General features: G+C 41.7%; 2 protein-coding genes and 1 long non-coding RNA gene across 7 annotated transcripts in view; all 3 read left to right on the plus strand.

The window, feature by feature from the left end:
* The first annotated feature begins 8,163 nt into the window (after nt 1–8,163).
* On the plus strand, nt 8,164–54,330 carry ZNF638 (zinc finger protein 638). 5 transcript variants are annotated; one of them, XM_026070613.1, is made up of 25 exons: nt 8,164–9,781; nt 16,499–16,560; nt 16,847–16,885; nt 19,064–19,371; nt 22,127–22,476; nt 23,455–23,601; nt 24,004–24,135; nt 24,492–24,550; nt 24,716–24,759; nt 25,926–25,997; nt 26,509–26,685; nt 26,783–26,854; nt 27,904–27,956; nt 29,666–29,797; nt 29,944–30,072; nt 30,567–30,608; nt 32,782–32,922; nt 34,551–34,676; nt 38,664–38,713; nt 42,998–44,429; nt 45,050–45,115; nt 48,694–49,879; nt 52,013–52,105; nt 52,931–53,049; nt 54,017–54,330. In XM_026070613.1, the coding sequence occupies exons 1-25, from the start codon at nt 8,363–8,365 to the stop codon at nt 54,074–54,076; spliced, it is 6,510 nt and encodes a 2,169-aa protein (XP_025926398.1). In that variant the 5' UTR covers nt 8,164–8,362; the 3' UTR covers nt 54,077–54,330. The 5 variants fall into 5 exon arrangements, with proteins under 5 accessions (XP_025926398.1, XP_025926395.1, XP_025926400.1 ...); XM_026070610.1 differs by having other exon boundaries at nt 8,266–9,781; nt 52,016–52,105; XM_026070615.1 differs by lacking the exons at nt 38,664–38,713; nt 42,998–44,429 and having other exon boundaries at nt 8,266–9,781.
* A 3,070-nt stretch (nt 54,331–57,400) lies between these two features.
* Nucleotides 57,401–59,707, plus strand: LOC112968389. Its single transcript, XR_003254342.1, has 5 exons — nt 57,401–57,523; nt 57,922–58,016; nt 58,138–58,323; nt 58,908–58,996; nt 59,568–59,707. It is a non-coding gene; the product is annotated as an uncharacterized LOC112968389 (long non-coding RNA).
* A 476-nt stretch (nt 59,708–60,183) lies between these two features.
* Nucleotides 60,184–62,993, plus strand: part of DYSF (dysferlin) — a 124,622-nt gene continuing 121,812 nt past the window's right edge. Inside the window, exon 1 of the mRNA XM_026070619.1 lies at nt 60,184–60,271. Within this exon, the coding sequence (XP_025926404.1) occupies nt 60,184–60,271 (88 nt within the window). The remainder of the gene's footprint in view (nt 60,272–62,993) is intronic.

A 62,993-nucleotide genomic window follows, 5' to 3' on the forward strand; every position in this document is an offset into this window, starting at 1 on the left:
GCCCAGTGGCAACACAAAAGATGTGCGAACAGGCGCTTGTAAACATTGACGTAACATTCGTCTGCACCAAAGCTGTGCTCTTAACGCCCCAGCAGTGTGCGTATTGACTTAATGAGTTTGGTAGCACAGCGTGCGGTTTCCTCAGTTTCTTAGCCTCTGTGTTCAGTCGGAGAAATGCGTTATTGGCTTTCTTACTAATTTTTACCTTTGCTCTGTATCAAGTTGTGTTTCAGCGAAAGCTCAAATCTTTAATTATATCCATAAATCCTGCACTTTAAAACAAATTAAAGCAAAGTTACCTCACAGTTGGTGAATACCTATTTTGGCTTTAAAACTGATTATTAAATGAAGTAGTTTTCTCTCTAGTTAAGAGATTGGTTATGATCATCACATCTTTCAAGACTTCGGAACACAGATGTGCCTTCTAGCACCTCATTTTTATTCATAGGGGGTAGAAACCTCGCTTTCCCATTTCCTCCTCTTGTGACTAGTGTCTTGACTTTGAGGAAGATAGCATTTGAGCTGGATGGGTCGAAATAACTGAAACAAGAACAAAAATTGCTTTCACCCAAGGAAGAGCACTTTAGCATAGTTTAATTAGTAGTGCTTACCCAGTAACTTACACAATTTGGAGATTTGATTTTTTTTTTTTGAAACTTAGGTACATACTGTAGTATAGTTAGTATAGGTGTTCAATTGTAATTTTAATAAAGTATTGTAATATAGGCTGCTAAATTTTTAAAATGTATTTTTTATATGATTATTTAAAACAAAATAATTGATTAAAATGTATTGCATTAAAAAAATTGGCTTATATCCATCCTGGTTTATAGCCCAGAATAGCTGTTTAAATCTGTGTTCATTTCTGCATTATGCTCTTGTCTCTGGTATATGATCGTTCGTTAGGCGTATAAAATCCTAAATTATAAATGTGCTGTAAGTTCTTGAAGAGAGTGGATACAAAAGTGAGGTAATTATTTTCCCTATTGAGAAGACACTTCTCAAAGGCCGCAAGTGTGTTTAATTGCACTTTTTCCTCATTTTTTAAAAAATATATCTGCCAGAACTAAGAACAATCATGCTGGCTTGAAGAGTGGAGAGCACAAGAGACTAGACTGCTCTCACTTCAACTTCTATGACGACTGGTAGAACTAAGTAATGTTTATGGAAGGGTGGAGTTTCAAGYGGTTACAAAACTTGCTGCTCTTGACTATGCCACTGGATTCTTTTTTCTCCCCTCTTCTGCTTTCAGTGTCTCTTGCAATTTGATTTGGGGCTGAGTTCAGTGGAACTTCCAAAGCGTTATGAGTCTATTAGTTTTTACCAAACTATTAGTTCTTACAAACTCAGAGCTCTTCTGTGTATGAAACAGGAAGGACATTGAGACGTTTTTGCAATATTTCATGTTTAAAGGTAAATACAATGCTTTGTTATGTCTTTGCCATCAAGTTAAATCATCTTTTTTTTTTTCTTTTTTTAAACAAGTTTTAGGTAGACTTATTAGTTTTGGCTCTTTATTTAGGACCCTCTCGGGCACATCTTCACATCAGGTGTGCAGAGCTCCATATGCCTCAGGAGTCATTGTATGTGTATGAATGTCTGTACATATGGAACAGTGTGCAGGATTTGGGCTGTTCTAAAAGTTGATGTGGAAAGTGAAAATTGAAAAAGGGTAGTAGATTTCTGCTGCTAATACTCTGTAAAGGTGCTGAAATGCCTTTTTTTGGTCTTGTTTTCAGAACTGCTTGCCAAAAGGCTTTGATTTGTGTGCGTGTGTCTGTATATAAGCTTGGTGCACTGAACTTGATTAACACTAGAGTAGAATCTTTTTGGAATATTTCAGTGAAGTGTGTTACTACGTATATACCAAATTTGGTTTACATTTAAGATACTTTAACTCCTGTTACATTTTTAAAAAATGCTTTCATATTTGAGATGGTTATGTAATATGGTTTCTGACTGTCTTACTAATGCTTAACATTAATTTCATGTTTAGTTCACACAACTGAATAGTTTTATGTGTCAGGTCTATGTAATCAGTTCATATATGCTTGTATATGTAGATCAGTCACTTCTGATTTTGACTAGACATAAAGTTGGGGGCAGAACTTAGGGACAATTGCTTTGAATTAGAACATTCTGAGCAGCCTATCTTGTGTTGTGGTTGTATAGTTTTAAGGCAGGAATTAACAATCTAATTTTCTGTCACTGAATTAAGTCTCAGGCAGTATGAGCAAATATTAGTGACTGCAAGGGCAGTGACTGTTAATTAGCCACTTTTATAGCCAGTGAGTGATAAACTTGTCCATTAACTATCCTTTAACAGTGATCTGCTCCATGTGTAAGATTTTTTCCCCTGTATTACCAAAGAGAAAAATATAGAGGCAGAAGCTAATTGTGAGTTAGGACTTCAGATTTCTGCAGTCTTTTTCTTGAATTTGTTCTGTTAGTAGATTTTTGCTTTTTGGGTGGTGGTTGCTGGGTATTGAGAGGATGCTTGAGATGTATGTAATACAATTTTATTTATTTTTTTAACAAAAGTAGCTTGTTTCATAAGTTCTTGCAAGTACGGAGGAAAGCAAGGAACTAATCATCTGATTTGATTTTCAAGCTGCCATAATACATGTAGTTAATTTGGTATTTCTAGAGCAGAAGACTGACTTATATCTAACTTGGATTTCTCTTATTTGGTGTATATAATTTGTGTTGATTCTTTCAATGTAGTCAGACTAGCAGGGATTGAGAGTTCTAATTTAGATACAGTTTGCTTAATGCTTTATGTGCTACTGGATTTTCAAGAAGGAGATCGAGGTGTTGTGGTAATGGCTTGCTTTAGTTTTTGTTCTGTTGGTGTCTTGCATATAATGTGTGCCTCATGTTTCATGTTCAAATTGCATGAAATAGGTATGATCCAAATTTACATTGCTGTCAGTGCAAACAGTATTCTCCTTATTTATATTTTGGGGTTCTCTGGCTTGCCATTGCTCTTATGTGTAGTGAAAATGTTGGCTGTGGGTGACTGCTTAATTAGCAACAGTATTTGTCTCTGCAATGTACTTGGTTTCCCAAAAAGTCATTATATTACAATCTAATCTTTACATGACTGCTCTGTGATTTGCCCACAGCTGGATAAATTTAGTCCTGTTTATAGAGACAAATAAGCAGAAAACTATGCTTTCATTGATTTTGGTAGACTCCATCTTCAAATAAAGCCTTCTCTTGTGACTAGAGAAAACAACTTTCATATTCTTAATAAGGTAGCATTGCCAAACCTTTAACTTAAGCCTCCTATTTTGTTGACTGTTTTTTGTATTGCACAACTGATTTAAAGGTGCTTTTATTGTTGATAGACAGCTGACCACTGAAATAGCACAGCTTCAGGACGTATGTAGTCCCCCCACCCCAACACTAAGAGCTTGAACTCAGCAATATTGCTGGTCAGTGCCGTATTTCCCTTTTTCTGTTTGCTGAATTTCTCATATTTGCATCAAATCTCCTGATCAACAGTGCTGCAAATACATATTACTATGACTGCAGCTTCCTGTACCTTTAGCAGAGAGTTTATTCTGCATATCTATACTGGCTTGACTCCAGATTTAGTAATTTGTCTTAAAGTTTAGTAAATTGTCAGCTTTGTTAAGATCCCTGTCTGGGTCACTTTGGGTGGGCAGCTTTAGCCTTGCACAAAGAGACTCCGGAAGCAGGATATTTAAAGCTTGAAAATGTAAAACAGTTATTTATTGCTAATATGTACAAAGGTTGGCAATAGTTTATTAAGTCCTAGTCTAAGCATTAGTATGCTCACTACCCCCATTAAGACAACCAAAGAGTATTTACTGACCAGCTGGGCATCAGGAGGAGAAAGCTTGGTCTCCGCTATTCCCTGAAAGGGATCCTCAGCGTTGTTAGGTTCATCTACTGAATCCATCAAAACCACCTCCCTGCTTTTTGTTGTTGTTGTTGTTTTTTTCCTTTATGATTTAAAATTGTTCTGTGTTGGTGTTTGTTCTGTTGAATCCTTGAGCTACAGATGGTATCAGTCTCAACAATTCTATCTCTCTCTGTAATTTTTCCTTTTTTATCTCTCTACAGACTTTATCAGAACTCTTTCTTGCAGCTTAGCAGTTTTCTCACCAGTATGGCCAAGGTTATGCAGCTGGGCCATACCAGAGCTGGGCCTTGGATCCTTGAAACACAGGCAACTGAACCTGTAGAAGGGGAGGAAGATTACAGAGTTGGTTACAGGGAGAGAGGGTAACAGCTTGTTCTAGCCGCATTCTCAAACCAGGGAAGGTGCAACACCATTACATACTCACCACATGAGCAAATATAGTAGCTAAGGCCCTCCAGCATGAAAGTAGGTAGCCAGAACTTTTGATTTATCCATCTGGATTGGGGAACTTTGCAAAATGGACTGATGGAGTTGAACAGAAAGCAAGAAAAGTATCATTTGGCTTTTTTATGTTACTCTGAAATTTTGAGTTTCAAGGACTAACTTTTCCAGGGGCCAGGTAAGCACATTCCTCTTTGGGGAATTTCACCTAGTTTTCATTTGCTTATGATTAAGCATCAGCAAGGTCCTTGGTCAGTCCTATAAGAGATTCTAATCAGGATGTCACTGCACCAGGAAAAATAGTCTAGAAGTTTGCAAGGACACCCCAAACGAAGCCTCTTTCAAAGAGGAAGTTGAAAATCTGGCCTTCAAATGTCCAGACTATTGTTTTCTGAAGTGGCTTAATCTTGGAATTGCTTAATCTTTCAATTGTCATTTCCAGCATTTTTTTCAGAAAGATCTGTCATGAGACCTAGCTGTTTAAGGTTTCATTGYTCACTTACTGCTATACAACTGCTTACTGGATGCAAGAGGATAACTGGAGCATACGACTTGCGCAGTAAAGAATGCAATTTAAACATTTGGCTTCTATTTCCTATGATTCGAGATGTAGTTAGGGCCAGTTGACAAGGTAACTAATTTCTTAGACATATCATCTCAAATATCTTGGCTTTATTTCAGGCCTTACTAAAGTCCTGAATGCTGTTTCATTGTGGATAGGTTTCAGAGTATTAAGAACTGTAGAGCACAAATAAGGACGCTTTTTAAAATTTGGGCTTTGAGGTTACTTTGCTTATGTTTTGAATATTTTCATGAACTAGCCTTTTGATCGCAGAAATCTTGAAACTGTATTTTGTATTTCTGCAATTATTCATGGTGATGGAGAACCTAAAAGTCTTACTTTTAGAGATAAATTATTCCTATCTGCTATCTTATTTTGCTGACCCAGGAAAGGAATTTTAAATGCTAGAGTGACATGTCTCTTCTGTTTACCTGAAGAAACTCTCGGTCTATATTTTCTGAAACCATAGCTACTGAGAAAGTGTATCTCATGGTCCTAATGCTCAGGGATATCCTCTTCTGAAGTTTTTTTTTTAAATATTTTTGGAGAGTAAGTTAGAAGGCCCAGTGTAACTGTATTCTGAAGAGACTGCAGCCTTTTGTGGGTTGTTGCTGAGAAAAATCTCCATTTCACTGTTTTACTTAGTTAACATCCCAGACAAACAACGTTAGAACCCTGGTAAACTGTTAACTGAAGAAAGTTTCAGGACTTGGAGAAATTACATTAATTTATAGTACAGGATCTGTAATACTGAGTATTAATTATCGAGTATTGGGTACTGTTGGACACAGGATATGGGACCTCTGGTCTGGTTCAGTAAGGCCAATTTTGTGTTTTTAATACCCTAAATGGAAGATGTTTTTCTTAATTTTGGAGTACTATTGCTAAAACATAAACTGGGAAAAAGTTATCCGCAAGTTTAGATGTAGAATATTCACTGAAAAGCAAAACAAAACTAATCTGCTCTGCTGAATAGGTTATTCCAGTAGTGCGCTGTGGGGTAAAGTGGGTGTATACTCAGAATATATTCCCTGTTGAATATGACTGTATACATTAGGAGTTTTCTGGAGTGACAGTTGTCATAAAACAAAAGACATATCATGAACTTCTGATATCAGACAAACAACACAATATGTTGTTTGGCTTTTTCTGCTTCTTCCCAGATCATCATCTATGTTAATTATCTTCAAACTCTGAAAAGAGGTTTGCAGAGCCATATCACTTGTTTGTGGTAGAAGATACTGGCGTGGGAGCACAACTGTTCACAACACACTGATTAACAATGGTTTATAGTGCCTGGAAATCACTACTTTAGTGGTCAGAATTCCTCCTAATCAAGCTCTGGTTTGCCTCTGAACAAATCCCCTGGGAAATTCCTAATCCACTGAATTAAGGTTCAGTTTGCACAACCGCATGCTAATTTTTTAAATGTTCTCTACTAATGTATTCTTGATTTTGTTATGGGTGGCTTTGATACCATTCTCTTAAGCTGTCCCAGCTACTTCCCAGATTAATGTGACGAGAGGTTTTTTTTTGAGAGTTGTAGAGAAGAATAACTTTGAAAGCCAAGAGATTACTTTGTGAATGTTTGCATAATAATCTGTTTAGAAATATTCTAAAATAAATTTGGTCTAACATGCAGGTACCATTTGCATATGATTAATTAGTTTCAGGAAGAAGGGATATTGGGTAAGCAGTCCTGGATGAGAGGCAGATTAGTTCTGTGATTGTCGTCTGATGGGAATCTTCCCTTTATGATGACTTCCAATGTTTTTGTAGTGGAGAGGAGATGTAAAGCTTCTGTAGCTACTGTTTCTCCTTGGACTAACTTCAGTTTTTACTTAGCTAAAATAATTACCAATGGAACTTACAGAACTGCTTAACATACGGGTAGTGACAAAATACAGAAATTGATCCTTTAAAATGGAAACTCCTGCTTGTGTGTGGTTCACAGTTTTCAAGTTATAGCTTTGTTTATTTGTTGTCTTTTGAACTGTGGTTCTCAAACTTAAGAACTTTAATCTTTACAAATTACAAACGTGAGAGAGGCACATCCATTTACTTGAAAAAAATTTTTTTAGACTCAACTTGAATGAGCTTCGAACCTCAACRCTCCTGAAATACAGTATGCAAGCTTAAAAACATCTATGAATGTCTACAAGCTGTATTATACTTAGTGAAAATCTGCTAGTAAAGCTCATTGAAACCTAATGTGTTGCTGTAAGAAAGAATGGAACCAGCGGATTATCCAGTTTCAGGAGGCTGCAGGCTGATAAGGGTGTAGATTAAGGACTTCTTGGGTCCTTCTGACCCTCCTGATTGTGCAATTTTGGAGTGTTGTAAATGCAGGCAGAACTGTGCAGATGAGGTATCTTGCTTTGAAAGAGCTCATAAAGTCTGTGGGTCTACATCAAGAACATGTTTCTGAAGCTCTGTAGTATTTCATGTTTCGTTAGTCTGGGCATCACTTTACCTTTCTTCTATCTGTATTTATACATTCTTTTATCACCTTACAGGACTGAGTTCCAAGTGGTTTCACCTGAAATAAAAGATGGTAGTTTCCATTGCCATTGTGCGTGTTTTATTCTGGAACGTGGATGGTTTCAGTTTTTAGATGATTTTACACCTTTCTATTTAAAGTTGTTTCAATATAAGATCTTCCCTATAACAGCTGGGAAATAGAAATTTTCTAGCCACAAAATTCGAATATCCATTTGTCACACCCTTTGAATACTTTCAGAGCATAGTAGCTTACCCATGAGAATAGTCATGGGAGTGTCTGTTCTGAAAACTTATCTGCTGCCTTCAAACTGATTCCACAATGACTTAACATTCAAGTTGTAACTGTTTTGAATTTTCTACATAATGATTTCACTTATAATTCATACTTGGTAAACATTTGGAGACGTTTTTAATACTTTGGCCTACTGCTCATAAAATAGCTCTAAATTCAAAGAAATCTAAACAGTATTGTCACTAAGAACTAAAATCTCAGTTTTTTAGAAAATACTATAGAAAAATACAACAACTGGATACATTATCTGTGACACTGAACTTGTTTGGTAAAATTATCTAGTGGATAAGATTTTATGCAGCAAAAGAAAATGGTCTTGTTGAACAGATTTTCAAATTCGAAAGTATCATTTAAAGCTGTCATTGAAATATGGTTTTATGACTTCATGTGTTTTTCTCACTGGCTATAGAATCCGCTACGTAAAGTAGGTGAAAAGATAAAATAATCTAATACTTGTCTTTTAACTTTCAGCTTTGTGTTATTCTTGGAAAGTTTCGCACCACTTGTGAATTCCTTGAACCTTGGCATTGCAAGCCCACTTCTGTTGGGCCCTCCTCCTTTACAGCTTGCACAAATTAAGACACAGTTGGCTCTTCAGCAATTGACCTCAGTTGCTACAAACAGTTCTGCACCTCCTTATGCTTTGTTAAATCAGGCATTTCTGAAAATCGCGATGTTTAGCCCTAGAGGAACTTTACCTCAGAGGCCAAGAGGACCTAATCCACCTGGCGCAAAACCTCAAGGATCCTTTAGGGGAGGGGGTACGGCAGGTCTTCAGAGAAAACCCGCACCTGGAACGCCTCAAGGAATGTCACAGAGATTTTCAGGACAGGAGACGTTTCGGTGGACAGGATCACAGAGGACAAACGTTCAGGTAACTCAGCACAGAACTGATCCAAGGCAGGTAAAAGAGAAGACAAACCTACACCAAGAGCAAAAGGGAGAAGGTCGTACAAGTCGCTGGGATAGTAGCCCCTGCTCAGCTGGTGGGACAACTGGGCAAAAGCCATCTGCTTCAGCACGGATCACAGAGCAGAATTCAAATGTCCAGAACCGTTATACAACAGAAAGTGCTTCCAGTATTTTAGCAAGTTTTGGGCTGTCCAATGAAGATTTGGAAGAACTTAGTCGCTATCCAGATGACCAGTTAACGCCTGAGAACATGCCACTAATCCTGAGAGAGATAAGGATTCGTAAAATGGGTCGTCCATTATCTGGTTTACATTCTCGGAGCAGAGGAAAAGAAACGATTGGTGGTACAAGTGGTCCAGCAGTCAAGAGTAAAGTGATTGATTATGGTCACGCGAGCAAATACGGTTACACTGAAGATCCTCTTGAAGTGCGTGTTTATAATCCTGAAGTACCAACTGAAGATCCTCTTGAAGTGCGTGTCTATAATCCCGAAGTATCGAGTGGAGAGAACAGAGAAGACTTCCAGCGAGATCAGAATATGTCAATGGGCGTCCCACAGTCTAGTGTGACATGTAACCCAGTGTTTCCAGTTGAGGAATTAATAAAACAGATGGGTTTCCAGAATGACTCATCAAATAGTCGGTCATTTTTTCCATCTGAGACTACAGGGAAGGTGTCCGGATTGTGTGCAACACCTACTGGACTCCCAGTGGTGAAATCTGTATCCCAGCCTGCGGTACCGCCTGTCATACCACCTATGATGCCACCTATAATGCCACCCTTGGCACAGCCTATGATGCCACCTGTTATGCCACCTCTTGTCCAACAGTCTGTGACCCAACATGTAATGCCACCTCTGACCCAGCCACCCTTTTCAGCTGAACTTCTTGCAGCTGTAAGCCAGCATGAAAGAATTCAGCATGAATCTGGGACAAGCCAGTCCAGTGCACAGAGTGGCTCAGTAGCAGGACAGAAGCCCTTCCAGACACAGGCTGAAGGGCCAATTAAATCTCCTTTTGGTATTGTGAAAGCATCTTGGCTTCCAGTGTTTCCACAGCCTGATGCCCAGAAGATAAAAAGATTGCCCACTCCCTCGATGATGAACGACTACTATGCTACATCTCCAAGAATATTTCCACATATGTGTTCTCTGTGTAACATTGAATGCACTCATATGAAGGTGAGTGGCTTTCAAAGATTATTGCATAAACTTGTGCTCAGCATCTTACCTTCTGCAGCGTTCTGTGAACTAATTTTTCTGTTGTGCATTAAATGAGTTGTGATACTGTGCTCCCGTTTGAGTGCCTACATGCAAGTCTTAAAATACTAGAAATGATGCTAGTAAATATTTATAACTTTGCTGCACAGCCTGTTCTGTTTGTAATTTTATTTCAAAGTTGCCATGCACATTGGTTAGTCTTTCATGTTAAAAAAAATGATTCGCATTTCTGCACTGGATTTAAAATGACAAAACAAACTCTATCAGTGGAGTAAAATACTGACATTGTTCGGGTGACCAAAAAGGGTGCAAAAATTTTATGCTGAATCTTATGAGTGTAGATGAGATTTTCATGTATTCAGCCCCACTCCCGTGAAGTCTTCGTTAAAACAAAGCAGCCTATTTATCTGCAAAAATTTAATCTTCCAAATGTGGTCTATGTGACGCTGATTATTCTAGAGACTAAAGACTATCTGTGAGGGATACACAAAATGCTTTTATTCATCTGAGCAAGTTTTTGGCTATGAAGTAAATAACAGTTTCAGAACTTGAAGAAAGAAAAGGAAGGAATTAGTGAATATTGGGAAAGAGAAAAGCATTTTGAAAGCTGTAGATTTTTCTTGAAAGACCTAGGCTTGATATGTCAAAAATACCGGAGAATATAATTAAAAAAATGAATAATTCATTATTAGTTTCATGTGTTTAAAGTAGTCTTCGCCAAATGTGGAGAACTTGGAGAGAGTCTTTCCCCCCCCCCCAATATGGCAAAATTATGTAAGATTTCTAGATGCTCTTCATGCTGTATATTAAAAAAGTGAGTGAACAGTTAAGATGGTGACAGCTGGATTAGAGGTTTGAGTAAAAATACATTCTTAAGTACTTTTACACTGGACGTGGGTTTGTGTTAATATATTTTTCCAAAGTATTTTGTCTAATTAATTTATTTAAATGTGAATTATTCAGTAGCTTGCTTACTGGTGCTTTCTAAAATTAGGTAAATATTTTTACTAAAAATACTTATTGAAGAAACAGCTATGAATTTTTGTGGGGAGATTGAGGGCTATAACTTCTACTTGTCCTAATACCACTACAGTGTAGCATGTGTGCTCCAGGCTCTCTGATCCGATTGCAGCTACACAACCTTTTCTCCCTGTCATGACTGCTTCTAGCTCTGGCATATATTAACTTTAATCTGAAAACTATTTTTTTTGTTGTTCATGTACACCTGTTATGAGTAGACAGTTCAGACTTTCTTGAGGCTTCATGGGCAAGCCATATTTAGATGACTGTTACAAAATAACCAGAAGAATTAGGGTGTGGATTTTATTTATTTATTTATTTTACTGCAAAGAATAACCTTTCTTCAGGAAGTGTTAGTCTTGTGTATTTGTGAGTTCTAAAGAATGGAAAATTCCTTTTGCTTTCACTTTTACAGTTTGACTTTATAAATAAAGGTATTGTCCTCTCTGTCTCAGTTGCATGGTTAAAGATGTTCTAGGCATTTGTTTTTTTGTCTTTAAAGTTTTGCTGAGTGTTATAAAGGGAAGCATGTGAAACAGCACCTACGATTTGGAAAAGAAATGATGGGGAAATGATACAGCAGAAATCTATAAAATCACGAGTGGCATGAGGAGGGTGGATAGGAAATAATTCTTGCATAGAGCTTAGGTGCTATTTACCACAATGTTATGGAATCTTAGTTTGGAAATAACTGGACAAATGCGAAGAAGAAAATCCTTCAAAGGCTGTGCAAAGACCTCTCGGATGGCTTAAGAAGTCCCTGATCAGCAGATGGTTGGAGACTGGGAGTATATTCTGGAGACGTGTCTCTGCCTTGTTATATTCTTCCCTAGCCATCCACCGTTGCATGCTGTTGGAGAAGAAATACTAAGTAAGCTAGATGGACCTTTGGTCTACCCTGGCGCTCCTGTGGATGAACTGGATCTTCAGAGTTGTTTTTAGATCAAAATGATTAGACAGGATAAGTTCTGGTGTGCAGTGCCAAGCTGTAAAAGGGCTTTTGGGATGCTGTGATATGAACAGCTGCCTTTGTAACGTGGCAAATTGGAAAGACTTAACACGTTGTGAAGAAAGTAGACAAGCGAGGAGGATAGCTCAGGATGAAAACAGATGATGAGTTATGAAGAGGATGAAAGATGTCAAATGAGGAAAATCTTGGCTTTATCTAACTGCAGAAGAGGTTGGACATCCGACAGACTTAAGTTTCAGTGTTGTTAAAATGATAGATTTCAAGTTCAGATTATTCATGGTGATTAGCTGTTTTTTTGTAGGTTCTTTTAATTCAGTTTTGCACAGAATTATAAACTCATCTAGGATTCCGTTTTCTTGCCAAGGTTGAAGCAGAAGCTGCACTACCCTGTTGGAAGAGAATTGAAATATGCTAACTGAAGTTATTTTAATAAAATCACAGAATTACGGCTGGATGCGAGACCCAACTGCTACTCCTGGATAGTCTGCCTCTGGATCTTCCGTGACCATTAGTGGCTAAAGCTTCGTATTTGCACCATCTGAAATATTTTCCCCTTACTCTTTCGGCTTGCCTCTCCCGTAGCTGCAGTGGAACACTGGCTCAATTTTGACTTGGAGTGAAAAATGCTTCTGCTGTTCCCCAAAGCATCCAATGGGTTCTCCCTGTAGGTCTTTCTTTTAAAGTATTTAACTTTGCTTAATTAATGAGGTTGGATGAAATCAAAGCTGAAGATGGCCTTGAGATTTTTGCAATATATAGAAACTTAATATTCTGTTTTGAGTGTCGTACAGCTAAGCACATACATATTCTAGTTCTTTTATAATCTGAAAAGAATCCTGAACGCCTCCTTTGACTGCTATTTATATGTATTTGAAGTTTTTTGATAATACATTGTTCAGAAGTCAAAAGTTATAGTATCTTGCATCTGTGTGGCATAGCTATTGTAGGTCTGGCTTTGAAAAACATATATATTTTTTTAAAGCTTTGAAACTTTTTTGTAAGGCGTAGGTACAATCATCCTGTGAAATGCTATGTGGCAGTATAGCAGCTTCATAAAAGCCTTTTGCTCTAGCACAGAATGTGAAGAATACTGTAGCTGTTTCATGTAATGGACTTCAGAAAGACACTGATTTCTCTTTCCACCAAAACTGCCTGTTGGATCCTTGGCAGTAGGTGGCCAGAGCCTTGACTGTTTGAAGGTGCCCCTGGCACCACGGTTCGTTCTTAAGTTGTGCTGAGGTTTGGTTCAGAACTGAACTGAGAGAAGTGCTGCCTATTGAATCGGCAGCACGGCTTCCGTCTTGGTTATCTGGGGTCCTTCAATCAAGTGTCAGCTCTAACACAACGTATAGCTTTCTAAAATCTTGTAGATATGTGGTAAGTGATGATTACCATGAACTTGTAAGCCAGTTATTGGAGCAGCATCAAACATGAATGGTGCAAGTAGATTTGTGCTTATTTTTATCTCATGCCAGGAACCCCCTTGCTTTTTGTAGCTTTGCCAGGGATAGCTGTGCACAGTAATGTGTTACAAAAAAAGGTATAGTCAAGAAGGTGTGTTTTTAAAACTGTTAAAAATTAATTTGGAAAATTTATTGACACTGAGATGACTTACTGATCTGGAAGGTGTTCTTCTTTCTCATCCAAAATCTGTGCATTTGTTTTCTGCAACCTTTTCTCAGGGAAAAGTTATTTTGTCCTGAGTTAAATGGAATCTCAACTCAGTGTTATCTTCTTTCAAATATATTCATATTTTTCTGAATGAGAAATTCTTTTCTATTACAAAAAACATCGACATACTAAAACACTTTATGAACACAGACTAGCTTTATTCTCAACTTGACATCCTGGTTATATTTGGATAACTAAGTATGGCTTCTCTGTCTTCATACATATCACTTCTGGAATAAAATAGATTTGTAATGCTAGTAGTGTGAGGGATTATGCTTACTAGAAGCTCTTTACTGATGACTAGAACGCTGTGTATCACGGTTTTTGTTATTTTACTGAAATGGATTTAAAGGAGGGCTAGATCTTCTCGGCCTTTGAGTGGTGTAAAGTCATGTGGACTCGTTGTTTCCCACAAAGAGAATTACCCTTGTGGTTCCATTGCTGAAGGAATGAACCAAAACATGATTCTAATTTGTTTTACTCCTAGTTTTTCCTATATAATATCTTGCTGTGAAACTAGTACAGATGAGGGCAGATACTATCCCCTTTGTGTTACTGTTATTTTCCTGTTGGCAGAAGACCTGAGTTTGGAGGCTCTGAAGGTTTTCATTATTCTCTGTCAACTTCTGCTTCAAAAGATTTTCAATAGCGATCCAGCTGGGCTGGCAGAAATAATAAGAGATTCGCCGGTCACGCAGAATTAGATAATACAGTGATAAAATTGCTGGTCCTCCGATGGCATCGGTTTGTCGTGCAGCAGTGCTACTGCCGCAAGAAACTGGCTGCAAGCTCGTTTTGTGAGTGCGCTTGGAGTGCGGCTGCTGGGGAAGGATCCTGTCCCTGGGGGAAGGATCCGTATGGTGGGGCCCGACTTGCCAAAGGGAGAGGAATATTCCCGAAGACTGAGAAGGGCAAGGAATGAATCAAAGAGAAGGAATATGCATAAATTGAGACTCCTGTAATTATATGAAATACAAGAGGCCTTTGCCATAACGAAGACTCGAAGAAGCGAAGAATGTTGTTTTTGTTAGGGAGGAGAATATCTCTTTGTAGGCCTGCCAGTCGCGCTAATGCCTGTTGGACCGCGAGCTAAAAGACACTTGGAATGAAAATGGCCTCCAAAAGCCCTCTCTGAAACTCTGTATGCCGCCTTCACTTTGGACCATGGAAGTGGTATATTTGAAGCCTCTTTCCTTTCCTTTCTGCAAACTAATCCCTTTAATCCATTGAGTAATAGTTTTTCTTTTTCTCTTATAACTTTAAGACTAGATAAATTGCCTTCTTAATGGGATACATGCTTACTCGATAATGGCATGTTATTAGAAAAATAGCTGGTAATGGTGAATTGCTTGCTCCTCACTTGCGTGCATGCTGTGTATTTACTGCGCGTACAGTTCTACGGCTGTATTGCCTGAAAGCTTGCGAGTTGTTTTATCAACGTGCTCTTAATAAATTCTTAATTTGCTTTGGTAAAACTAGTGAGACTAATGCAAAGGGTTTTCTGACAGTCGGTTCTCTGACTGTATTTGAACAGTTGGAATGTTTTAATGAACACGATCAGTAAGAATTTTCAGTGTTTTTCTGAGTTTGGTTAGTCAGTGTTATCTATATCTTCAGGAAATGGTAGCAAGTCTTGTGTTTAAAATGTATTTTAAGTTATTTAAACACCATATTTTCTGCTTCTTGGAGTAAAATAGTTTTGGTAGCTGTCTTGTAGTTCAGGTTTTAAGGTTGATAGCTGATATTGTGAGCACAAGGAACAGCTGTTTTCATTAAGCTTTCTGTGCTGCTACAGTGCAGAAAATTAACTCTGGTCTAGTTAAATCAATTTTTCCATCTCATAAGCTTTAAGCAAGCCATCACAAGCGCTTCTTTGAATCAATGTGTTCAGCAATTTTTCAGTAAACAAGAGAGTTTGATTCTGCCAACTGCACATTTCGTAATCTTTTATATTGTAAGCCAGCGTATGCTTAGAAAGAATCATGCACCAAATTATTTTATAAAGCCTTGCCTGTCAGTTGCATTATTCAGCCATTAATGTCTGCTTTAAAATATTCAGGTAGAAACTGTTTTTTAAGGATATTTAATATTGATTGTTGATGATGCTCGATACCTTACAATTTCAGACCATGAAGTGTATCTTTTCAACGGCATCCTGCCTAGCAGTCGCTTTCGTCGGCAAGTCAGTTTAGTAGAAGAAGGAAAAAAAAAAAAGTCTTCAGGTGTCATTTCTGGTGCCCCAGTCTGAAAAACCTTGATTGTTCTCCCTAACTGGAGTGGGGACTAATTGTGTGTTTACAGTTAGAGCTGTGCATAAGTCATCTTCAAGACTGAGGGCTTGCATAGTGCTTCTGGTTTTGATTAACACTTAACCCATCAGATGCTCCCCAAGTTAAAGTTTTGGTAATGTTCTTTCTATACATAAATTTATGGGGAGTGAAAAGTAAGGATTTCATCAAAGTTTTTTTTGCTGATCTTGGGTTGGAACATAGTATTAGGAATGATTGTTCTTGAGTTTAAGGCATGAAAATTTATGCCTTTGTAGCAATGATTTTTGACTTGAAGATACTGTGTTGTTTCTGGTTCTCTTTTAAACTCGATTTATTCACCTTAATTTGCTATATATATATTCATACAATCTGACAGTCTGTGAAAATTGCTAATAGCTTTTTTTTAAAAGTATAGCTGTCTATTGGATCTACTTTTTTTGCATTTGAAAATATGGTGACGGCAACCATGTAGTGTGTTGATTGACGCAGCGGATTAGTTCAATGTGATGCATTTCCACTTTCACTTAAATTCATATGTATTTGTTAACAGCCTGCCATAATCATTAAGAATAATAATCATAAAGAATAATAATTTGAATTGCGAATCCGGACTCAACATCAGATCATGTTAGGTAAAATTTGCTAGCAATGGCAGATAAAGTATGAAAATGCTTTACTATGTGTTTTGGTCACATGTAACATTTTGCGCACTAATTGAACTTCTGTGGATGTCTTTTCTCCAATTAGGACTGGATTCTGCATCAGAACACTCCTTCTCACATTGAAAGCTGCCGCCAGTTACGTCAACAGTAAGGAATTTATAAAGTTCACTTAGTGTAAAAAGTGTTTTTGTGCATGCACATAGTCTGTAGAAGCATATTTGTTGTCAGATTTCCTTAATTAGGATTACCTGTACCTGAGTGCTGTTCTTAACTTGCTTTAGACCAGTAGGGTAAAAGGTGAACTGACACTTGATGCTTCTGGAGTCCTGAATGGGAACATTTATCTGTAAAAGCTACTGCATGTAAACCAAAAATGTGCTCAGGTGGCAAATTTAGCTTTTTCATTGACAGTCATATTTTTAACCTTTAACAGATACCCTGATTGGAATCCTGAGTCTCATTCTTCAAAGAGGTAACTGCTTTTTGATTACAGGTTATTTTTAATTTGATGTTACTAAAAACATGGGGCAAACAGTGCAATTAATTTTCCTGTTCTGCTCACTGATAAGCTTTATTAGTGGTATCATATTTTCATTGTAAAATTGTGTGGGGTCTCTGTGCTTTTTTTGTCCCAAGTCCCTCGAATAATAAGGATGGCATGGTGCCTAAAATTCTTTCCCCTGGATGAGGATCRACTCTGTAGAAGAGCCAGAAGACTGCTGTTGTCAGCACTCTTGCCTTGAGCCTGTCTCAGAACCGTGCTTCAGTTAGTCACAAGTTGTTGGACACGGCATAGGAACTGAGCAAGGCTGTGACCTATTTTAGATCAGTGATCAAACTACCTGAGTGGTTTCCGACTTTAATAGACTTTTTTTTTTTTTTCCAGTGGCATTCTGGTTAGCAACTTGAAACCTTTTTGACATTAGGGTTGCTTGTCTTAGCTATATTTCACAGACTCTGTTCTACAGTTGTGAGTGATGGATCTTGTGTGCTTGCAGGTGGGGCAAGAGTTGTTTTTTAGGGTGGTGCTTTCTTGAATCCTTCTGTGATGACAACATGTCTCCAGATGGGAGAGTTGGAATACAGCTTGCTGGAGGCTGTCAGGGATCGCAGATGTCTGGAGCTGCTGGCAGTAGTCTCAGGGCAAGGTCRATGAACTTGCTTTGCACTGTGTCCACTCCGCTAACTGCTGCTGGATGGTTCTTTTCATAATTTTTTATTTTTTATAAATTGCTATGGTTTGTTGATACAAAACRTTTTTAATGCAGTATAGGACACAAACATAATGGGGTTTACGTGGATTTTTTTAATGGTATTTGAACCTTGCTGATTAAATACCATTGGGAAGTATTGCTGTGTGGGGCAGGTAGGAGCATCATTTAGAAGAACTGAAGGTTGTTCATCGGTCCTCAGCTAGCTGCAGCTGTGCTCACCAAAAAGGTTGGGTAGYAGCTGCCTCAGTTGCTTGTCATCCCCGTCTTGGTCCTGTCTCCTTAACTTATATCATCTAAAAGCAGCTTTGTCTGTTCAAAGTCTTGAGCAGTAACAATACGACTGGATCTGGTGATTCATTGAGTGCTGGTGCCCTTGTGTTCCTGTATAGATTACCTTTAACCATCTTCAGTGCTTTTCAGTTGAAACGTAAACTACTCTTTCATGCTGTGTTAAAAGACTTGCGTTTTTCAGTCGTCCAGCGTACTGTCTTCCCAGGAAGTCCAGTTGTGCTGGACGTGTGCGCCAAGTTGGTTATTTCCTGGCGTTTCTGTTAGTTTTTCTACAGAAATTACCGGCGCAGTTCTGCTTCCTGCGTCATGCCGAAGGGCACGTTGCATCAGTGGCCGCTTCTGGTTTTAGCGCCTCTGAGGTGCTGTTTACACTCTAGCCGGTTTAGAGTGCCGCTGCGGTGTAGCTTTGCCATCACAGAATTTGGCATGGGCTGAGAAATTGGGCAAATGCTTGAGTGTAACATACTGACCTGTCACCTGACTAGCTCATCAAAAATGGATATATGAGCATATACTTTATGCATCTTTGATCTTTTCCTTTCTCTCCGTTATTCCTGTGATCTGTCCTGCCAGGGTTTTACTATGTTTGACTACTTCCCATGTCTCTAACAGTGACCGTTTCTCTCATGGATCTCTTCCCCATTATTTCTTCCATGTTCTTCATCGATTTCACAACTGTCGGTACCATAAATGTGTGATGTGTGCATATTTATGTCGCTCCGTTCAAATCTCTCCTTCAGTCTGAATCAATCTTAGACGTACTGCTTCAGGGTTCCTTACTTTCAAACTAAATTAGGAAGAACCAAGGAAGATATCTTAGTTCATTTCTCAGTTTCATGTATCCTTTTCCTCCTCTTATGCATTTTTGTAGCACTGCAACTTGTAACTTCAGACTTATCTTCTTTACAGCTTTTTCTTGTTCTGTGCAGGTTTTTGTCTCCCACTCATTTCTTTTTTCGGTTCTATCTACCTATCTTAAATTGTTATAGCAAGCATCTTACTGGTATTTAAAGTATGTTTGTTAATAAATTAGCCTCTGCATACTTTGCTGGTTTTGGTTTCTTTTTTGCAGGAAGTCTGTTTACACAGACTCAGGTTAATCTTGCTGCCTTGTTGAAACTCATTACATGCCTTTATTCTATTAGAAATGCTGGCGACCGAAAAGAAAATCAGACCCCGAAGCGCCGTTCCAACTCTGCTAGTCCCAGTCCTAGACGTTCTAGGGTCACAGGTTCTGGCTATGTTCTTCGTCGATCTCGATCGAGATCCAGGAGCCCTGGCCGTTTCAGGCCAACACGGCCAAGAAGTCGAAGCCCAAGGCAGGTGCGACGACTTAGCCCTAGACACAGGTCAAGGTCACCACAGCGATCAAGAAATCCGCTGAGAACAAGTCCGCGACCTCAGAGGTCTTCTAGTAATGACTGGTCGTCGAGGAGGACCACCCGATCTCCAGGTAAAGAGGAGATGTATTTAAAATGTATTTAAAAGTAGCTTTCCCTTTTGCTGTTGCTTTGTGAGACTTACACTTAGAGGAATACAGGTATTCTAAAAGATTTGAAGCCTTCCTCACCTAGCGTCAGTAATTGGTAGGTAGTATCAAACGACTGCTGGGCAAGCATCTCTTTTTTATTTGTGCTCAGTTTTTAAGCTAGCAGGGATAGTCAAGAACTGAAAACAATTGGAGATTCTTTATCTTTCAGCATGAAAAAAGCAATTTGGCAACTGCAGTATAGATGAGGGAAAAAAAAAAGTGATACACTGTATAAAAGCTGCATTGAATTGAAGTGGAATTCACAGGGGGCCTGTGAAGGGATCATAAATAATTTAGCTGAGATAAAGGGATGGTATCTGAAAGCCTTTCAGTGCAACATTCTTCGTGACAGTTTATTGCACCATTTTCTTACCCTGTTCAGCTTACTGCATCCAGTTTGAAAATATTGAAAACATGTAATGGAAAAATATTTGTATTTCTAGGAAATTGTGTGCGAACTCAGTTCTGCGTCATTTGTTTTGARCTCAGTCTCTTGGATGAAATACCAGGGTGTTTGGAGTTTTTTGTTTCTTTTTAAATTCCAGTGAGAAAAAAAAAATGAGGAATTTTAAAAGTTGGTTATTTTCTGTTTGATCTGTGTCTGTGGCTTTATCATTTGTATACTTTTAGAAAATTAAGAGGTACTGAGTTCTTCTGTAGGGGAAGTGGCAGGCAATTTCAGAGATCCTCTTGAGGGTAAAATACAAACTGCCCTAATGTWGAAGGCGGAGAGGAAGAAACAATGACTAAATCGCAAATCGTGAGATCCACTGATCTCCATAAAAATAAAGCGTACAGGAGATGAAAGCTGTATCATATCATTAAAGAATAATTTAAAACAATAGCATCAGCCTTTAGGACAAAATGACAAAGAGCAAGACGGAAAAGACATGGAGTTTAGCAAGAGGTATCAAGATAGTGAGTACTGCAATGCATCAGTAATGAGAGGAAGAGCAAAGCCTGGAAAGGTTGTTTTTTTTCTTTGTGTCTTGACTTGAGCCCGTTGGGAGCAGCAAGTGGTTAGAACAATAAAAACTGCATTAGCCGTTTCAAATTGTAGTCTAAAATAAGGATTGAACTGGGAAGGGGGCACCTAGTTAAGGTAGAAGTTTTCAGGTCAACTGGGCCTGATGTGCTTCGTACAAGCGTGCATAAACTGATTGAAGTAACCTTGGAGTTCGTAATGTTCTTTGAGAAGTGAGAGAATCGGTGAGAGAGAATGGCTGTGAGATCGCAAGACAAGAATGGGGCTTGTGTAGTTCCCATCCTGCAAAAGACAAATCGGACAATTATTGGTCAATACACTGAGTTTCAGTCTTTCTATTTAAAACAAAATGAAACAAAAAAAAAGAGATAAAATAGATAGACTCATAGCTTGCATGTGTCACTCTAGTGGCCAGGATGGATTTCTCAAAACAAAACAGTGTCATGCTAATCTGACTGTTCTTTTGTGACAAGGTAGCGTCCTCTGTTGATGAGGGATCTTAACATCAGTAAGTTTTGGTACTGGTTTCTGTGACGTTCTCGGGAGTGAAGCAGGCTCATCTCATTCTCATTTCCCTGTCTGGATAGCAATGCCCAGAAAGTAGTTCTCAGTGGCTGGTTGTAAAAACGGGAAGGGGGTATCAGTTAAGAGTTGTGCAACAAATCGCTCCCAAGTCCAGTTATGTTGTCTTTTAATGATTAGCCTAAAAAATAAAAGAGTGTTCTTAAAAAAACTTACAGAAGAAACTGAGAGGGACTTCAGGTGTGTTGAGGGGCAGAGTAAGAATTCAAAGAAAACTTGACAAGTTCGAGAAAATTAGGTGAATTTCAGTACAGACAAATGCAAAGTATTCCCTTCTAATCCAGGAGCAATCAACTGCATAAATACCAAATGATGAACAGTTTGTTTGGCACCTTTTCGGAAGAGACTGAGTGATAACAGAAAATCCAGAAATGAATGCCATGGGGTGTGCCATAATGTTACAAAAAAGGCGAATGTCATGGTGGGATGTACAAACAGAAGAGGTGTGAAATGCTGATAACAGCTTAGCTGGAATAGTCTTGGTTTTGGGGAGCACCATTTTAAGCAGTTTGTGAACCAGAGACCAGAGGAGTGTAAAGAGACCAACTGGAGGGCTAGGTAAAACACCGGGGGGGACTGATGGAATTAGCATTGTGTCTTCCTGAGAAGAAAAGACTAACAGTGAACATAGGTGACTACTTACTTAGTGTTTGTTTACATGGATGAGGTAAGGAGACAACGTATTCTGCCTGAAGAAGTGTTGCTGGAAGTATCTTGTTTAAGGTGGATAGTTTGGGTCTCTTTCTGCATGCACATGTGTATGCATACCTAGATAGATTAAATTTAATGAAAGTATATTCCCTTACGTGCACAATTAAACCATCGTTCTTTCTTCTGGCCATCAGAATTTTTGTAGATATTGCCAGTGTCACATTGTCTAAAGATGTCAAATTGCAGAATGACACAGTGAAAATAGTACAGAGGTTTATTCTTTGTAGGCAACCTCTGCTAGAGCATGCGGAAGGTTCTCGCACTTGCACTTGTTCTTGCTCGCTTTCAAGACTGAGTCAGGAATAGGTAGCCGTAACAAAGCTGAAATCATAGAAAACTGAACAGCAATATATGTAAGTTCTCTAAGAAAAAACATTTTTTTTCCCCTTCCCCTCACAGACAAAAAGGCAGCTTTGGAGGCAGTAGTGAAAAGTTTGGGACCTGGCTTTGTAGCAGAGTTCAACAAACATAAGTCACTTCAAGCAGCTGGGCAAGGATCTTCAGGATCAGGAAAATCGCCACCTTCTCATGGACTCTTAGGGAAGGCGCCTGGAAATATGAAGAAGCCACTGAAAACTAGCCTTTCTCCAAAGGCTTCAAAGAAAGACTTGTCTTCTCTGCCTGGGTCAAGTGCTTCTAAATCAAAGTCTCCTGAAATAGATGATTCACCCCAAAACAAAGAAATGGAAGAGGATGAGGAAGATTTATCCACAGAAACCAGTGGACCTCGTCCCACTCCGTATAATAGAGTGAGTTTCTTAATATTTTTCACTGTGATTTTCAAGGATTTGGTTGGTATCTCATTTCAAGGTGGATCACCTGTAAAAAGATTAGCAGTTCCTTCGGAATAGCTGTTTGCTGATTCTGTGTAATAAATATTGCTGTGTTAACGCGAAAATTTGCTGGTTGCAAGTAAGTGTGCTAAGTAATGCAGTAAGGACTTTTTGGTGGATGGAAAGTGCGAGAGTGGTGTTTGCTTTACAGCAGAAGAAAGAAACTCCCATTGAGTTTGGGTCTCTACAGTATTCTTCTGAGCACTTGTTTATATGTACCGTGAGGGAAGACCTCTGTTGGGAAGAATTTGCTGTGTAAGTGGAAGTAAAGGATAGGAGGCAGAAAGTGCTAATTTTCCCTGGTCAAACAGGGAAGATGAAGCACGGAGAAATCCAGCAGTCCTGTGATAAGGAGGAGTTTAAACCAACGTCATCTTCGTCCATCATATTGACCACTGGGATCTCTTAGAGCAACTTTGTATAAATCATTTTTGTGTTTCACTTACTTTGTATAGTTGTGATGGATGCAATCATCCGTGGTAGTTTCTAGCCTCTAAATGCTAAACAAAGAGAACGTTGCCTAGTGCTGTTGGAAGCTAATAGATAGTGTTGAAAGGAAACTAGCGGAGTTTTGCGGAGTTTTGCAGCTCTTTACCCTTACAGCCCGGACGGCTGCAATTATGTAACTTGGTAATACTTCTTAAAAACAGAAGGGAAGTATTTCCAATGTTGTTTGGTAATCCTCTGCCACGTCTTCCAGTAAGCTGAAAATTGAAGAGCGGTGGAAGAACAAAATTGTGGATCCGTCCTTGAATTAAAAACAAAAGTACTCAAAATACCACAGCTAACTAAGCACTCTGTCTGCTTCAGGCTTGGAGTAATTTTTATTGTTATAGGCTTTACTGGACTTGCCTCGGAAAGTGTTTGTTCTTTTGTTTTGTCTTTAATTTTTAGCTGTTGAGAGAGGAACTGCTGAGTTGTGGGACAGTCCTTCAAATATCTGATTTACCAGATGATGGCTTTTCAGATCAAGATATTAAAAAAATTGTTCAGCCATTTGGCAAAGTTAGTGATCTCCTTGTACTTCGCTCCAGGAATGAGGTAAGTTTTCCTGTAGAATGTTTTTGGGTCATCTGTGTGTCCAGAATAGAAAATATTTTGTCAAACAGTGAAAAACTTTGTATCTGGATCCTCAGCTGCTCACAGGATAAGGCTTCTTAAACAGTTTGTCATTAAGGATCACATGTGTAATCTTGAAAGAATTGGGAATGTTAGCTTTATAAATTCAGTCTTCCTTGCTACGTAAGTCTTAGTTGTTAGAGGGATCTAGGATGCTTCTTCTGTAAAACTGAAGTCCAGGCTTTTTTTATCAAGCTTCACATGAACTTGGAGAGAGAAGTACATGCAGTTCTGACACAAGCAGGTTTTCTAAAGAAAAATGAAACCAAACTATGTTTTGTACCTATAATATAAATATATGACCAAAAATGCCATTTGTTTTAGGCCTTCCTAGAAATGAACTACAAAGAAGCAGTGATAGCAGCTGTGAAATACGGTGAGACTGTGCCAGTGCTGGTAAATGGGAAACGTGTGAAAATAAGTGTAGCAGAAAAGCCAAAAGCACCTCCTGGCCAGGTAAACAGCGTGAGGGAGAACAGCGTGGTGTGTGTGTGTGTGTTTTTTTTTTTTTTTTTTTTTGTTGGTAGCTCTGTACTTTGCTCCATAAACTTGTTTACATTCCCCAGAAAAAAAAATTAATAGTTTTAATGTATTTATTTCCTCTTTGTAACTTACAAATACCTAATTCCAGCTTTCTGTTTTTCTTGCTTAAGATTGATATTTGTGAATAGTATCTATTTAACAAATAGTGAAAGATACAACCTCTATTGCTATATTAAGTCATGATGTGGTATGCAGTAAAGCAATAATGATGATGTAATGATGCAATAAAGTTATGATGCAGTAAAAGTTCTTCTTTCTGTAAATTGCAGGCCAAAATGAACATCAAAAAAATGGCTCAGACTATTAAAAAAGTTGCACCAAGTACAAAGTAAGTGTTGCCCTCACATGCATTAATATCACCTTTACTGATAACAGATGGTAACAAAATGGGTGTATGTCTGTTTGCTTTCTTTTATTTTAATGTTTTTGAGCAATTTCAGCTGCTTTGAACCTGATTTTTCTTTATTTTTTTTTCTCTACCTGCTCACAACAGAAAAGATCAAAACACCAACACTAAGACAACTAAATCCATTACAGGTGAGGCTTTTTCCTGCTTATGCATCTGTTATTGCCCTCCCTCTTCATTTCCCATTTCACTGGTTTAGTGTGAGTGCTTTTTTGAGAGTCACTGAAAGCAGGTCCAAAGAGGTGCAAGAAAACTGGTTTATCATTTCAGATGTCTTCCTTTTGATGTAGCTCTATCTTCCTCACTTAAAAACCCCAAGCAACTGTAAAAACTTGACCTGGGCATATGCTTCAATAAGTTTTCAGATTTTAAATGTTTGTCCTGAACTGTGAAAGATAAGTGTGGTGTAGCTCTGTAAAATTAGCGGCATGCTTTAAATTTACTCTGAGCCTTTTGTGTAACATATTTAACATTCTGTTTCACAGTTATTTCTAGTGTTTCTCCATGTCTTATGTTCCTTATACCTTTGAAATGTTTTTAAATTTCTCCTGGTCTTTTAATGATCCAGAGGGAAATTATTTCAGTAGTGTGCAACTGGTCTGGCAAACCTGTATGTCACATCATTAGAGAACTTTTTTCTTTTTTTATAGTACTTTAATGAAAAGAGGACAAGCCACAGCAAATGAATCAAAAGCCAGTTAAACTTCAGAAGAATTTTGTTTTATTAAGACAGTGGAATTAACAACCATGTCCTATTTTGTTGCTTATTTTGTTAGCTTTCATGAGCAATTGTTCTGAATAAAATTAGGGACCAGACATTATTCTGATGAGAAGCCTCTGTTGTGCTTTTCAGAAATGTCATGGTCTTGATTCATTCCTGAGTGTGGTTTAGTTTCCAGAATGGAGTTAAAATTCGTGTAACTGTGCTGCTTAGAGTTGTCTCACAGATGGAAACAGAGTGAGTTTTTTACAGTCATTTAAAGGGGAAAAAAATACACGAGCCTTTTTGTAGGAGCAAGGTATTAAACAAGTTCACAGAAGATATTCTGCTTCATGGCTTTCTCAATAGTTTGTTGGAATTAACTTAGGTTTTAAGTTTTGGATTTTTTTCTTTGTGTCAATTCATGCTTTAAAGTAGCTGGTGTCTTCTACTTAGAACTCTCTACATTTCAGTTGCTGCAGATTAAAGTATTTTCGTACATATTTTAATACTCTTTTGTTACATTTACTTCTCAAAGGTAAGACTTAAGAAATAGGCATTTCTACTGACCTGCTTGTTTTTGGATATTTTACCTAGGTAAAAAAGAAATAACTAAGAAATCCTTGATGACAGGAGATAGTAAAATCAATAAAACTTCAAATATTGCAGGTAAGGCAAATGAGGATTTTTACTCTTTCCTGGGAAAACACATGCAGGTGATCTTCCATCACCTCTCCCCTCTGTCCAGTTTTGGAACAAATAACTAAGGTAGCGAGTCCTGGCCTTTCACCCCCTTTATTGGGTTTGCCAGCGTAGTAGGTTGTTAGACAAGGAAGAACCCTTTTTGCAGACAAGGGAGAACCCTTTTTGCGCCTCGTGACATGGCTAATGTAATGATAATCAGTGCTGTTTGTAGCTCTAGAATAGCGAAGAATCAAGGAAAGAGAAGTTCCAAGAAGTAGACCCTTTCCCGTGAACAGAGCACTGGGCTTGTTTTGCAAAGCTGGAATGGAATGAGCTTTTCCTCTGTATAAATTCTTTGTTCCGCTGTAACGAGGAAGAGAGGATGCCTTTGAATAGATGACAGAAAATGTTATAGTGCTTTTTTTTTTTTTTTTGGCATATCAGTTGGTTTAATGTATTGGAATGAAGCATGCTTTTTTCTACCATTACTTATCAGCAAAATGTAAAGAAAAGAAGCCTGAAGATCTGAAGATGTCAACAGAACCTGGAATAGAAGTTGGGGAAACTAACTTGTTAGAACCAAAGAAAGTTACAGAAGGTGACAGAGTCATGGAGCTTGTGAAGACAGCAGAGACTCAAGCCAAAGCAATGAATAAACCTGCACCAGTAACAGGTATTTCTGATAGGCTAATGCTATTTTAAGTTACTTTCCTAGTTATAAGTTGCATGAAATTTAGTGTTGTGATGATGTCTTGAATTTTATTTTTTAGAGAAACTTACACAGATGCCTCAGGTGGTGGGAGTGGACTCGGATCAGTTTAATGAAGCTTTAATTGATCAAGGTAAATTGTAAACTGACTTTTTTTCATTTCTGTACTGAAATTCTCTGTTATTATGAACTAAACAAAAATACTTTGGAGGCTAGGAACTCTTCAGAAATTAAGACGACACAGGATATCAAAAAAGAAAATGGTTAAAGTAGGTTAACTGACTGAAACATAAAACAACTGCTTATCATGATGATGGGAGTAGGGAGATTAAACTCTTTACTCCTGCCAGATTGACATCTTTCAGCAGCACAGTATTTTTACCTACACCTTTTCAGTCCAGCACAGGGAGTTTTATTCACAGTTCATTAGAGCAAAGGATTGAGCTTTTCTGTATATTCTGTTTCCAGGTCCACCACTAACTTTTAATCTTGTTGCTTTACATTGCCTGATTAGATCTGGTTCAATAGACACTATTTTGCCCATATTTTATAACTGATATTTTAACTTGCTAGTAACAATCTTTGTTTTAAATATAGTTTAAGTGTATCTTAATTCTTATTAACTATGCGTGTGATAGTAGTTTGTCCTTGCTGTGTCTCCACTAGGTCATAGTTGCTGAACAGTTATAGGTAGATAGAAGCATTTTACAGTAGAAGTGATACRCTTAGCTGTGCTTGCCTGTCTGGTGTTTTCCTGTTTGCTGCTCTCCATGTTTTTCTGTGCCTCCAATATACCTCTGTGGACTTGTCCCAGGAAAAAGAAGGATATAGAGCAAGTGTGCACATGCTGGGCACCTACCAAGTCTTAATATGYCTACTAGAAAGTCTTGTGGTTGTAATCATTCAACTGCTATAGCCTTAATGTCAGTGAAGTGTTCAAATATTAATTGAGCGATTTTAATTGATTTTTTTTTTCCTGCTAAAAAACACTCTGAATGCATTTACGTAACATTCCATGTGTCTCACYGATGTATTTGTTGCTGTAAGTGAAATGATGGAATATTTCAATTTTCTTAGTGACAATGGTGATTAAAACATATGGATAATGTAGAAGTTTTAAAGTTTCTGCAGTATTTAAAGAAATCTGCTAAATTAACCTCCCCCCCTTTTTTTTTTTTTAAGAAACTACTGTAGTGGCTACAAAGAGTGAAGAATCAATGGAATCAGTTAGCAAGGTCAGTCTAAAGCTACTTGAATCTGGATGTTTTAAGTACAAATTTGGTGTGAATTTAGTTAAGAGTATATGGATAGATGTTAATGACAATGTAATTAAAAACAAAAACCTTTGTCTGGAACGCACGTGGTACGGGAGAGAGGCAAGTATACAAACTTAAATTGTGCTTTCATACTTTTGGTCTTAAGTACAGTGGTCTCTCCAATGTGTATTACACCATGGTCTTTTTATTCTGGTGTCTGTTTCATGGTGGAGATTTTCTCCCAGGGGATTTTTGCTTCGATTTCGCAGAATCACAGAATGGTTGAGGTTGGAAGGGACCTCTGGAGATCATCTRGTCCAACCCCCCTGCTCAAGCAGGGTCACCTAGAGCAGCCCAGGACCATGTCCAGACAGCTTTTGAATAGCTCCAAGGATGGAGACTCCACAACCTCTCTGGGCAACCTGTTCCAGTGCTCAGTCACCCTCACAGTAAAAAAAAAAAAACAACAAAAAAAAACCATTTTTGAGATTCAGACAGAATTTCCTGTGTTTCGGTTTGTGCCTGTTGCCTCTTGTCCTRTCGCTGGGCACCACTGAGAAGTCCGGCCCCATCCTCTTTACATCCTTCCTCCAGATGTTCAGATGTGTTGATAAGATCCCTCCTTGGTCTTCTCCAGGCTAAACAGTCCCAGCTGTTCAGAACATGCTGTCAACACTTACCAATTTATGTGTTTGCTTTTTGGTTCCATAATGAAGGTTCTAGCTCATAATAAATTAGGAATGTAATAGTTTTGTCGTGTATGAAGATAGGTTTCATCACCAAACTTTGGTGCTTACTGTTTTTTTTTTTTCAGCACAGTATGTAACTGGAGAGAAGCTACAGCATTAAAAGTACAGCTGTCTTTTCCCCTAACTTTCCCCTTGACACGTCAGTATAGTTTCTGGTGATCCTTGTGTAGTGATCAGATACTTTTTTGAATGACATATTGCAATGAGTTTCTGTGTTGGTGTTCTGAAAAAGTGCTGCCTTTGATTTGAATCTGCTACCTGTTGGTTTCATTCAGTGCTTTCTAGTTCTTGTGAGAAACAGAGAATACTTCATTCTGTAATTTTTCCTTGCTGTTTGTGAGTTGATAGACCTCCACCATRTTGTGCTTCAGGCTCCCCCCCACCCTGCTCAGAGTTTACGCACTCTTTCCTTACACCAAAACTGCTTTGGTCTCTGATCATCTGCGTTGCTGTGCTCTGGATTTCTCCTAGTTCTGTTACGTTCTCTTGAGGTGCAATATTTGCACAGTACAGACCTGCAGCATTTGACATGTGGGCATATCAGAGATATAAATCTGTGGCATAATTATAAAGGGTTTTGGTTTGGTTTGGATTTTTGATGAGAGAGCGAGGGAGAACCGCAGGTGTGTGCAGAATTAGTTTAACCTAGAATTACATCCTCAATTAAACAGTAATTAAGGTTGTTACATGACATCATTAGAGAGTGGAGTAAAAACAAAAATTGTGTAGCACTTTCTGCTACTGTATCCTAAAAGGTTTAGATAATCCTTGGTTTTGGGGTAATTACATGTATAATTATGTGTTTTTAAGCAAGTGCTAGTAATTCAGCCTTCATGCAGTTTAAAGGTGGTTTTACATGGTAATAATAAATGCTCTCTTTAGTAATACAGCAGTTTTGATTTAGAGTTGACAATAATATTTACTTTCRTTCATTTACAGGAACTTGATGATACATGTGTGGTTCTTATTTCAAACTTGCCTGAAAAAGGATATTCTGTTGAGGAAGTTTCCAACCTAGCAAAGCCATTTGGAGGACTGAGAGATGTGTTAATTTTATCATCTCATAAAAAGGTATTTTGATTAGTATTCAGTAATGTTTCTATTTAGAGGAGCAGCAAATGTGGATGCGATAATGTAATGCAGCAGGTGTTGTTTTGAGATTGTTTTGCTAAAACTCAAATTTCTTACAGCTACTTTTGCTTTCTTTATTTTTAAAGGCATATCTAGAAATAAGCAGAAAATCTGCAGATTCCATGGTTAAATTTTATACCTGCTTTCCAATGTCACTGGATGGAAATCAGCTCTGCATCAACATGGTTCCTCAGTATAAGACTATCAAAGATGAGGTAAGCTTAAAATAAAGGGGGGGAGGGGGAAGTATTGAAATTTCAAGATATGTAATAAAATGTAAATACAGAGCAAGATTTTATCTTTAAGCTGACTTTTATGCACAGTTTATTTTATACTTTCTTTCYGATAGTGTGTCTTATTGAATACAGATTCTGTTAAATATCTTTTTGGGCCTGCTGTCTGAGGCTATGAATTGTTTGCTACTGAACCCATCCTTTATGCCCTGAGCGTGTCACAGTGTCTGACTCGTGTAGTTTCTCTCCTTTCAGGACATCGATCGCAAACATTCTTTTTGGGGGAGAGAGGCTGGTCTTACCACAATAGCACATGTCAGAAGTGCTGATGCTGCTGATTTTGTTAATAAAGCAGAAACTAAAAAGTTTTCGTTCCTCGTATGAAGTCTGTGACTCCCAGTTAGCTGCTGCTGGTGGAGCTATATTTTACAGTTCAATTCAAATCTAACCTTTTTGGGTTTGTTTTGTTTTTTTAGGAAGCAATATTTACTGCTATCATCAAAGATTCCGACCCTAAGGTAAGTTGCTGGCAATCTAGTTTTTCCTTTGAATGCTATCAAAGTACATTAATTAAAGTTGAAATTACCATCCSTCTTACTGGAATTGAAATAGTAGCTAACAGAATTGTTATCTAAGCTTGCTCTTTAATTAGATGCTTATATATGTTTTCATGTGAGAACGAACAAGGAATAGGAGGAGCAAATGTCCACTTAATCTAGCCCCATGGTGCATGAAGTGCAAGGGATTAAACACTTAGTAGGAGTCCTTTGAGAGCCTCTCCTTCTGCCATGGGTCCGTTTCAAGTTTTTATACTTTAGCAGTGAGCTTTGAACCAGTGTAGCCTGGAGAATATGCAGTGTTTGCCTATACATTTTGCAATAATGCTACCTGCTTTTTCCGTATGTTTTTAGACAGATTTTTTGGTCTCTGCCTGTGCACTTTCTTCAGTCTAGTGTGGCTCCATTATTGTCTCTCCTTCCTTCACAGCTTTTCTAAATGCAAGCTGGAATTTGCCTTACAGTACATTTTTATGTGGCGTAGCTAGGTAGAGATTAAGGAAAGAATAGCTTTTCCATCTTTCTTCTGTGAAAAATATTTTTAGCTTTACCTTCAAGATATTCTTAATACAGGTTCAGTCTTTGGGTCAGAATGTGTCCCTGGGCTTAAAAAGTTGGCCCAAGAACTTCACAACAGTGAGTTTAAGAACAGTAGTATCAGACGCTAATTGTTTTTGGCTAAAAAGCGTATTGCAAAGAGCCCTGTCATCAATAAATCATTTTTCAGGAAACCCTGAAAGGCTTGAATTTTCAACTGCAAAGGTTTGAGGGGATATCTGCTTTATCCTTGTGATTACTGTTTGGCAGTAACAAACATCTCAGTTCTTGCCATCAACACTCCTGCTGCCTTATCCTTAGGCTTTGGGTGTGGTGAAATATTTCTTTTCCACTCCTGGTAAAATGGTGGATAACATAAGAAAATCATATCAAACTTGTCAAGAGGAAAAAAACTCTTCCTTGTTGAGGGTGAGGATGGTTCTGTTTCCAAAATCCAACCAGTTTTTAGGTCCTTAAAGTTGAGACTTGTTTGAGATTTCACAAGGCTGATAGTACCTCTTGACTCTGGGCTCCAGGGCCTTTCCCTKCAATACTGCACAAAGTATTTGTTGTTAGGGCTCAGCGTGTAGTGCYGCCGGCATTACGTTCCTGATGTTCGCTTTCCGCTTCCTGTTTGCTCCTTCTTGCATTCTGCACCAGAGACCTTCCTGGTAAGAGAAGACTTGCTGGTCTCCTTGTTAGCATGTTCCCCACCGTGGTGGAGATACAGGAACCTTCACCAGTATGGAAAACTCCACCAGTTTGAGTTGAATGTCCTTGTCCTACAGCGGAGGCTCCCTTGCAAGGAGCTTACCAGCGTACCACCTTGGCGTCGAGGTACCGCTCCTCCTCGCGGAGGAGAACTTTCACCCCGGGAGATTCAGGTCATCGGGGAAGTTTCACCGCCTGGGCAATTGGTTTGGAGCTGTTCAGCTGCCGTTGCTTTTTTAGGTTTGGACAACAAATAGCTGATTAAATCTTCATAGCATCTCATAGTCATAATAAATTCAAATTTTAACTTGATGGAAGGAATGTTCGTAATCTCCCCAGGGGATTCCTATAAAGCTCTATGTAAATTGACACACAAAAAGATTATGTTTGACCAAGGATCTTACTGTCATTGCAAACTGATCATGTAAACCAAACTCCAACTTAAAAAACAGGACCGGAATCTTTCAAATAGGTTTCTGTGCCTTGACTGATTTATGGTCTGACTAGATTGTACCTGCCTTTCAAAATAGCAGATTTTATTTAAACTTCAGCTATATTTTGCAGCGTTTCTTAAATTTTATTAGTTAATTTTAAAAATTGATAATTTGAAATAAAGCACTCAATTTGATCCTTTTAAGTTTTATATTCTTTACTGGGAAGTATAGCTGTTTCTTTTGATGGACTGTGTGGAGAGGAGACTGGAAAATCTGGTGTGAATCTGAAAATGTGAATATCTGATGTATGTGAATCTGCTTTCTCTTTGGGTGAGATCTAAGTGATACAGAGGCTTTCTATGAGACTTTGTTTCTAATATAGCCCAGTAGTTGTTAATAAAATATGTAATAAAGTTAACACAAAGCAAGCTTTTTTTGTTACTTTTATTTAGGTAAATACTGAAAAGATACATAATAAATTTGTGCATCTTGGGAACTTGCCAGATGATGGATACAGAGAACTTGAAGTAGTTTGTGTGGGACTGCGATTTGGGAAAGTGGATCATTATGTGGTGTTGAAGAACAAGAACAAGGTAAATCATGATTCTTTTCTACTGTGTGAAGCACCATGTTTTAAAAAAAAAAAAAAAAAAGTTGGGTTTTCATCTCCCGGTACCAAAAATGTTCGGCTAATGAGAAATCAGAGTTTCTGACTTGAATATAGGCCTTCTTTCCGCCCACCCTCACCAAGAAAATAGTTTATCCTATTTGTTGGGGGCAGTGGGGAAGGGGAAAAAACTACTTTAGGCTGTTGTCTATCCTGAATAATAGCGGAACAGTTTGCCAGGCTCTGAAAGTAAAGCTTCCCAAAATGGCAGGAAAAATTGTTAATCTTTCACATTAGAGGAAGAAGTGTGGGGGGGAAAACAAATCCCTATTCTGTGGGAAAGTTGGGGAAAAAATCCGTTTTGAAATGAGAAGTGAAAACGTCATATATTTTGAAGTGTCCAACAAAAAATAATCACAGCAATTTTGACTTGACTTTCAAAACAAATTGATTTTGAAATTTTGATTTTCAGTGTTGCTTTTTCTGCACTTAACACTGAATTAAAATCTAATTTCTAAAACAAAAATGCACTGTTTATTTATATATCTTTAATCATTATAAAGCAATTCTACTGCAATTAYGTGGGATATTTTAAGTGTCCAGCTTCTAATAAACTATGAAACAGGTGAAGATGCCTGTAACAAGAAGATAGTATTTCTTGTTGTGAAACTACAGCTTTTATTAGATTTTCAAATGCCATAAAATGCTGGCTGAAGAGAGAACTCGGTAGTCAGAAAAACCTCTCAGGCRAATTTCCAGGCTTTTGACTAATTCTGTTGAATTGAACCACGAATGCTCTAATTCCATTGAATCAGCACTTTGTGATAGAAAATATTTGATGGAACAGCTTTCTCATCTGATCTCAATAGCCAGAGTCGAAGTGAAGCCTGAAGGGACAGTGAGGTTTAAAAAAAGGGGGGGGGATGGCAGCGTATTTATATAAGGCTTGCTTAAAAAAAAGAGAGAGAAAAAGAAAAATAATACCATCTTTAAAACACAGCTTTAATAGCAGTCACCTTTAAGATTTCCAGCTGAAACTCTTTTGTCCTGTTGTGCCTGATAACTAAGAGGTAAAGAAGGGAGAGATTGTTTTTAGTATAGCAGATAAACTTTTTTTATGTAGTTCATTTTACTGTTTTCTTGCTGGGCATTGTAATTTTCTCATTCTTTTCGTGGGCTGCACTTTCCCTGGCCCCCCCCCCCCCCCCCCCCCCCCCCAGGCGATGAGGAGCCCTCTGGGCTGTACTGGGTTACAGCAGAATCAAAGCTGAACGTGTTGGGATCCACAAGATTGGATGTATGTGGGGAGGGGAGCTCAAGGCTCTGCTGTTTCGTAATGCAGTTCCTAATTTAGTTCTAAAGACGATTCCAAACGGGAGCGATTTCTTCCTTCAGCCTCTCAGAAAGAGGAGAGTCCGCTGGTTTCCATCTCCAGAACRTGTGTGATTCGATCAAAAATGCTACTTATAGCTGATTTAAAATGAAGATGTTGAAACGCTTCAGAAATACTAGCTATCACATGCTCTTCCAACTTAAATTATCAAATTTGTTCTGAAGTACAGAAATGAGACAGGAGTAATAGTTTTTTGAAGTTTGTGCTTTTTTTTCTTTTAGGCGATTCTACAGCTGGATAGTCCCAGGTCAGCTAAATCGATGTACTGCTTCCTGAAACAGTATCCGTATAATATGGGTGAACATACGTTGACCTGTACGCTGTCACCCAGTGGAGAGTCTGCTGAGGTAAGATTCCTTCTTTTTCAAAAACATATTATTTTTATGGAATAGAAAAACCTTTCCATAAAGAGTAGTTGGCGATTTACTGAAGGAACGGCAAACTGCAACAGCGAAACACCAGTGAGAAAAGAGTTTATTAGTGTATGTTGGATTGGATATATAAAGAGCTCTAATTGAGGAATGTGAGTGTGAAAAGCCACGTTGCTAACAGCTTTGTAGCTTCCAGATGGAGAACGTGTATCCAGACAGCTCTCAGAACATGGAGATAAAGCGCTGTTGACTCTGCATGCAAACATGAGGGCTTTTATTTTACTAGTTCTGCATGACGCCCTGCCCCACGCGTTCTCGTTTTTTCAGCTTCCTTCTCGTATCCTGTCTCAACAGAAGAATTTTATCGTGTGTCTGTCCAGGGATTGACTCTTCATCACTTCTTCCAAACTATGTTTATTGCAGGAGGATACTGGTTGGCTTTTTTCTCCCTCTGAGTCCTAGCTATGTTTGCTCTTTTCAGCTGATACAAAACAGAGAATAGGGACAGACTAGCCTGTTCAACATGAACTGATTTTCAGCAGTTTCTGTCAAGATTCGGAACAGTGTTCTTTTTTTTTTTTTTTTTTTTTAAAAAACAAATTCTGTGCTTGTGAGATAGAGAAAGGTGGGGTTTTTTTGTGCTGATCCATGTGAATTCCATCCTTGGAGTCGTCTTTCCCTGTGTGTTCCTATCCCTTTTCAGTGGGATGACTTTGAGATACTGTTGAGACAAGAGGATGTGCCTGCAGGGGAACGGCATCTTGGTTTTTTTTCCTTTTTTTTTATTAACACCTAGGAAAAGCTTAACTTCAGGTGCCTAATAGTAGCAAAGGCATCAGTTTATTATTTCAACAGGGGAAAAAAGAATTATTTAGGTGTGTACTTAGGCTTACTGTGCTGACAAAGGTGTCAGTAATCTTCTCATCAAGTATCCCAATGAATTTCCAGATTTTTTTAAGAACAAGTTGTCTGCTCATCACTGGCTTGTATTATAGCTTTTTCTCTATCCCATTGGCAATTTCTTCTGCTTTCTTGAAAAGCATCTCTATTTCCAAAGATCGGTAGGTGGCTGTATGGTGTTCAGGGTTCACATTTTTAAAGACGTTGTGTGTCAACAGAGATTTTAGATGTCGGTTTTTGGTATGGCTTTCCTGCAGCGGGTTTGGAGTGGCACCTATGATGGTCTAGGACATAAGATGGTAGGCAACCAGGTGCGATTTTGGGTGCACAGACATCTTTCTGGAGGATTTGGAGTGCCCTTTCCAAGCTGAGCAGTGGTTACTGTGTGAGTGTAGATTTTGGTCTCTGTAAAACCAGGCAGTTCTTTACCTTGCTGTAAGTGCGATTCCTTGAAATGGTGTTTGGATAGGTTCTGCGATCAGGTCGCCTTCGCAGCTCTTAGCCTCCAGTCCTGGGCCTTAGTCCATGGCTAAAGGGCATCGTTTCTTCATTAGAAGTGCGTTAAGGTTTCTAAAAGTTAAAGTTTCTAAAAGCGTAGATTCAGTATAACAACAATGGAAATAAATGCTTTCAACGCGCTTGGTTCAGAGGACCGGCTTAACTTTTCTTGTGAGCGGTGCCGCTCTCCAAGGAGCTGGTTGCTGCGGTGTTGTCAGTACGGAAGGGGAGGGTAGGGCTGGCCTGCGTGTGTCCCTGCGGACTGCTGGCGCGGGGTCCCAGGGAGAGACGGGGTCCCGTTCCAGGTGAAACGCTGCTCRCTGAAATTAGGTGTAGTGTGTTCTTTCATCAGCGCTGATTGACTCAACGGACTGGATTAGTTGTCCGAGGAGTTTTTCCTCTCTCCTTTMCCCTGCTGCATGATGCTGAATCTCTGTCTGGGATGAATTGCACTCTTCTGCCTCACTTTATTTTGTATTTTGTTTTATATAGCAAACTTTGGATAATTTTAAAGAATGTGAAATACAATTCTGAATGTTAGATGAGACTAGGGATGCAGTTTTTAGTAGACTAACTTGTGTAGCTGGAGAAAGTAACCAAATCTTCAGGTTTATGAGCTCTTTCTCACGCATAGAATATGTAAGTAATAAGCCCACTTAGCGCTGAAAAATAAACAAAATATCATTCACTAAAGTACTTACGCTAAGGAATGTCCTTTAAGGATGAATTGTGGGAGCACTGGGTGATTCAAATCCGCTTTCTATAGCTGTTCCCTATATTGTGTGTAGCAACAGAATAACGTGCCTTTGTTACTATAAATGTTTCATCAGAACAGAGTTCAGTGCCAACAAAGAATGGCATTCAGCACTCTGATTTCAAAATAGTATTTTTTTTCCAGCTGGACAATTTGGGTGATACAGAGTGCTCGACTAATTTAGAAAAGTTTTCCAGCCCTATAGCAGCAACTGATGCCGGTAGAACGGTAGCAGCAATAATGTAAGCGCTTGCTTAATCACATTCAAGTTTTGGTTTTGTAATTTCACGACTAATGTCTGAATTCTGATTATGCAGTCTTTAAAATACATCTTTAACAATGCTTACRGATGTGGAATTGATGGAATTCCATCATTTGATGCTGTTGTGATAAGGAAGGCACGCCTTGGGGGGGGTACCCCGGTTCACACTCGTTTCATGGTTAGGAGGGCGGGGAGCTGGGAGCATAGAATTGTACCGTATGGCTGCAACCCGTATAACTCTAACCGTTGTCAATAAGACTGCCACAGTTTTTGCACAAATGTTAAAAAAACAAACAAAAAACCCCCCTGTGTTTTGGAAATATGCTCCTGAGTTTTTATTTCCTCTCCGTCTCAGATACAGGTGAAAAATTTCTGAGCTGGTCCCTCCATGAGAGAAAGCAGAGTTTTTCCTTCCGTTGTTCTTCATGGCATTCTGAGTCGCTTCCCTCTGTGTGTATTGCCCTTCTTTCTAGACCAGAATCTGAATTTTACGCCTGGGTACCACAGGAACATTAAGCGTGTAGCTCCGTTTACCATAAGCTGTTTTCTTTAGAAGCCTTTCTTACCTTCTGCAGGTAGTCCGAAGGGGAAAAAACTGTTTGTAATTGTCCAAGCATCACTCCCCTATGACGTGTTCAAATGGCTTTAGGCACTTAATATTACTGGAATATACTTTCAGGAAGGGGAAAACTGAAGACTTTGGAATTATTTGCTTAAAGAAAAGCAGTAAAGTGAATTCTACATGTATTGATTTTACCTGAAAGTTCTTTGCAAGAGTGACAGTCTTCAAATTAGATGGTAGAATACCTTCAGAAGCGGATTTCAGCACTGGGTTTTCAAAGTGTTTGTGATTGCTTGGACGTGCGCTACTGACTGTGATAGCTACGGAGCTTGGGTGCTTAGTGCTTGTCTTTTTCTTTTCAGAAGACATTCTTTTATTTAAAATTAAGTTTATTCTATATAACTGACCATAAGGAGGCTTGCTCATCCTCTAGGAAATGAATGCTACATCAGCAGGTTTTAAGGAATAGAGGAAAGCCCAAGGCTAGACACAGATGTGTAATACTTGCTTGACTTTGAATGCAATTTGCCTTGAAAAAAGGTGTGCCACTGTTATCTTCTATATAATACTCACCTGCCAAGATAACTGTGGTTGGCTCTGAGCTCTGCAGCCGTTAACCTCCTCCCCAGTGTATGAGAGAAGGTGCTGTCTGGGAGAAGATGTGTTTGTTTAACCCTCCCTCCTCCAAAAACACTGACCAAAAACTAATTCTGCTCGGCAACGTTGCAGCCTTGAAGATGYGATGAGCTAAGCTATGGTGGTATGCCACACATTCTGCGCAGTAAAATTCTAGTAAAATCTCTATTTGTCATCTTACAAAATGCATGCTCTGTGCTGAGCAGCTGAGAAGAGTTTGCTGTCAACTGATCTCAAGTTGTGTACGCCAAAGTTTGGGCTCATGGTGGTGTTAATTAGGGTCAGAGATGCAGGTTCTCTGCTGCTGCTTCTAGAAACCCTAGATATTGAACACTGATTTATACCTTTCAGGCTGAAGTTGTGAAAAAAGAAGTGAAAAAGGAGGAACCAAGCAAAGGAAGGTATGCCTTTCGGATATTTCAGTTTACCTATATTGTGTTCGTGGAATGTCTGTCCAAGATGAAGCAGGTTGCTGACTCATCCCCCTAAGCAGTGCATGCATGCCAAAAGACCTGCTGCGAGATGTATTTACTGTTGCATACTGTTAATTCTTTCAGTCTTTTGTGTGTTCTGTGTGTGAAGGACATCTAGTGTTTAGATGTTTGTGTTTGCCTAGAAATCGGGGGCTTAAAAGAACGTGGAAAAATGGGGTGAAATTCTGTTTTGTGTAGTTCATTGAGGTATTGTTTTAATGATTACGGCCAGGATTTTGCCACAGGTCCTGGAAGGTATGTTTGGATATACGTGTTTGGTAAGAAGTTATTTTGTTGTATTTAACCAGGAGGTGATTACTTTATTTCATCTTGCAGCACTTCCCTCTGTCAGAGCACCTGGCACTATAGTGTCTGTTCCCAAATGCTAAAATAAAGGGAAACTTCCTTGTTTAAGTTAGTAACATTAGCTTAATGCTGTGATGCAGCTGCCTAAATTGATTTAAACAAATGTTTAGACTTTACCRTAACATCAGAACCTAGAAAAGGGAAATGACGATTTTGATGTGTTCCATGAAAAATTGCTTTACAGACACTTTGCTTGTAGTGAAATTTCTAATTGTGGAGTAACTATTTGTTGGTTCTAGTCTTGATTACGTTCTGGAAATCCTTTAATAAGAGGATAGATTGTCACGATAGTTCTTGTTATCAAACACAACTTGAAGCATCTTCTGTGACTTGAATTCGTATTTGCAGATAAATTTTGCCCCCCCCCCACCCCCCAAAAAAAGGGGGGGGGGGATGTCTAATAGTGGTCCTGAATTTCAGTTTAAAGTAATGTCATTATGCTGTCTTGGACTGTTAATGTATTTTCGAAACTGGTTTCTTTCAAAAATAAAGTTAGACACACTTATTTGATTCAGTTCTGCTCAGGCCCTGGTCAATTTTGGAAGCATTTTAAGTTCTAAATTTACTCTGAATCGCACATGCCTAAGTGTGCAGGTAACCTTTTTGATTCCAGACTGGTGGGCTTTAGATAGCAATTATAGTTCAAATAAAACCAATGACTCTTACCTGAATCCCAGCTTCTGCTCAGCGTACTGCTGTGGCTGGTGAACGAATGGGAAAACTGAAATTTTTCCGTACAAATAACGATATACAGATTTTCTTTGAGGCAACTGTCACCTCCTTGTAAGCCTTTGTGACCTGACCAATTATTTTTTGAGTTACATTTTATAAGAAGCAGAAAATATCTTAAATACCATTATACATGGGGAGCCCGTGTCACGTCTTGCTGGGGAGGATCGGACTGGCAGAACGTGGGGAGCAGAAGGCTCTGCCCTCTCGATTGCCGGGGCGATGAGGTGACTTGGAACAAGGTTTGAAATGCTTCTCGAAGCTTGCTTGTTGTCCAAACCGAGCAGGCGGTCATCTAACCTCGCGACTGAGGAGACCGAAGTGTTTATGTGAATACCTCTCTTCTTTTCAAGGGTGCTGATGTGTTTTTAGTTGCTTTTTGTTCAGTTGCTTTTTTCCCAGCAAAAATAGCTGAAACTTTTCTTTGCCCCGTTAAGACTCAAAGGCTGTCCTACCATTTCTTTTTAATTCTGAGCTAATGTGTAAAAAATAAGTATTGTCTCTGTTATGACACAGCCTCTGTTCTCTATACTGGCATTTCTAGAACTGAAACTCAAAGTCTTGTCCCTTGCTAACTCAGGTAGTAATGACTGAATATGGCTGCTAATGCAATGACATGGTTGCAGAAACTGAGCATCAGGTACTTGTTTTCACCCCTTTATGCTAACTTCTGTACAGGAAATCTGTCTTGTAGATCTGTGTGCTATTTCTTTTCCAATGCCTAACAGATCTTTCAGGTCCTTGCACCAGTATTTTAAGCACCTTGACGCTTCGTCATGCTCGCTTATCTTTATCTCTGCCCATTCCTGCCTCCTCTGCAGAGCTGTCCTTCATTACTTTGTAGTCCAGCTCGAATCTATCAGATGTGTGTGTTTTACATTTTTGGAGACCACGAAAACTTTGTGTTGGCATGAAAGGAGGCATATAGTCCTAAGGATCCAGAGACTAATATCTCATTTGAATTGTGTAGATGATAATACATGTGTATTTATGCTACTCAGTGTGTGCCATTGAAGATGCAATTAGTGTGTGGTTCCAGTGTTCACTGTCATTTTTCCATTCCGTGTAGAAAGTATATAAAAAGAGGCTAAGCTGGGTACAGTTTAGCAAGGCATTAGAGCCTTTATTTGATTAAGCTTTCCATGTATCATTGGCAAACCTAGGCTTTCAGAGCTGCCTTTTAGGGCTTTGTGCTCTGAGTTATCCAGGTAATATTTTGCTACACAGACACATGGAACATGAACCTCTCGGTCTGTGGTATGTTGAAATAGAAGTGAAAATAAATTGAAATGGCTTCTGCTTTTGGAATACAAGCAATGTCTTTTTTTAAATCAACGTCAAAATATCTTTCTTGTGATTGAGTAGATTGATGCTGTTGCATAAAAAGCAGATCAGCCCTGACTGCTCAAACGCTCATGAGACGCACTTACCCTCAAAATATGTGGATGTAGCAAGTTTAAATTGATTTTAGGTCTCAGAAGACTTTTAGAGGAAAAAACATGATGTTTGAATGAGCGAGTGAGGTTGTTCTTCTTTCATAAGATTTCAGTTACTGTGAATTGAACAGTTTCAGGCTCTGAGAGGAATTCCCAGAATTTTGAGAGGCTTTGCATGGAGCACGCACAATCCATTGCTCCTGGATACGTTTGCTGTCAAATCTTGAAATGCTGTGAGACTGCCACTTTGCCAAGGGAGGACTGCAGTATGGATACCCTCATATTTTGCTGCAAATATTGATCTGATGCATAGTCATGACATACTGCGACTGTGCCAATATTAAATTGGTATTGTAACAGATTTTGAAGCAGAATTCATATCCCTTCTTCTTTCTCCTCTCACATTTTGTAACAGCAGATGAAAAAGCCATCGGGTCTGGAGGAAACCTTCAAGATTACTGGTGTTTTTGTGCTTGCAGAGCACAGATTTTAACCGAGTTTGCCTGTTTTCATCTTTGTTGACTTCATGTATTGTGTCTTTGTCTTACTAACTCTCACATCTGGCTGCTTCAAGACTTGGTATTTTCTCCAGCGCTGAGTTCCATTTGATCTAGCCTTCCATTTTCTTGATGACAACATGCCAGGAGTATTGCCAAAATGGCAATATTTTCTTATCTTTTTTATTTTCATGAGGATTTGTACAAATGTGCACTCTTTATGCATACACCCAGTTCTGAGAAACCATAGTACAGTCTGCTCCATTGTGCATAACCACTGATTAATTGTATTTGTCTGCTGCTTCTGTGTTTGTTTCGACACTTAGCTAGATTGTCAGAATTGGTATTTCAGCACCTTTCCATCTTGACATGCACGTGGTACTAGGATGCTCATTTTCTTGAGCCTTGTGGGAAAGGGGGCATAGACATCTCAAATTTTGAAGTTTCCCAAGAGCATCTATGGAGGATTCTTTCTTTCAGAGAAGAATAATGCACTTGACTGTAACCGAAGTTCTCTGAAAAGTACTATCCTCTGCATTGTCATCTTGGGCTTTGTTATCTTGGGAGCTGACAGTAAGAATAGTGAAACAGTGAAAACTACCTGGCCAAAAGGAGCTTCTGTGTGTGTATTGTGTTCCCTGCTACTGTGCGAGATTGGTATGATTTAAAAACAAAGCAGTATCCCCCGTCCCCCAAACCAACCCAAAAAAATGAACAAACTTCAGACTCCTAACTACTGGAAGAGTTCTCTAGGTTAGTGACTACAGAGTCTACTGTCTTCAGATGTGACAAAGCTATGTACAGGAAGACCGAGCCTTTACTGTCTCTGTGTATGTGCTCTCACAGCTTGCTGTGCATCAGGGGATCTAAATTTTAAGAGTTCGTATCAGCTTCGAGGTCACAGGGCACCTCTATAGTGAGTACTACCTTGAGAGAGCTCTAACTACAAGTAATGTGATTTGAAGTATGAGTCTTGCAGTACTGAGGTGGATTAAACAAAAGCATAATACTAATCAGCTATTCGCCTCAATATTTTTAACCATTTTAACACTGATAGGCTAGATTTCCAAATGCTAAGCACTAATGCATCAGGAAATCCCCCACCATTGGCGTCAAGAGGTTACTGGTAACTATAGAATTCTCAACATAGTTTGATTTCTTCTGTTTTTTTTAAATACATTTAGCTCTGACTTGAAAAAATATCCAGAGGGATCAGGAGTGGTGCAAACAGCAGCTGCTAATCCTCCAGTAGAGCCTAGTGTGACAAAGAAAGAACCCATTTCCATCTCTAATGTCAAAGTCGAGATGTCAGCATTGCAGATAGAGCCCTCTGAGTCCCATCTTGAAAGAGCAGTAAGGGAGTCTGCTGCAAGACTGCCAGAAACATCTGTGGGGAAAGCGGAAGTTGGAGTAGAAGTTACTGTTGCATCTATCAAACCAGCTGATACTGAAATATCTGAAGTGAAGTCAGAAGAGATGCAATTGCCTCCTTCCAATGTTCAGAAAGAAGAGGCAGTTAAAGATAATATTGGATCAGAGTCGTTTGCATCTGCTGTTGTATCTGCACCAGAGAAGGAAATGAGAGTGAAAGCAGAAGAATTGTCTGCTCCTGCCATTGAACCATCAGAAGAATTAGCTGATGCGGGCAGGCTGGAAGGTGTGCAGTCAGATTCTGCTGTGAACCCAGCAGCAGGGGAAACAACAGGGGCTGTTTCTGAAGCAGTGCCCCCTGATTCTGATGCAGCCTCTGCGGAGATGATGTCATCTGTTGACACTCAACAAAACAACAAGTTGGACGCTCCAGAAAAAAACCCTGTTTCTGATGCTGCGAGAACTGAAACTGAAATGCCTGTGACTCAGAGTGGGATAATAATAGAGAAGAAACTTGTACTTAAAATTGGGACAACCATGGAGAAGAAACTGGACATAGCTGGAGCCGACATAGAGATGAAATCGGAAGAATCTGTGCTCAAAGTTGGAACAGCTGCAGAGGAGAAACCTGAAAAGCCTTTGACCAAGACTGGGACAGAGGCAGAGGAGAAACTTGAAAAATCTGTGGCCAAGGTTGGGGCAGGTGTTGAAAATGCTGAAAAAAACATGAATGAAAGCATTGAGGGAAGTTTAATCAAAACACATCAAAATAAAGGAACAGAACAAGCAAAAATTGATGAAACCCGCAAAGCAGTTCCGTTAAACTCATCTTTATCTGTCAAGGAATCTGCCTCTGTTAGTAAAACAATTCTAAAGGCAGTGGTGTCTCTTCCTGATATATCAAAGACAAGGGTTCCAATACAGAGAAATGAGACTTCCCTATATAAGGGAGAGGAGCAGAAAGCTTCCTCAAAACCTGAGACCCGAAGCCAAGCAGCTGTGGAGAAGAAAATTGCATCAAAAGAGGTGGGTCATCCAAGACCTGGTGGCTGCAGATCAAGTCTGTCAGATAGCGGCAAATCTAAAGTGAACAGAAGTGCTACTGTTGATGAAAAGGGAGGCAATGGGAGGAATTCATCTCAGCAAGAGAAGGACTCAAGAGTGGAATCTAGGGCTAGTTCAAAACAATCTCAAGACAGAGAGAGTAGATCATCCAGCATGAAGAAAGACAACAGCAGCAACAAGGTGAGGCGGGCAGGAAGGCCGGTTCAGTGTGGCTGATCAGTAACTAACTTGATGCTTCTCTCAGATTTTGAGTATGGGACAATAAGATTACATTCCCCTTCCCTTTTCCATAAATCGCTGAGCTGGTGTGGGCCAACAGACAAGTTGGAATAGTGAGAGAGCAGGCAACCAGTTGCTTTTAGATGCATTGTGTGCAGCTCAAGTGTGTAACTGGTTTGAAAATGCTACTTGGATAAAATTGCAGGAAGGTATTTTTGAAGCGAGTCTGTACTGAGTGTCGTAACTTTATGTTCTTGGTTTAGTTGTGAATGGGAAATGATAAGCTTTCTGTCCTTCTGTGAGCTGATACTTGCTTTGTCAAGTCCCGCACAGACGCTGGYTACTGAAAAGAGGAGAGGTTATTGAGCAAGGTATTACCTGTGACTTGTTGCTAGAGACTGTATGCCTGGACTTTACCACTGATGATTGGCTTAGTTTGGTGTTTGTCAAGCATGTGATCAGAAGCAGCAATCTGGACAATTTAGTAAAGTTCATTAAGGGAAGAAATTGCTGCTTTTTTTGCTTGTGGACAGGTTAGTTGGCTTAACTAGTTTCATGTGAACTTTTGTCTAATTTTGCAGGCTTCTGTTGGTGGAAGTACTAGAACTTCAAAAAGCAGCACTAGCAGCAGTGCGAAACAAAAAGAGGTAAGGATCTAACTATAACTGAACTTAAAATACAGGTTGTCTTYGAAGACTGTGTGTTTGTGTGTGTAAAGAAGCTTTAGCATTCTTCCCAAGGAATTTTAATGTTACTAGTTGTTACAGAGTACTGGCAAAACCGCTGTAAAGCCAAGTAATTTGGAAGAGAAACTCCCTTCAGGAACATGAGCGTTAAAAGGAGGCTTTTCGGGTCTTAGATATCATCTATTTGAGAAAGGAGAGAATTAATTTACTGGATCCCCAGTTGCCAACTGATCTTTATTCATCACCACACTTGTGAGAAAAGGAAGGAAAGTCTTCTAGCTCTTTATAAACAACTTTGTGTAACAGAAGGTAGTCAGAACCTCTCCATCCACCATGCCCCTTCCGTACAAGGTTATTTCCAGTGAGTTGTTCTGCAAAACAAGGATTACTGTACATTTTTGGTGCACCACTAGATTGAATAAGAGCTTGGGAACCTATAGTTTCAGGCGCTAAAGAGCCTGCTTTTTGAAAGGAAGATGAAAGGAGAAGGCCTACATTCGTGACCTCTTTCTCTGCAGTAGCTTGGGTTTTGGGGAAGCAAAGCAGAAAGAAGGTAATAAAAATCCATACTGATGAGTTTGTAGAAGTAGCATTACAACATCAAATCAAAGATCCCCCCAGGTCAGTAGTGAAAAAGGGCTTCCTGAGCTAGAGTTGACAACTTGGATTCTTCTATCAATCCATGTAGACTTCTAGCATCACCAACATAGTGTATTTGTGAAGTTGATGGTAACAGTGATAATAYATAAAGCCTTCGGATCTCATGTTGCAGATGTGCTGATGTTAATCCCTGAGAGTAAACTCTGCACCATTTGAAAAAAGTTTTGGAATGTCAGTTGTCCCTTACAGCTTTATTCTTCGCTGTTGCACAGCTCATAAGCACCAAGATCTGGGTTCTCCCTTCTGTGGAAGAAAGAATACAGTAACATTTGATAGAAGTTAAAATGTAACCATATGTTTTCTCACTTTTTTTTCATGGATATTATGCTGTGTCCACCTTACATTAAATATTCCTGAACCTTCTCCATCAGAATGTACGTTGAGGCACATATTCTTCCCAGTATTTATTAGCTTATAAAAAATAAAAGAAAGAGAAGGCATGTGGCCTTTGAATTTCAGATTAATTTTTGTGCTGTGGGATTGCTTTTTGTGCTTTTTAAGTGCACAGTCTTATTCTCTGACAAAGTTCATCTTGCCTTGGCCTTAAAACTCTTTGCGAGCAAGTGTGTTTTTTTTCTTTTTGTTTTTCAACTTTCTTGTGTTAGACACACAAGACTCTTTAGCAGGATGGAATAGTTCAAAAAAATTTTCAGAATCATTTATTGAACAGATTGAATACATAATTTGGGGCTGTGGAATGGATTTTTATATGCATATTACTGTCTAATGTTAGTTTATTAATAGACTTCAGGTACACACCTTACCCACCTTGTCCTACCATTCTGATTATAACAGCATAGCCATTTTACAATGAACAAAATGTTATGATCTATTCCCAACATTTGACTACTGTTTACYGAAATAAGCTAAAAATAATTTGTGTTAATTAAATTCAACCTCCATCCCTCTTCCTCCAGATGTTCTCAGCTGCGTATGGCATTAAATTGCTACTGTCTTCTTTCCAGTGGACCTAGAACAAATAGCATGGGCCACGGAAGCTGGCATGTGCTTAACTGTAGGGTAGGAGGAGTTTTAGATATAAGACATCCTTCAGTAAGATATGGTCTCAACGGGAGGAGGAATAGAAGGGCTCAGACTCTGTCGTCTTCAACATAAAAATACAGTAAGGCATTCCCCAAAAAGCTGGTTTCCTTCAGACTCCTGGCCCCATCTTGTAAAATACAGCTGCACAGGAGGGGCAGCAGGTCTGCTGGAGAACCTGTAGGGCTAGTCAGACCTTAACAGAAAGAACAAAATGATTTTTTTTCCCATGTTCACTATAGAGGAACTTAGAGATGTTCCAGTATTGAGAACCCTTCCCTAGGATCTGGTGTAGGGCCATCAGAGAACCTTTCTGAAACTGAATTGTTAGTCGAGAGATTGAAAACAAATAAGCAAGGTAAAACAATAAATAGTTGTCAGGACACAACTTCCCATGAGTGKCAATTTTAAGAGTGAAATAACTGAACTAAATGGTGTGGCCTGCCTTGCTGTCAAAGAACTGGGTGGTGGCTAAGCAGGCCAGCTTTTTCAAAGTCTGCTGGAAGCAGGAGAAATAGAAACCAGTAAATCTGATGTTCATGCTGGACAAGTGAGTAGAAACTTTTACCTAACAGAACTAGTGGGCATGTGGATGAATGGGGTGTATTGGTACCAGCATGACTTTTATAAAGGGAAACTGTTGGGAGCTTTTTGAAGAAACCAGCAACTCTGTGGGCAAGAGGGACCTGATTGATACAAATTTCCAGAAAAATTCCTATGAAGTCTCTCCCCAAAGGCTTTTAAAGAAGCAAAGCTGTCCTAGGATAATAAAGAAAGTCCTCAAAATAAATGCTTGGCTATCTGATAGGAAACACAGGCTTGGAATTCATGAGCAGTGAAGAAAGGTCACGAGGGGACTCTGTGCCTTTGTCGTTAAATATATGATTAATCTGGAAAAGGGATAAATAGTGAGGTGACTTGTAAGATGATAGTAAGTTATTTAAGGTAGTAAAACTATGAGGAACTGCAGAAAGATCTRATGATGCTTAGTGGTAACTGGATGATAAAGGCAAGTGGACCTTAAACGTAGGTAAGTGTAGAATGATTCGCATAGAAACCATCCTAAAGGGATACAGAATAGCTCCTGAGTGAAGAATGACTAAACAGATAAGGATTCTTCAGTCAGGAAAAGAAAAGGCTTGGGAAGAAGGGTGTCCTAGGGAGGTGTGAGGATGTAGGAGGATAAAATCATAAGGCTAAAAATTTGTAGCCATTGAAAATTAATTTCCAAAAAGTAAAAGACAAGTTTGTGAAAGAAAAGTAAATACAGGACTCATAAATACAGAGAACTTAACTGTGGTCAGAAAATTACTTAGCTACTGATGTGTAGAAGCTTGTATGAGATTGATTTTACTGGATCTAACCATCTAATGTAGTATCCTATTTTGTAACAGTGGCCAACAGCATATACTTAGGGAAGAGGTATGAGATACGGCAAGAAGATAATAATGTTTTCCAAGGATACTCTTGAGGTATTCAGATTTTCACTAGTCTTCCTGCAAGTGTATGTAAAAAATATACATGAGTATTCAGATAGTTGGCCCAGTTTTTAATAAAACCATACATTTTTGTCTATTCATTCAACTGTGTTTTTGAAAAATGCTCTGAGTTTCTGAATTCTGTCTGCTTACTTAACRCAAATGCTGATACTGAAAAATGTTGCACATGAGATTGAAGGCCTGACTTTTTTATTTTATTTTTCCTATCCTAAAGTCTATCTGGATTTTTTCCCTTCAGTCAATTTCAGTTTGTAGATAGTTTTCATTAGGCCCCCCGAGGCTGGGGGTGCTTGTGTCGTTGGGTGGACTTTGTTAAATTCATATTTTTACATTTTGTAGGAAGAAGAACTTTTTCCATTTAATCTGGATGAGTTTGTTACTGTGGATGAAGTAATAGAGGAAATTGAGTCTCCCGTTAAAACCCGTAGAAATCCGCCGAGGGGGAAGAGAAAAGATGGTGCTAAAAATAACTCTTCTGAGCCTAGCTCTAAAAGAAGGAAAGGGAAAAGCTCCATAGCACGCATTGCTGAAAGTGAACTATCTTTTGTCACTTTGGATGAAATTGGAGAAGAGGAGGACATGACCGCACAGCTAATGGGAGTTGCGAATTTAGACGCACTAACTGATCCACAGGGCCTGGTTGTAGTGGATGAAGTAATTGAAGAGGAAGAACTTATATCAGAAGCAGTAAAGGATCCGCGGTCACTTGTTACTTTGGATGAGATATCTGAACAGGAAGACCTTAGTTTTCATAAAGACGTCCCTAGGTCAGTTTTTGAGGAGCAAGATTTGAAAGCAGAACCCTTAGTAACTGTAGATGAGATAGGGGAAGTGGAAGAGCTGCCTTTGAATGAGCCTACGGATTTAAATATTGAGGATGCAGTGAAACAAAAGGAAGATGATAAAGTGACTGCAGAGGATTCTGGAGACTTTGTTTCCTCTCAGGTGCCTGATGATCCCAGTGCTTTAGTGACAGTAGATGAAATACAGGAGGACAACGAAGATACCCCTCTAGTGACTTTAGATGAAGTCAACGAAGACGAAGATGATTTTCTGGCTGATTTCAATCGTCTAAAAGAGGAACTAAACTTTGTTACAGTAGATGAAGTTGGAGAGGAGGATGAGGAAGAAGAAAACACTTTCATGGGGAAAAATCTGAATGAGGATGAAGATGAAGAAGATATTGTTGCTGTTGCAGGACCAGAAGAGGAAGATATTGCTGCCATTGCAGGAACGGAAGAGGAAGATATTGTTGCTGTTGCAGGACCAGAAGAAATGGAAATTCTAGGAGATATGAGTCCAGAAGAAGAAATTATTGCAATCTCAAAGTCAAAAGGAAAGGAATCTTTTGTAGCCTCCAGGGGGGAGATAGAAAATAAGATACTTGCAGCAGGTGGGCAGGAAATGGACAAAGAGATCCCTGTAGCAGATAAAGAGGAAACTGAAAAACATGAAATTTTCGACAAAGTTCATGAAAGAGATACTACAAAAGAAACAGAGACCACCAGCAAACAGCAGCCTGGAGGTAGGATCTGTTTTATTAATGAGCGTTAGAGTTCATCTTTCTTTTGATGTAAAAATAAGCAACGCGTTGTTTGAAAAATGTTCTTTCAGTGTTTATGTTGGCCGAAGTTGGAGAAAACTTTATTAAAAACAAATGTGTCAAATGAGAGAGACAGATGCAAAGAGGCAGCAGCCTCCAAGCTGGATCTAGAGAAAAAATGTAGAAAAATATCTGCAGTATGGAATTGAGAAAGGGTTAAGACAGGTCTAATACAGCTCCRAGTAGGGGGAGGTGTATCTACAACCTGCACACAAAAAAGGCTTGGCCAAAAGTTGGGTGAAGTCTATRCATGATGAGGTAGTGAAGTACTCACACACAGCCCTTCTTGTTCTAACGTTTTGGAAAAGTTTTTCTCCCATCTTGCTCTCATTGCACAGCAAAGAAGCAAGCTGAGCAGTGCACTTGGAGGGGAGTTGCAGAAGCCACAGAAGTCTGTCTGAGAGTATTTAAACTTTAGTTTCTATAAACTAACCTCTCAAATTTGTCAAACACTTCGATTTTTAATTTAAATGGTAGTCACAAATTAGAATAAATAAATTTGGATGCACAATAAATAAATGAACTTAGTTGTTCTGTGTAGTAAAAATCTCAAGCAAAAGAGGTAGACCTAGGAAAGAACTAGTTCTTCGGGGATTTGAGAAGCAGAGCAAGAAAACGGGGAAGGGAAGTTAAAGCAGGTAAAAACCTATTAGGGGACGGCTTAACATCTGATTCCAAGAGTAAAATAGGAAATGGTTCCTTGATTGCCTCAAACTAAGAGTTCAGGTGATGACAGTCAGTCTGGCTTTTAAAGGACCCCATACCAAAGCTGAGTCTCCTGGTGTGAGTCCTCATCTGTTGCCTGAGGCAGTGAGATATTCTCACAATCTGCTGAAAAATCTAGGAGAGGTAAGAGACCGATACTGTCTGTTGTGTTTCTTTGACAGCTCCCTGACTTTCATCATTAAGGCAAAAGGATTTACTTTATTAACCTCGTTCAGGAGATATTGATATTGAGCTTATTTAAACATAGGATTAGAAGGAAACTTTTTTGGGGGTGTGTGTGTGTGTGTGTGTGACTCTTCAGCTTCCAGCTGAACTGTTCTGGTAGTCTAAAAACCAAACAGCTCCTTCCCCCAGCAAAACTACATTACTTATCTTATAGCAAAGGAGACTGTCAAATTCCTTGTCTCCAGAAAAACCTTAAAGTGATAGTTTTGATATTGCCTTAGAGCTGGTTAATCCAGTCATGTACTCTGACTTTGCTTAGTTCTGTAATGAAGCCGTGCTCTTGAGCTGACATGAGGCTGGTTGGCGAGTGTGCCTCGTTCAAGCTGGTGCTAGGTAGCTTATTTTGTGTTATGCTTGGATTTTAGTAAACCAAAATCATTTGAGAGAGTTGATTTACTTGGAGGATTTTTTCCCCCTTTTCAACTTTTCAGTTTTCTCTGAAGTCATCAATCTAATTATCTTAACAGGGAAGTGGAATTTGATAATAAAAGCCTCTTCAATCTATCATACAAATGTAGCTCTATCTAACAGCAGAAAGCTGACAGGTCATCGTGGAAAGAAGATGCACATTTTTGACTTTTAACAGTGAGGTTATTTCATTGGTGGAACAACTTGCTAAATGCTGTGATGCCATTGCTGGCGTTTTTGAAAGCAAGAATTTATTTTCTGTTAGGTTTAAGTTGAAATACTGCTCTTGGACCTGGAGCTGGATGAATTCAAGCAAGCTTGGTAGCTCTTTTTATGAAGAAGCTCAGATTTTTGTGATCATAATCACAAAGTTGATATGAAGTCATTGATGAGGACTCCAGAGGAAAGCAGCTCAGAGCAGTGCTGGTACTTCTGGAACAAATGCCATGTTGTCAGGAATGCTTTTGGAGTGACTCACTCCAACACCTGTGTKTTAATTAAAACTTTTGTCTGGTGGATTGATGTCAGAAATTTCTGAAAATCACTGTTTGGAAAGACCAAACCAAACAGTGTAGAAAACGGTGGGGGTCATACAGATGGTGGTTGTTTCGAGTAGTAATTAACCATTCAAGCTGTGTACAGAATACCTATAAACAAGTAGAAATCTTTGTTTTAACATGCGTTTATGGCCTCCAGTAGATCAGCTTGGATCAGGAGATAAAGAACCTGAGTCTAAGCGAAAGAAAACGGATCCTTCAGATGCATCAAAGACACAGAGTACTCCAAAAGGTAAAAACAAAAAAGCTCACCCCAAACACTCCTTGCTGTTCTTGTTAAAGACAGTTGTCTGTTCTGTTTAAAAATGTCTCATACAACCACATTTAACTTAAAAGTCATGGTGTGTAATCCATATTTTTATCTTGACCCTTACAAATCCGTGTTTAACATATGTTCTTATCGCTGGCTTAATAGCAGCAGAGTTAAAAGTTAATTTTTCCTAAAATTTAATTAAAAATAGGCTATTTTGTAATTAGCACAATATAGTATAATATCTACTTATTATTCTAAACCCCGTACAAGTTTTGTTACCAACTTTGTCTCAGTGTATAGAAATTAGGAAACCGCTTACTTCWTTTTAAAAATATATATCCCAAGATGCTCACCCAATATACTTTTATATAAAACTGTTGATAATCTTTGAATTGTAAGAGAAGTTGCTAGGAAATATGGAACCTCGCCTGATGTTTGTGTAAGATTCTCTGTGATAGAACATGCTCATATGACCCACTGTAGGACAGAGATTAAACCTGGCAAATGAATTATATGCAAAAATGGTTTAAGGCAAAAAGACACTAAGATAGTTGCAGTGGATTTCAGATCCAGAATGTCATTTGTTCTGGCTAAAGAAAAGCGCATCCCCTTCTCTGTTTTTTGGAAGTAAGGCAGGTGACCAACTTAGATTAGAAGCCTAACTTCCAGAATACTGAAAAAAAAAGTAACTAATTTCCCTCCAGGATTAACAAAGTGTACAAATTTGGCTGATTGGATCTGGTGTGTGTGTGTGTGTGTTTAATTGCATTTYGTTAATGGCATGTCGCATGCTGTCTCTTTCAGATTTAGATTTCCTTGTTCCAAAGCCTGGCTTTTTCTGTCAGATCTGTTCTCTGTTCTATGCAGATGAAATGTCTGTGAAAAATCACTGCAAGACACCGCTTCATCAGCAAAATATGGAGGTAACGCTGAAGCATCTCCAAACACACGGGGAGGATGGAGGGAAGCATGTAGTTTCAAAAAWTTTTTGCTTTATTGACTGCTAATAATTTTCTGGTGGCTAATGGAGCTTATTTTAATAGTTCAGGGCTGTTAGCCTTAAATTGAAACACACATTTTTAACTCCTTGAATTAGTCAAGTTCATCATCTACATAAAGTCTTCCTTACCTAGGAAGGCATGGGAATAGTCATTCTTTTCTCTGTTTAAAAAAAAAAAAAAAAAAAAGATTTCAAAAAATACCAAGTGATGTGTCTGAAAGCCTAATTTTGTCAAATTTTGTGGCTTACTGAAGCTGCAAACTGACTGAAATATGTCACAGATATCAAATAACCAAAGTGTCAGGCTGTTTGTGGTCCAAAGCCTCCCATCCCTCATCGGTTCATATTGCTGGTGCCTCTGGCAAACACGGATGTAGCACGTATCGAGCTGGGGGGAATAGGCAGCTCCTTCCTGTGGGGAGGTGCTGGTGTGCGTGTAAAGAGGAGAAAACTATGAAGGTATTTATTGATGTAGGCTTTCGTGTGCCGGATGGAGTGAACGCACAACCTGTGGTGAATACTGAATTAGTAATTTTTATCTGATGACCAGAGACAGGAATTCAGCATCATGTGAACTTCTGATTCCTAATGTTTTGGCTTATGCTCAGTCAAAATTCCACTTGGGAGCTTTGGCGTAATCAGTAATCATCGTGTGGTGATTGTGTGTGTGAGAGAGAGTCGGTTTGTGAGCAAAACTGTTGAGTTTTTTCTTTTTGGTGTAGAACACACATTGCCATTATCAGGAGTTGGCTGCCTTTTGAGTGATGCTTTTATGAAACCTGCACGCATTGCACCTTCAAAACATGGTCATATCATGCCATGAGGAATGATATAATAGTATCTTTTCATTGACTACCCAATAAGACTTCTTAAAACACTTATTTCTACAGAAATTCATGGCCAAGCAAAAGGAAGAGGATAACGATGGGGAAGAGCGAAGTTCAAGGTGATCAGAGGAAAGAAGAATTCTTTCAGTAAATTAAATTTAGGGTCCAGTCAATTTTGTGTATTTTGTTATGATTTAATTTGTAATTTTGTTTCAGAAGCAAGCATTCATGCTGTATAAATTTGAGCTCAGTATAGGCAGACTAAAAAAAACATATGGTGGCTTCGATTTGTATATCAAATCATCTGACTTGGAAGAGACTTCTTTTACAAGTGTTGACATGAAATAAATGTTCTTAACTGTATAGTTAACACCAGGCGATTGTGTTTGGTGTGATTTATTGTGTTTTGTTGACTCTGTAGGTCCCCATAGAGGCTATTATGGAATTTATTCCAGAGATCTATCTCTGGTGCTGCTTTACAGAGCTCAGCAGATGAAGTTTCACATGCTGCATATGTTCCAGCAGTTCAGTTCGTCTTGCTGCACTGAAATCAGTGACCATCGTGGTAAGGATTTCAGTGGAAGCGTAGTCAGGCCCTGTTAAGCTGTCTGTCACTATCTTTCCCCCATGGCTTCTGGAGTCATTCATGGTCAAGTAGGAGGATAAAAACAAAGCCAACAGGGGGAGCAAAGCATGTACCAGAACTGCATTAACTTGCTCGTTACTGTTGCTGTCAGTCAGGTGGTGGGAGGTTGGTGCCCAGTACTRTTTCTCCTGGGTGAGCGAGTTTGCTGGTTTATTTTTGGTTGTTCTTTTTCCCCTCTGTGAATGAGTTTGCTCCAGTCTCTAGGTTAAAGCATGTGAAATGCTCAGCAACATTTCTGAACTTTGTAACCTGCTCTTGAACATTTGCTTTCTGATAAGTCTGTATCTCTGGCTTGTGTGCTCGTAGTGGTGGATTGCAGTCTGGATCATGGGTAACTTTCATTTGAGCTTTTATTTTTTACCTAGCTAATTATTGAAATTTATTTAAAAGGTTGCTTCTTAAAATCCACCTTTGTAACTGCCACTCATTCAAACTTTGGATAATTGACTTYGGGTGAATTCTGTTCCTGGTGGTGAAGTAAGCAAGTGTTTCTACGTGTCCAAGGAAAGTGAAAGAAATTTGGTGGTTCTCCGTGATGGGGATGTTGCAGGTCATAGCTGTACCATAGTTGGTACAAAAATCCTTGTATCTTCAGCCCTCTGATCAGTAAGGGGCCAAACTAAGCTCCTAAGGTAACTGAACTCTTGCTTTAGCAAAAGAAACACCTGCRTCTAGCTGATGCAAAAATGTTACTTTATGGGAATGATTTACATTCCTCAAACTCATAGGACCTTCCTCCTTTGAGAGTAAGGATTTGCAGGCAGATGCACTTGTATTTCCTATGTTGAAATCATTAAATGATGTTGAAGCATGACTGCTACACTGAGTGAGAGTCGGTAAACTTTAAATACTCAGTGCCAGCCTATGTGCAGTGAGGACAAAGCCTGCTCTGGAGGCTCCACAATGAAGACTTTATTTTGGGCTATTCATGGAGTTCACAGAGCAGTGACACTCTCTGACAGATTGCTCTAAGTACTGGAAGTCATGAACAGAACTTTGATTTGCAAATTATTGTTGCCTGGGTGTTTTTGCTTGGGTCCCTAAGTAAAGAAAGCTTCTGTGAGCAAACTTGCTGCCTGTGTGTGCTGGTGAGTCACTCTGCTAGTCTGCCCTGGCCCGTCCAACCCTGCGTGAAAAGGTGTCTCCAAAAATGCGGGTGAGTGATTCAGACCAAATACTTGGCAAGCCAGGGAGCAGGATTCAGAGTAATAACRTGTGTGTGCGCACATGCATCTGTCTCCCTGTTTTGCTCTCTCCTTTGGCGGTTGCCAGGGACCACACCATATTCTGAAGCGGAGGGCAGTTCAGGTAAGATTGCTGTGATATTATTTGACAACTTAATTACTCTTACTACGTATTTACTACTTAAGTATTCAGTTTCTATTGGGCTAATAGCTCATTTATAGAATAATAAAAAAAAAAGCCCAAAACACCTGTCTAAAATACAAACTGGATTTTAGTAAGGAAAAGAGCCTGCAGAGCTTTCCTGCTCCCTGCGGCTGGGTCCGGCAGAGCTGTGCAGCTCAACTGTCCCATCTCGTCCCRCAACACGCTGTCAGGAGAGTCTGGCAACTGCAGGGAGGTGCCAGCAAAATCCTCTGCTCTTCTGCAGAGCTCAGGAACTTTGCAGTTTATTGGTTTTCTTGTTTGTTTTTTTAACTGTCTTACTGGAGTGCAGGACACAGCTTTCTTCCCCCATTAGACCTGTTCTCTTCACAGTGCAGCTTTGTATTTGCATTTCTGAGTTTTTGGTTTCCCTCTCTTTGGACTCGGGAGGCAAATTCTTACCRTGATTTCTCTCTGCTGCCTTATCTGTGGTGAGGACAAAGAACAACGATCTTCTTCATTCCTGCTTCTGCCTTGCAAGCTTCAGGCAAATTCTGCTTTCGCCCGAATGYAGGAAAGACTGAGGAACTAGCGACTACCCCGTGCCCTCGGGAATGCCAGTCTGGTCTGTGGCCTGCTGGTGGTTTGAGCCGRCTGGTACAGGTGTGTGACACCCCCTGCGCTGCTCAGCCCCCCGGCCTGCTTCGCAGGCTGCCGCRCRGCTATYGAGCRGGARCTGCTGACTTCTGTGGGTTGCAGTRGGGTTGGGAGCGATGGTAGCAGCCTCAGCACCCACCTTAGTGGGTCTTAGATTGGTAGTGGTCCAGCTCTGAGCAACCTCATTTTCCCCATGTATACTTAAAGCAAGAGTTTGGGGCAGTTGCACGTCGGGCTGTCAGCGAGCGATGTGTTTTACCAAGCATTGCTTAGGGGAAGGAAACGAGGAAGGTGTGAGCTCTCCCTGGACCCATGTTGCTGGTGCTCCCAGGAGCCTTGTACGTGGTCAGCAGAAAGAGGCAAAGYGGAGACCGGTTCAGCAAATCATCAGTGCAGCAGGGACCCAGGCTGCAAATGCCTGCTGTCCTTCGGTGTCTGGGCACGCAGAGATCCGGCCCTGCTGGTGCCCCCTAAGGGCAAGCAGACAGCCTTTAGGTGGGCTCATACCCCCAAATTCGGCTCAGCTTGGTTTTGCTCAGCTCCTTGAATCAGCAGGATGACTGAGCTGACCACTTCCAGCTCGAGCAGGGGCGTACGTCATTCCTTCTTTGCTCAGCGTTGTCCTTAGCTGGAGATCTGCCCCCGTGGCACTGGCTGTGCTGGCGATAGGTATTTTTTCCTAGGTCTGTGGTTCTCCCTTCAAGCGAAGCCCGAGGCAGGGTGCTCGGCAGGGGAGAATGGCTGCTTGCGGGGGCAAAGTCTTAGCTAAAGCCTTGATTTCTGCTCTTGCCGCATGTTTGCCTGCCTGATGCCAGAGTAGAGCCGTGTCAGTGCCAGAGACTTCCCTGTGGTTGGAAAGATGAGATCCAGCACCGTCTCCCAGCTTGGTGTGAGGCTGAGCATGGCCCTGGAGGATGCAGATGTCTTTGGACAGGGGCTCAGTGAGTAAACCCTGGTTCTGGTCCGTGTCCACCTCGCCTCCATTCACACCTTCCAGGCCCACACTTGTGTGTGCGAAGCCCTTTCCTTCAAGACGCCAGAACATCTCCATTAAAAACACTAAGTGCTGCAGTGGCCCCAGGGAGATGTGTGGTAACCACTTAACCCAGAAACTTTCAGGAAAATAATGTCCCATTCCCCCAGCCTGATATGGAAAAACAAAATCAGAGAAAATGGGAGCGGTTGGGGGGGGGAAAGGTGGGAAATAATCTTACAGGTTCTCTTACAGAATGAGCYGTGATAGTGGCTTTCTGAACGTCGCCCCAACAAATTTACGGTGGCTGCACTTCTGTTCGTCCTGCACCTAACGAGTGCTTCAATTTAAGTGACTTTATTTTAGAATTGACAGTGATTAAGAAGTGCTGCGTGCTGAGTGTCCCCATGTCCCCTCGGAGCCTCCAGAGGGATGTTGGTGTGGTCTCCTGGCAGCAGAAGGTGCGAAGCAAGTCCCCACTGCAGACACTTGGGATTTTGAGCAAAATCCACAGGGGTTTTGCAACACTTTTTTCGCTGCGCTTCTCAGGATTTTTTTCCTTCCTTTTCTCGACCCGTGCAGCATCTCTGCCACGTGTGGATCCCAGCTGGGCTGGAGCAGTACGAGCGTTCGGGAGCCTGAGTTTAGTATTTGAGGGCCTTGCAGGAGAARCAGAGGAGCTAGCTGGGGTCTTGGTCTCTGGAGCCGTTTTGGTGCAACGCGACAGTGGCGTGGATGGTCCCGGCGAGCTGAGAGCGGTATAAGCAGGTGATGGACAGGCCCTTCCGCGGAGACTTGCCCTAAGTAGACCAAGGGCATGAGGGGAAGGAAGGGGACAGAGCCCCAGGGAGGAGCAATAGCAAAGCTGGAGGGGACCCGGGTGTCCCAGCTCTGCCACCCTGTCTCCTGCAAAAAACTGCAGGTTTTCGCTTGCCTCTTGGTTTTAATCTTGCTGATTAGAGTGAGGATGCCGATAACTCTATTTCACCCCAGTGTGGTTGCACTGCTGCTGGGAGGTTCCCGTTTGGTGGCCCACCTCTGCTTTGGTTACTGTAACAACAGTTTTAATTGCAGTGTCTTGGGTTAGTCCCTGGCAAAGCCCCCAGCTGCAGAAAATCAGGATGGTCAATCCYGCTATCCAAGAAGCGGGGAGTGGGGAAAGTGGTCTAGATAAAGCCGAACCGGGTGGGTTGCACCGAAGRGGCAGCGTTAGCTCTCCCTGGGCCGCAGGAACGGGGCGCCCCGGATCCGGGGAATTGCAATGATTTGAAGGCAGCAGGCAGACGTGGAGACGGGCAGCGTGTGGCCACGGCACGATGCTCCCTCCTGCCACCRGCTCCCTCCCGCACCAGGTGGGACGTGCGGGGACGTGCTGCCATGAGCGCCTCCGGAAAAAGCCGTGCTGGGAGGAACCTCTGAGCCGACTGCTGGGAAACCCGGGGTAAAAATAACCTCTCTTTAAATAGCCAGGGCGGTGGGCGCYGAGCGTTCCCACCTGCCGCCCGGCTTTGGAGCAGGTGCCCGGGGCCGGGCTGCCCCTGCTCCCGCGGCGGGTGGCACGGGGGTGCGGGGTCTGCGCCCGTCAAACYGCTCCGCTGGGGCCAGTGCCGGCTCCCGAGGAGCCGTGGCAGGGAGGGTGGGATGGTGCCGCTAACGCGCTGTGACGCTCAATAACGAACATGCCGCAATTAGAGGCCTTGTCGCCATCCMGCAGTTGGGGAAACTGAGGCAGGGGAAGGCGGCGGTTTTATCCAAGCTGGCGCAGCGAGCTGGGCCCTGGCCRGGACCCCAGCGCGGGGTTCGTCCCCGCTGGCGCCGCAGGACTTGCGCTTGGTGGTGATGCTCCGCGCGGGGGCTGCCTGATCCTGGGATGGGGATTTGCGTGCGCTCAGTCCGGCASGGGAGCCGGCTTTCATGCACGCGCTGGAAGGTGCTGGGAGGTTTATCCCTCGTGCACCCGTCCCCCCCCCGTGGCCCCTCGGTCCCCAGCAACCCTGTTTCCCCCCCTCAAGGAAGGATGACGCTTTCTTGGAAGACGCCGGTGGTTGCAGCGACAGGCCGGGGCGATGCCCGGATGCTCTCCAGCGCCTTCCCAGCTCCGCATCGCTGACCTGGGGTGAGCCAGCCGGGACTGCGAGGACACATCCCCACCGGTGGCGACGGGGACCGGCCAAACCCTGCGGCCACACTCTCCCTGTGCCACGCTCTGCATCCCCAGCRCCTGCCGGGACCGCTCCGGGTCGGCACCCCGTCGCCGGCACCTCCTTAGCGAGCGGGGATGTCCCCGAACGGGAGCCGGGGACTCCCCCCCGCTGCCCTCAGCTGCGATTTCGGAGCACCGCTAGTTAATCGGGGCTGAAGAGGAGTTTCAGACGGTCACAAGCAGCCTGYGAGGATATTTCCTAATCTGCAGCATCCCGAGGTGTCCGTGGCCGCTGCAGCCCGTGCTGGGGGGCCGCGTCCAGCTCCGCGGCGGCCCGCAGTCGTTCCCCTTTAAGAGCTGCTTCGCTGCCTGGGTGTCGGTATAAAAGGGGCTCGCGTGGCCCGGCGGCGCGGAGACTTGGCGCCGCTGCCCGCGGGGAGCCGCGTCCCGCTGCCAGCGGCCGGCCAGGCCGCCCGGCCCCGGCGATGCTCCGCGTCTTCATCCTCCACGCGGAGGACGTCCGCACGCCCGACACGGACATCAGCGATGCCTACTGCTCCGTGGTGTTCGAAGGTGAGCGGCGGCGGTGGCGACGAGGGGGCCGGGGCGCGGGGTCCGTCCCCGCCGAGTCCTTCCAGGGGCTCTGTCCGTCCGTCCGCCCCTTGGGCACGGCCGGGCGATGCCCTGTCTCTCCGTCCGCGCGCCTCGGCTGCGCCTTCCCCCCTCCCCGRCGCGGGGGCGCTTGGCGGCCCCGGGGCAGCTCCCCGCGCCCCTCGGTGCGCTGAGAGCGTGGGGGCTCAGCGAGGCCCAGGGCGCAGGGCTCGGCCGGCCGGGAGGAAAGGTCGYTTCCTGCAAATGCTGCGTCAGGAGCGCTGGCGACGCCGCTGCCTCCCTTCGCCGCCGCCTCCTCGCCCYGCTCCTGCCCTCCCGGGCCGGGCGCCGAGCCCCCCCCACCCTGGGTGCCTGCACGAGGGTGGCCCGGGGGGCTCAGCACCCCCACGATGGCACCCTGACAGCCCCAGAGCAGCCGCAGTCCCTGGCGCCGGAGCCTCGTCCGGCTCATGTTACCGCGCTCGCTGCCGTTAACCCCTGCGGACGCGCTGGCAGCAGCGGCGGGGAGGGGGGGAAACGGTGCCCCCAAACCCACCGGGGCCGACTCGCACCCGCGCAGCCCCCCGTCCCGCTCGGGGTGTGTGTGGGGGGGGAYGGGGCAAAACGGCCTCCGGCAAATCCCTGGAAGCTATTTATAATGGCGCTCCCCGCTCCGGGCCCCCGGGAGGACTCGGCTCCTCGCTGCCGGGGAGGCTGCTCGGCCGCCGCGGCCCGGCTCGGCCTCCGGCGAGCTCCCAAAACGCGTCTGACGCTGCCCGCGCCCCGCCGAGGGGCTGGTGGGGCAGGCGAGCGGGTTGGGGGGGGGGGGCACCTCTGTTGCCCTGCGGCTTGTTTGCAATAAGCCGGGGATCTTTTGGGTGGAAAAGCTGGCCAGGATGGGATAGGCGGCAGGAAAGCACACGCGTTGGTGCATCCGTGCTTGTGCCTAYGTCTCCTGCCGCTGTACCTGGCCTTGAGCGTGCGGGGACCTTCCTTGGGGCGCGGAGGTCCCTGTGCCACGTTCGGGGTGGTCCTGTTGCGTGGTTGCGGTCACGCAGAGCTGCTTTGAGGGGGCCTCACCCGCTGGGCCTGGAGCTCTGGGGACATGGGGACACCTTTCTCCCGCGGGAGGGGAGAGGCTGGCTCTGCCTCCCCCCACCCAGCCGCTTCCCAGCTGGATTTGCAGTGAGACCCCCAGGGCTGAGCGCTGCAGGGGACCCGGCACTGCTGGGCATTCAGGGCTCCTGCCCGGTGGGGCATCTCTCATGGGCCCAGTGCTGTGGCATCCTGGCTGTGGTCGTCCCCACGGTCTCTCCTGCTGCAGTATCCCTGGCATGTGGCATCCCTGGTGGACCACGTGCTGCCACATCTCCGTGGTCCTGATGCTGCGGCATCACCTACTGTCTTGATGCCACGGCACCTCCGGTGGTGCTGATGCACCACCATCCCTGGTGGCACGTCATCCCTGGGGTCACGATGCTGTGGCATCCCCGGCTCTCACCTTCCCCAGGGCCCTTGGGGTTCCTGCTGCTCCGACGTCCCCAGTGGTTGCATCATCCCTGGGGTGACGATGCTCTGACATGCCTGGGGCTTGCAGCATCCTGGACCTGCAGCATCCCAGGCAGTGCATCATCCCCAGAGCTTGGAGCATCCTGGTTTTCCACCCCTTGGGCATCCCTGGGGCTCACAGCATCCCTAGGGATGGCATCTCCAGTTATGTTTCATCCCTGGGGTCCTGGGGCTTGGGCATCCCTGGGGCTTGCAGCATTCTGGTGCTTGGGCATCCCTGGGGTCCTGGATTTTGGGCATCCCTGGGGCTTGCAGCATCCTGGTGCTTGGGCATCCCTGGGGTCCTGGATTTTGGGCATCTCTGGGGTCCCCAGTGCTCTGGTGTCCCCAGTTGCGTGTTGTGCCCAGGTCCCAGTGCTTGGGCATCCGCTGTAGTGTTTCATCCCGGGGATCCCAGTGCTCGGGCATCCCTGGGACTCGCAGCATCCCCGGTGCCGGTGCTCGGGAGCCCCCGCCGGCTTTGCTGGCAGCATCCCGCTGCTCCCGCCCCCCGCGGCGTCGCCGGCGGCCGCGGCGCGGCGCAGGCAGGGCTGGAGTGCAGAGCCGCCGCGGGAGCCGCCGCCGGCAGCACGATGCTCCGCTGCCTGCTGCAGCGCGCCGGCCGCCTCCCCGGCACGGAGAAGGGCGACAGGCAGAGCGACCCCGTGGCCAGCCTGACTTTCCGAGGTGAGGGTCCCGCTGCCGCCACCGCAGGGACACCGGCTCCCCCCGCTCCCTCCCAGCCGTCCCCACGGCAGCCCCTCTGGCAAAGGGGTCCCCCCCGCCAGCTCTCCGTCCCTGCCTCGGGCTCCAGCCAAATTGCCTCGGGAGCCCAAGCGCGGGGTCCGAGCGCGCCCCGTCCCCGTGCCGTCCCCGCACGCGTGACGCCCGGGAAGCTCCGCTGACGGGCGAGAAACTCGGGCGCGTTGGTGGGCGCTTGGGTCCCCCCGGCCCGGGGGAGGGTTTGGGGACAGTCGTTCAGCGCCACCAAGCACCGCGGGACCATCCCGTGGGGGAGGCGCTGCCGCAGGGTGCCCGGCTCCCACGGGGCACCCATGGGCGCCCTCGCCCGCGCTTGCGTTCGCTCCCAGCGTGACGTTCTCTCCGCCGCTAGCAGAGCCGGTTGCAACGTGAGATTTATGAAGAGCCTCGTGCA

The sequence above is a fragment of the Apteryx rowi genome, unplaced genomic scaffold, assembly GCF_003343035.1.
Source record: "Apteryx rowi isolate R43461 unplaced genomic scaffold, aptRow1 scaffold_315, whole genome shotgun sequence".
Classification (NCBI taxonomy): Eukaryota; Metazoa; Chordata; class Aves; order Apterygiformes; family Apterygidae; genus Apteryx; species Apteryx rowi.

Bases quoted from the DNA above. Each gene is read 5' to 3' on its own strand.
- ZNF638 (XM_026070613.1), top strand. From the start codon at position 8,363: ATGTTTAGCCCTAGAGGAACTTTACCTCAGAGGCCAAGAGGACCTAAT. The intron at 24,760-25,925 runs GTGAGGCTTTTT...TATTTTACCTAG, and splicing joins GACAACTAAATCCATTACAG to GTAAAAAAGAAATAACTAAG. The intron at 44,430-45,049 runs GTGAGGCGGGCA...CTAATTTTGCAG, and splicing joins AAGACAACAGCAGCAACAAG to GCTTCTGTTGGTGGAAGTAC.